Source organism: Pinus tabuliformis, chromosome 2_2, assembly GCF_031772625.1.
Source record: "Pinus tabuliformis cultivar Carrire ecotype Pingquan chromosome 2_2, CPIR1, whole genome shotgun sequence".
Lineage (NCBI taxonomy): Eukaryota > Viridiplantae > Streptophyta > Pinopsida > Pinales > Pinaceae > Pinus > Pinus tabuliformis.
The window spans coordinates 901,339,737-901,411,825 of record NC_142300.1 but is presented as its reverse complement, the minus strand read 5'-3'; the positions used below and the strand labels follow the sequence as shown (position 1 = coordinate 901,411,825).

Genomic DNA, 72,089 nt, shown 5'->3' with positions numbered 1-72,089 from the left:
TGAACAGTCCAGAAGCTTTGGATGCCCTACGGGGATGCGGTTTGCTTAAATTCTTCAAACTGCTGAATATGAAAGCAAACACACATCTGCTTGAGATGCTCATTGATTATTGGGACGTCGAGGAGGAAGCCTTTATGATTGACCAGATGCCACTCAGGGTAGAAGTGGAGGATATCTATTTTATCACGGGCCTTTCCCGAAGGGGAGAGGTAGTACATTCCCGGGGCAGGACACATAGTAGCCTCATGATAGAGGACTACGTACAGATATATTGCCCGAGACATCCCAAGAAGGTTGGGAGCCAGATTTCCATCACACATGTGGCGAGTTTATCACTGAGGATAATCCTGTTCACCATAGCTCGAGTGAACGGATCGTCCTCTCTGCATCAGGCATCACGGCTAACCATGAGCGTGGTAGTTGACTGTCTCACTACTGTGTTTGACTGGTGTACTCCTCTTCTGGCCAACATGAAGAGCCAGCTCACTTCTATCAAGAGGGGATAGACCAAAAACTTTGGATATGGGACTATCCTGTGTACTTTCTTTTTCGAGAAGGTTCCCGCACTCCGCCCCAGGGTAGCAGTTTCCATCAGCACCCCACGAGATCCACGCATGGGTCAGTGGGATGATCTGATGAAACATCTGGGGGGTCCCAAGGACTGCCTTTGACGATGACTTCTTCACCTGGTGGGATGAGCAGATCATCGCCGTAGATGACTACCCCTATGCTGGGCTGGATTTCTGAGGAGATCCTGGTATGAATCTTCTTTATGTTTATGATATTCATGTTAGAATACATATGTGAATGGTTTTTTATATTTCATAACTAACTACATTTCTTTATAACATGAATATGGTTTCTTTATAAGTTTTTGTCCATATACTACTGTGTTCTTTGGAATTGGTTGTTTTGCAGGATAAAGGAGCAAGAGGAACTTGAAGAAGGGTTTGGACCCTTGAGGACCTTCTCAAACGTAGGACCTAAGGTACATTCCCTTATCATAGAATTTGTTTATAATAGCATAGTGGCTATGTGAATGTGTGTTTCTCTGTATAGACAACTTTCAGTTTGCTAGGGTTTCAACCCAAAAGCCCTAGGGAAAAATTTCCCTCAAGACTCGGTAGTCCACAATGGTGTCCCTGTACTGTAAGGTGACATCTTTCTGGAACCTAACCCCTGCCTCCATAGCATCTGGGTACACTTCTCAGGCTTCTCTGTCCAACTTGTCTGATAGCATGTGCATCATTGTCTTGAGTGCAGCCAGGCCAACAACATACTTGTGCATGGTGTCTTCACTGATTGACAGGTCTGGGTTGGTGGCTATGCACATCAACTCGTCAAAGTATGAGTCAAGCTCTAGTCGGACCCGTGCCTTTGTATTCACCTGGGTGAGTGTCCCAATAGATGGGATCACATGTGTGTGCACAATAACATCCATACTCTTGAATACACGTGCATGGGAAGCCTGTAGACTAGTGATGAGCTGCGAGAGCTCTTCATAGTTCTAGATCTGACTCTGGATGCATGCCTTCAGCTCAACCGCTCTGTGCTTCATCATCTTAGGCAAGTGAAGCGGGGCTCTCTTGTATCTCATCATCCATGTTTGCATGTAATCAACAACAACATGCACGTTCGATAGGATACATGCTCTTTTACCACATTTTTGCTACCACCCATTGAGATGGACGACTGCCTTATGCACGTACCAAACTTGGAATACAACGTCCACATGACTGTGTCAAGAGACAATACTTCATCCAATATTGCCTTCTTCAATTCTGCTTGGGCAGATGCTGTAACCAATTCTCCTCCCTGTTGGGCCGTCTCTAGCTCCTTAGCCATTCACTCATTCTTAGCTATCAAGAAGTGAACACTTGAGCTAGTGGATTCGGCATATGCTCTGGTAGCATCGACCAATGTGGTTTGAATGGTCTCTCTAGACACTCTCGACTACTGACACTCCTCGGCCAATTCAGATCTAGCTTCAATACTTCATTTTTTTCTTGAAAGAAGGGACAACATGTTCCCATATTTTAAACATTTTATCTTAAAAGTATAATTTATTCAAAAAAAAAATATTGATAAAAAAATAAATTAATTTAAATTAATTTTATCAAATAATATGTTATATGAAAAATACAAAATAATAAATTATAAAGAGGTCATTTATACATATATGTTTCTTTTGTGGGCCCTGCTAGAAGAAAGTCGGTGGTCGGGATAACTATGAGATCAAAGGTTGGCATTGTCTTTTAGATGGTGCTATGACATTCCGCGACCAATTGGCCTTCTTCTAAACATGCCCAACTATATGTACATATTTCTTTTGTGGTCCCTACTGAAAGCAAGTTGAAAAATTGATCTAGCTATGAGGTCGAAAGTTAGACTTGAGGTTTGAATGGTCTCTCTAGACACTCCTGACTTTTGACTGTCCCTGACCAGATCAACTCCATCTATGATACTACATGGAAGCATCCTAAATCAATTTTGTTTTAAATTTGAAAATTATTTATTTAACTTACAATTTTAGACAGTTGATTCTAAAATATTAAGTTTATCTCTCTCTCTCTCTCTCTCTCTCTCTCTCTCTCTCTCTCTCTCTCTCTCTCTATATATATATATATATATATATATATATATATATATATAACATTAAGGTTTATAAATTTATATTTAAAATACATCTTTGCAGTGTATTTAACTTTTGGTTTATGGTACATTTTATATGATTATTTTTACTTTGTTTGTTGACCATGTTCTTCTTTTTTTTTTTTTGGTTTTTTGGGTCCTAATTATTTTAAATTGTGGCAAGTGACTAAATTGTTAAGTTTTATTGGTTTTACTTAAAATTGTGGATGATTGCAGAATGAATTAAAATTTTAGTGAATGTTTTGATTATTTTGACTAAATTTTATAAAAGTAAAAGGGATTTAGTTTAAAGTCATGTGAGTGTGAATTTAAATTGTATTTCAATTTCAATTTTATTTTATTCATATATTTTGTAAATTAAGTATTTGGAATATTAAATAATTAATTAAATTTAAAATTAATTATATTTATGATAATTTTCATTAATATATATATATATATATATATATATCTATATATACATATACATATACTTTGTAGAATATCCTCTAGATTCACAAGCTCATGCAATTTACTAAAGCACAGGACAAGAATCTACTTCTACTTTCAACCAACAGAAGCGAATAGATTGATGAAATCAATATGAACAAGAAGAAGATAAATCAATGGCACATAACACAAGATGTATATGGGGAAATCCACTGCTCAAAACCTTGCTATCTGTATTGCATATATCAGAAATATGAGTGAAGATACAAAGCGTGTTCTCACTAGAACAATTCCTCACAAGTATGCTCAACTCTCTCAGCTCACAAGCAAGCTTGAGCCAAATCGTTAGCCTATTCAGTAGTTCTCCAAGCCCCTAATCTCTTATGTAATTATTAGGATGAATAGTCTATATTTAAAGGGAATTCATGCTTCCAAAACTGTGCAATCCAAACATAGGTCCTTCTATGATTGCATGCATGATATTTACAACTCAATAAATCATACAACAGACAATACACTGTCCTTGAACTCTAGTCTCAACTGGGTCTTTCTCAAAATTGGCATGCATGAGTTTCTGATGAGGGAGTCTTCAATTAACTAGAGTGACACTTGTGGATGCACTAGTGCACCAACTGACTATTAACTCTCTATTAGTTCCACAAATAACTTGGAACTAATTTAACTGAATATAACTCAGTAAACTGAGTTATCTAATTTACAACTCAATCAAAACTCATACTGGACCCCTAAAATTTAGGGAGAACATATACATGACTTCATAAAGACTTCCAACTCAAAATTCCTAAGCTAATTAAGTTAATTAAGCTTAATTAACTATTTATAAGTTTCTATGAGAATATAATTCAATTTTAATTCACAGTTTAAATTCAAGGAAAAATTTAAACTGGAATTTCTTGTTGCCATTTCTCAACACTCCCTCTCAACAAGAAATGGATTATCAGCTACCCCGATCCCGTCTCTGTGAGACTTGAATTTACATCTTGACAATTCCTTTGTTAAAATGTCAGCATCTTTATCCTCTGTGGGAATGTACTCTAATAACATAATCCACCTGAATACACAGTCTCTGAGATGATGATATCGGATATCAATATGCTTGGACCGACCATGAAAAATGATATTTTTAGAGAGTTTGATACAACTCTGATTATTATAGTAAATAACAGTTGGATCCATCTGTTGACCAAACAAACCAACTAGGATCTTCCTCATCTAGATGGCCTAACATGTTGCCTGACTCACAACCATGTACTCTGCCTATGCCGAACTGAGTGCAACTGATCTCTGTTTCCTACTGTACCAAGAAACTGTTGCTGACCCAATACTGAAGATCCCTCCTAATGTGCTCTTTCGGTCAGATGGACTCCCTTCCTAATATGCATCAGTGAAGCCTTGAATATTTACTCCCTCTGTTAGTCTGTACCATAATCCATACTGAGAAGTGCGCCCAAGGTATCTCAACACATGCTTTTCTGCCTTCCAATACAACTTTGTAGGGCTAACCATCGCTTAACTAAGTTGGTTAAGTGCATAGCACATATATGGTCATGTGTTCACCAAGTGCATGAGTGAACCCACAAGGTTCTTGTAAACAGTAGCTTCCACTACTTCCCCTGAAATAGCATCTTCCTTCCTCCAATTATCCACTAGAGGAGTCTCCCTAAGTTTGCTTCTCTCAACATAAAGTACAATGATAAAAAATTTACCTTCCACCACTATGTGGTATAGGTTCGCATCCACTTCACTCTTCGCGAAGCCCAACCTAGTGTAGTAGCTATCTATCCTAGTTTACCAAGCACAGACTACTTGCTTCAACCCATACAACGCTCTCTTGAGCTGACACGTATGCGACTCATGGTTGAAGGTCTCAAAACCTTCAGGCTGCTCTATGTACACCTCTTCCTCAATCATGCCATTAAGGAAGGCTATCATCACATCCATATGATGTATCTTCCAACCCATCTGTGCTGATAGTGCTAATATAGATATGATCGACGAGTACCTTGCAACAGGAGCAAAGGTCTCATCATAGTCAATCTCCTCTACTTGTGAAAAGCCATGGGCCACAAATCCAGCGTTATGCTTCTCCACACTACCATCTGCAGCTTTATTTACCTTGCAAAGCCAACGGGATCTCACCACTGACTTGTCCTCTGGTCTCGGGACCACATCCCAAACATTGTTACGAACTATGGAGTCATACTCCTCCATCATGACATCAACCCAAACCAACTGTTGCACTTCTTCCTTAAAGGAAGATGGCTCTATCACAACACATTCACCCATAGGAGCCATGTATCTAGTGTACCTCTCAGGTGACCTCCTCTACCTATGTTGAGAAGTGGGTGCTCCCAAATTCTCCCATGCATCATCCAATAATCTGTCAGCCTCTCTGGTACAATTTCTTCCCTCTCTAGAAGACTTTGCCTGAGTGGATGTCTCCACTCCCAGATCCTCTACATGTGGCTTCTCCACATCAATATGAGGCTCCTCAACCTTATGAGCTAAAATATCCTCATCCACATGTAGCTCAAGCTCCCTCTCAAGGGAAACTTTCATGGCCTTCTCCTCATCAAATTTGACATCCCTGTGAACCACTGTCATCCTGTTGGTCGACAAATACACCTAATAGTTGTGAGGTGTATAAGTGTACCGCACAAATATCCCCAACTTTGATGTCAGCTCAAGCTTCTTTCGTGCATCTTTGGTCACATGGAAATATACCAATGAATAAAAATTCTTGAAGTGACCAACATATGGCCTCTTATCAAAATAAGTCTCCTATGGTGTCTTCAACCCAACCATTTGATTTGGGCTACAGTTTTGAATATAAATCATTATGTTGCGTGCGTGATTCCACAAGTGTAGTGGTAGACCCTAATCATGGAGCATTGCCCTCACTTCCCATAGTATGCTTCTGTTCTTCCTCTCAGCCACCCCATTCTGCTGAGGGATATGGGGTGTCATCAACTCCCATTTAATCCCTTCCGCTGCACAAAATTTCTTAAACTTGTTTCAGACATATTCACCACCATTATCACTCCATAGAACTTTAACCTTCTTGCCCGACTCTTTCTCTACCAATTCTTGTTACACTAAAAAATGTCACCATGGTTATATACAGTTAGTATGGCTCTATCAACAGTCATGCTATCCTCCTGGGAAAGTCTTGTGCCTCTGCTTGCGATGTCAAACTCCAAAAAGAGAGAAAGTCTTTGTAAATGTGTTTATCTCTGGGTACGCAGGTTCTCTCAACCTTGCCTGCGGGTACGCACCCAATGTTCACAAAAGTTGCGTACTTGTACGCTCTGTATGTAAAGGGGCAGGTGCGTACCCCTGTAAAGGTCAAAATGCGCAAGTTTCATCTTTAAAAAGTTACTTGTGGTCATTTCTAGAGCATTCTAGAAGGTTGTTCGACGTGTATTGAGCGCCTCCAGATGGTTCATGTATCCCTATGAAGGAGGAACTTATCCCATCAAGAGGGGAGCTATCCCATCCAAAGAGGGACTTATCCCATTGATGGTGGACCTGAATAACTTCCTCTTGAGCACTATAAATACAGGCATTGGGCCAGAAGGAGGAGAGGTTGAAAGCTATACATTTCTAAGGGTAAATGCTGCTGGAATTAGGACTCCCATTTAGAAGCTTGTGAGGAGAGATTACCATCTTTACTTGTTCTATTTGGAAGTGGGGTGAGCTTTGTCAAAGTAAAGGAGAACTCTTGAAGGACCCTGGGAGGAACCTGCACAACACCAAGGCTCAGGTTGTAATTGTTCCTTTTGTTACCTCTTAATGCAAATAAACTTATTTTTCTCAACAGATTGTTATTCATGGTTTGTTTCATATACTCCTTGGTCAATATGATGAATATGTATTGCTTTATAAGTTTATCAGGTGCTATTTAATATTTTGGCTTGTTAGTGAATGCAGGTTTCAAAGATAAGGAGGAGCTCATCCGGATCGGCGAGACTAGACTACTACGAAGCGTTGGACTAAAGGTATGTTAAAGATCCCCTGATTACTTGTATTTTGCAATGCATGTTTAGAGAAAAGTAGTGTTTATTTGTTTTGTTTGTCACTAGAGAGTCTTAGGCTCCCAGGGAGGTTGATTGTATCCGCACTATCAACTCTTTCCGCCTGACAAAATGGCGACTCCACTGGGGACTCCATGACTAAGAATGACTTTTCCTTTGAATGAACTTTGCTCTGAGAAAATTGGTTTATTTTTCTGGTTTTTGGCTGTGTGAATTTGTATTTGGGTGGATTAGCTTAGCATTAAATTAGATTTAGTTTTTCTTGAATTTTCCAGTAGGATGCACCCTCTGAGTATTGCACAGTGCGTACCTGTATGCACTGTCGCTGTGCGCACAGAGCGGGCCCGCACCTATTCTAACGGGTTGCCTGCGTCCCCTGCTAAAATTTAAGAAAATTCCATTTTTTACATTTTTTCCTCTTAGATTTTGCTTTTTCTTAGTTTTTACTGCCCAGATCCATTAGTATCCTGTCAAAGATCTTCACCTGAACTGATTTTGATAGCATTAAGTGTTTTAGTGGATTTCATTGAAATTTAAGCCCTAGGGTTTGATTTTTGAGTAGGTCCTGTAGTGACTTTAACGGTAGAAGTTGTCAAGCCTTAGATCTCTCTGGTTTTGTCAACCTTCTTAGGAGTCAGACCTGTCGTAAGTCTACCCGTGTGAGCAACCAACCTGTTGAGTTGTCTCTTTGGTCAAATTTCGAAGTGCTTGTTGATTGAGTGTTGATTTCCATTTTACAAAAAGAACAAAAAGATTTGAGTTTTGTTTTGACTAGTTCTTGATTCTGCATTAGCTGGTCCTTGGCTTGACTGTGGCCAAGTAAAACAACCTAGAATCATCCTTGTAGGCTTTTGCCTCGTTAGGTTTTCTTTAGAGTAAATTTCCTTTTTGGTTTGCTTGTGAGTAAATTTTCGTAGATTTTAATAGTTTTTAAGATTGATTTTTGTTAAAGTAGATTTATTTGCTTTGTTAAAGGAAAAAATACAAAAATATCTCCTTTGAAAAGTCTTGTTTCAAGTAGATTTTGGAATTTTTGAAAGAGAAAGGAATTTTTCGTGCATGTATTAAATGGTCATGTTTGTATGCTTGGAAAGATTAAGAGTTTTATTTCTTTGAGTTTCGTTGCAAAGAGAGTTGTTTTATATAAATTTGCATTCTCTAAACTTTCTTAGCTAAGAATTTCATTGAAAAAAGAGAAAGTAGAGTAGATCATCCTAAGTGCATCTTTGTAGTGGTTTGAGTCGAGTCTACACACCACTAGTTTCATCTCCGCCACCCTTTGAGTTAAAGAAAAACCATAAAATTAACGCTTAAAGTAAAATTTACATAGTAACTTTTCTTTTACTAGGGCTCTGAAGCACCAACATAGCTTAGGCTAGTGTCTTGGAGTAGGAGAGTAATTAACTCTCCAAGACAGTAAAACCAAACAAGTAGCTTATCTTGTGATAGAATAAATCCAATTGTTGCATTTACACTCTGGGAAAGCTCCTCTTAAAGGAGAAGCACGAGCTCGTGTCCGAACCAGTGAGGGGATCAATCCTCCCTCGTTGGGAACGACGCCAGACACGCACGTATTACAAACGGTAAACCTCGGATTAACCATTGTCGAGGAGCCAGGGGTCACTTATCGGTAAACCTTGGATTATTGTCAAGGAGTCGGTAAGGGGATTGAGCTTGATACTCTGCCCTTGCGTGCTGTCGGAGTTTAGACTGTTCCCCCAGGTGTACTTGTTGCCGTTGGTAACCTTAGTGACCATTATCTTTAGGATTCTACCCAAGGTGACAGTGGAGGGAAGATCCCAATGTACCTGGAGCAGACGTCGGTTATACTCACTTGGATTTTCCGAGGGGTTCACTTCACTCGAGACGGTTAAAGTGGAGGAACTTGTGCCGGTCTATTCATTAAGCAAGTTGCCGGGATAACTGTTCCACCCTCCACTTCTGTACTGAATTCGGCGATGTTGGATTTCATCACCAACTAGTGTTTTCGGTCCGGAAGGCTACTGTTTGTGTATGGTTTGATGCCCTAGATTCTTTAGGCGTGTGCTTCAAAATTTGATTGGTTCTTTAGCGACTTTAGGTGGTTTGATTTGAAATTTTTACTTTGTTTTCGTGTGTAGTAGTTAAAAGTTTTAACTGTGGCGGAATTACCGAGACAGTCCCGTAGACTTCGGGGCCAGTCACCTGAGATTGTTACCGTGGCAGATTTGTTGAGGAAATCCTGTAGATTGCGGGGTGAACCTCCTGAAGATGTCCCGGGTCATTACAAAGGTTTGAAAGTCCTTGTAACTCCTCCTAGTGGCAGTAGAGTAGGTTCACCTGAAGAAGGAGAATCTTCCTTGGTAGTCCATCCAGATTACCAAAGTCTAGAGACATGTTATAATCCTGAAGCTGTTACAGTTTCCGAGCTTGCTGGTAGTTTTTCATCTACTAGTGACTTAGGTGAGGAACCTGAAATATCCGAACCTGTTACTCCAACTTCTAGTGTTCCAGATTCACCAAGAGTAGAACGAATTATCACTGAAAATCTCCCTACTGGTTTGATTGCTATTGAAGAACTTGCTCCAGAGGAAGACATAGGTGTCTCTAATCTTGAAGGTCAACTTACTATTGATCTAAGAGAGCGTGAATCCATATTTTACAGTCCTCCTAGAAGTACTACTTGGTACCTTTCGTTAACTAATTATTTAGACAACTCAGGGTTAGGTTTTTCTCCACCTCGTACTCCTTTTCCACCCGGAGGTTTTACTACTCCTGTAAATATGTCTGGTCAGTCGTCAATGTTTACTCAATCGCCTGAATCATTCTTGCACGGCGGTCCTTCTGTTCCTACTGGGTATCAGTCTTTGTCTGGTACTTTTGCAGGGGCATCTCCTCAACCCATTGAACATGGGTTATTTGCTGGAAACAATGGTAATCAACCATTGGGTGTAGGAGACATTTATATGATGTCAGGTTCAAATCCCGGTTCTCAACCTCAAGGTGGTCAATTACCGCCTGGGGGGCAGCCTCAAGCAATGCCTGGGGGGCAACCTCAAGGTACTCCAGTTGTGGCTGGGGGGCAGCCTCAAGGACAGTATGTGCCTATGGTACAATACGTTCCTCAAGGTCAACCCCAACCTCAATATGTACCTCAAGGTCAACCTCAGTATCAATATGTACCTCAAGGCCAACCCCAGTATCAGTATTTACCTCAAGGCTATCTCCCTCAAGGTCAATACTCGAGTCAAGGTTATCAACCACCCCAAGGTCAATCTTACGTTCAAGGTACGGGAAATGTGCCTTTCAATTATCAATCCTATCCTCAATACGGTTATGGATCTCAATATCCTCAACCTGTAATGGGTCAAATGGGTCAATACCCTGGAATGCCTGTAGTGTGGGATCCTTCGCAAGGTCAACAAGTGTTGCAACCGAATGTACAGTTGTCACCTCAAGCTGGACAACCTTTAGTTTTTGGTTCACCCCAGCAACCAGTCCAGTCAAATGTTCAAACTTCTGTACCTCCGGTAGTTCCTCAGTCAGGGCCCATCGCGCCTAGTACTCCATCTCACATGACTGCTGCAACTACTGCAACATCTGTTTCATCTACCGCACTCACTTCTGGAGTATCGACAACTCCTGTTTCTACTGTCTCTACTACCACTCCTCAGACATCTTTACCTCCGTCTGGATCTACGATTCAAACTACGGTTCAAATGCCTGTAGGTCAGCCTGGTATAAGTACGGTTGTTACTACTCAACCTCAATTCGCTTATCAACCGTACCAGGGACAGTATCAATATGGGAAAGCTGTCCAGCAACCAGTTTATCAGTATCAACCATATCCTGGGTACACTTATCAACAACCTCAACAACCCCAGTACGGTCTGGTTAATCCTGGTTTTCCAGGAGGATATAATATCCCGAATGCAATGCCTATTCCAAGTTATCTTGGATATCCTCCTCCTGGGGCTGGTGTAATGACTTAGAGTTTTAGGGATCCAAACCGGCAATTGCCGTTTATTACAACTTTCGATTTACCAGACTTGTCGCGCCTAACGAACGATCCAATCAACTATCAACCGTTTTGGCCGACAATGCCGAATAAGTTGCCCAACGATATACCCAAGTTTGAAGGTAAGCCTGGAGAGGATCCGTCAAATCATGTGATGACTTACCACCTCTGGTGTGCTTCAAATTCTATCTGGGATGATTCGATCCACTTACGTCTTTTCCAGCGTACACTCATTGGTCTCGCGACCAAGTGGTACATTGAGTTGCCACGGGCCACTTTTTACAGTTTTAGCCAGTTAGCTACCTCGTTCTTAACTCACTTTCAGTTGCCGGTCAGATACGATAACGGCACGGAATTATTAACTTCACTAAAACAATCGACGTCCACCTATATTTCTGATCACATTCATGAGTGGAGACGTCGAAGAAGGTTAGTGAAAGTTTTTATTCCGGACCAAATCTTAGCTGAATGGTTTTTCAAATCATTATTACCGAAGATTACTGAAGATGTAGCTAAGGCCGGCATAGTTACTGAGGAGCAAGTCATTGCTCAAGCGCAGTACCTTGATTTAGTTTACACTCAGTCAGGTACGTTACACGAGAAGATCCCAGATCTTCCAAAATCAAATCAAATCGCTGCTGCTCCTTCAAGATCTCATGCCGCTGATGGTATGATTGGTATAGTGAATACCAAGAGCAAGAAGAAATCTTCCAAGAATTCTACTACTCCTATAATCACTTTACCTGATTCCCCGACAGGAGAGTCGTCTTCTCCTGAAATTTCTGCCGATATTCACGTTGTAGAGTCATCTACGGCCAAATCAAAAAACGGTGGAAAAAAGAAGGGTAAGAAGAAGGCTAAAGCAGACAAGGCTCCGAAGGAGAAAACAGAAAAGTCGGAAACCAATGACGAAAAGCGCAAACCTCGATATCCTTGTCTTATTTGTGAAGAAGATCATTTTACTAGAGATTGCCCTCATCGGGCCGCGGTTGTGAAAATAGTCAAAGGTTCTCCCACTCCTACTGTACTGCAAGATCCATTTCCAAAGCAGGAGAGTAAGATGATAGGTTCTTCCTCAAATGCCAGTGAAGAACCCATTTTGATGATGTCTCATGTGAGGATTGCGACTCGATCGCACGATTACGGTAGTAAGGCTCCTGTCGATGGTAAGGAAGCAGAATCTTCTCATTCTATTCCATCAACCTTAGCTCCCGGTTCCGATACACTACAGATCGAGAAACCTAACCCGGATCTAGTAATCAAAGCGCCCGCCAAGGGTGTACCTCGAAGGTCTGCTTTCAATCCACATGTGAGAGCGGCCCAGAATTACAACATTGTTGAGGACTTAGCTGTTTCACCCTCAGCAATGTCGGCTTTAGAAGTGCTGCAATCATGTCCAGCACAACGAAAATTACTTTTGTCGGCTATCGGAGCTGTTGATGTTCAGGACCTGAATCTGATAATCTTCGATCTAGAAAATAGTACACCGCGCTTACCCCATCAAATGGCTTTCCAGATCCCAGTGATAGTCAAAGGCAGGCCTATTCATCGGACTGTAATTGATGAGGGAGCTTCCACGTGTATTATGTCGATTCAGTGTTGGAGATCGCTTGGTTCTCCTTCGCTGAACCAATCCCCCACCATCCTTAAGGCCTTTGATGGCCGTGGGTTCCGTCCATTTGGTATTCTACAGGAATTGCCTATAGGGGTAGAAGGCAAAACCGTTAGTCTGGATGTGGAGGTGGTTGATGCCCCTCTAGACTACAACCTTCTTTTGGGTCGAAGTTGGTCATATGCTATGACAGCGGTTGTTTCATCGGTCTTCAGAGTAATCAAGTTTCCATATAATGGCAAGATCGTGACAATTGATCAGCTGACATACTTTTCATCCGACCCAACCTCTTCAGAGAGTATCCAGCATGTCGGTAAAACGACAATCCCTTATAGGGACGTTGGTGTAGGTTTAGTTAAAGATTCCGGTTTACTGGGAACTTTTCCTTTTCCTCCAGTCAACGCAGATCCTTCATTCGCATCCATTCATATGATTACATCAGACACCATTATTTATGACGATCCTTGGATTGTCCCATCTGAATCTGAGATAGACTCATTTGGTGACTCTATGCCTTTGAGTCCATATGAAATTGCTTACGAAGCCGTCGTGTCTTTTACCGACCCGTGTTCAACCCAAATCGACCAAATGAATTTGGTCAGTGAGGAATCACTTTTCACATCAACCTCAGAACGGATAGCGTTTCCTGAAGTCGTGTCATCTGACGAGCAACTTCGCGAAATCCTAAGTGTAGATGATCTACCATGGGAAGATCTTCATCATAGATCTTCGTTTTTACCTGAGGGCGATGCTTTTGAAAATGATTTTTCATCTATCTTTACCGCTGAATATGTCAAAGATGCTCAGAGTCCAACGAAACATCCTGACTCAGAGTTGAATTTAGGGAATATTTCTCGAACTGTTCCTATTGACATTTCAGTGAAGCCCGGAATTGTTGAGAACATTCATATAGGTGCCTCGTGTACAGAAGAAGAAATTCAAACTGACAAGGCCCTATTCCAAGAGTTCCGTGATGTGTTTGCCTGGTCTTATGAAGAAATGCCAGGAATCGATCCCGCCATTGTTGTTCATGAAATCAAGACCTACCCGGACGCTAAACCCATCCGGCAACGGTTGCGTTAGATTCACCCTAGAAAAGCGGCTGCGATTAAAGCAGAAGTTGAAAAGCTGTTGAAAGCAGGTTTCATTTATCCGATCCCCTTAACGGATTGGGTATCAAATATTGTTCCGGTTAACAAGAAACAAGGAACAATAAGAATCTGTATCGACTATAGGGACATAAATCGAGCTTGTCCAAAAGACAACTATCCTACGCCCTATATCGATCAAATAATTGATGATTGTGCCGGAAGTGAAATTTTTTCCTTTATGGATGGTTTTTCGGGCTATAATCAAATCAATATTCTACCTGCAGATCAACCAAAAACGGCCTTCATTTGTCCATGGGGGACATTTGCTTATTGCAAATTACCTTTTGGGCTTAAGAATGCCGGAGCCACTTTTCAACGGGCCATGTCTTATGCCTTTCATGACATCAAGCACATTGTGCAACCGTACCTCGATGATTTTCCTGCTCATTCTTTACGTCGAGCTGATCACCTTGTCCATTTACGAGCAATCTTTATGAGGTGTAGGCATTATCGTATTCGGTGTAATCCGCACAAGTGTGTATTCTGTATAGAAGCGAGTCGATTGCTGGGATTTGTTGTTTCAAAAGCCGGAATTCGTGTCGATCCCTCGAAGGTCGAAGCTATCATCAAATTGCCTCCTCCTTCGAGTTTGCGCCAACTCCAAAGTTTGCAAGGGAAAGCAAACTTTTTACGCCGATTCATTCCAAAGTATGCCGAGGTCACTAAGGGTTTTACCCGGTTGTTGAAACAGAACACTCAATTCCTTTGGGACGAGATTGCTCAACAATCTTTTGATGCGCTCAAGCACGCGTTGACCCATGCACCGTTGCTGCATCCTCCCAACTACAACAAGGACTACTTCTTATACCTCGCAGCTTCCCATTCCACTATTGGAATGGTGTTAGTTCAGGAAGATAAATTCGGAGCGGAAAATGTAATATATTATCTTAGTAGGACGTTAAATCCCACTGAGCTAAAATATTCGCATGTGGAGAAATTGGCCCTGGCAGCCGTTCAAGCTGTCCAGCGTTTTCGTCACTACATTCTTCTCCGTAAGACTACAGTTATTTCGGATTGCAACCCTATGATTTATCTTTTGACGAGACAACTGCTAGGGGGCAAGTACTCTAAATGGATCGTGATCCTGCAAGAGTTCGATTTGGAGTTCGAGAAGTCCAAATCTAAGAAATCCTTAGTTTTTGCGGAATTGATGTGTGATTTCCCGCGTGCTGACACAGAGACTGTGGTAGAGGAGTCCAATGCGGACGAATCTTTTTTTTCTTATCAGTACTGTAGATCCGTGGTATGGGGATATAATCATCTATCTCCAAACCCAAACCTTTCGGCCTGAAGCTTCAAAGTCAGAGCGTCGAAAAATTCGGTTTCAGTCCCAGCAATACAAAATTATTGGAGATACTCTTTATCGCCGGGGGGCAGACTTAGTTTTTCGACGTTGTTTAACTCACGAAGAGGCTGAGAGGGTTTTGAATGACTGTCACTCTGGAGCGTGTGGCGGTCATATGTCTGGGTATGCCACAGCTCAGAAGGTGTTGCGTGCTGGCTATTTCTGGCCGTCCATGTTTAAAGATTGTATCATTGCAGTCCGAAAATGCCACAACTGTCAAGTGTTTGATCGCAAGATGCGCGCACCGCCTGCTCCTCTCCACCCTATAATTGCCGTTGGTCCTTTTGCCAAATGGGGTATCGATTTTGTTACTTGTAACCCTCACTCGGCCGGGGGGCATGCGTATATCATCCTCGCGGTTGATTATTTTACTAAATGGGCCGAGGCGATGCCTACATTCGACGCAAGCGGCAAAACAGCTGCAGTTTTCATATTCAATCACATTATAACTAGGTTTGGTGTCCCGCAAGCGATCATCACAGACCATGGGAGCCATTTTCGAAACATCATGATGACTGAGCTTACAAGCCAGCTTGGTTTGCGCCACGATAGCTCTACTCCTTATTATCCGCAAGCCAACGATTTGGTTGAGTCTATCAACAAATTTCTTGTTATCATGATCCGACGAATCATCGGCATTCATTGGTCGAATTGGCACAACATGTTATTTTCAGCGCTATGGGCATATGAAACTTCAGTGAAAACTTCAATAGGGTTCACTCCTTTCCAGCTAGTTTATGGCTTGGAAGCTGTGCTGCCCATTGAATGCGAAATCCCATCACTTCAAATGGCTGTCGAATTCCTTCCAGCTACTTCCGAAGAGGAGAAGTGTTTATTATACTTAGCTAAATTAGATGAGACTCGACGTGACGCTGCATTGGCAATCGAGACTCACGCGAAGCGAATGAAAGCTCAGTATGATAGAAATGTGACCCCTCGAAGTTTTTCAGAAGGAGACCTAGTGCTATTATATGATCAAGCTAATGATAAGCTAGGCACTGGAAAATTCGTTCCCATGTGGCATGGGCCCTATATTGTCAAGCGAAAGCTAGCAAAAGGGGCCTATGAGCTCGTTGATTTTGACGGGGACTCTTTGGGTAAACCCAGAAATGGACTTTACCTAAAGAGGTATTACGCTTAAATGATGGGTATGGAGAATTTTTAGTTAGGTTAGGTTTTCTTTCTAGCTAGTGTGTTTGTTAGTTTAGACAGTGTGCTTAGCTTAGAAAGTGTGTTTCTCGTCGTTATTCTGGCTTATCTTGGTTTTACTCTTGATATTGCAGATGTCGACGCCTCTCCAAACATACATTGGATTCACTGATGGTGCTTGTCGTAGTACACGGAATATCTCTTCCGCAGCTTGGGTTATTTATTCGCCCTCTGACGAGTTAGTTTCTATGCATGGGGTGAGCCTCGGTCAAACAACGAACAACATTGCAGAATACAGTGCAGTGGTTGAATTATTATCTGAATCTATTTCATTTGGAATTCGACGTTTTATGGTGAGGTTAGATTCTGAACTCGTTGTATTACAGCTTAATAGAGTATATGCCATTAGAAATCCTGTGTTATTAAGATTGTTTTTGAGAGTGCGTCTCTTGGAACGTGAATTTGATTACATTGAATATCAGCATATTCAGAGGTCTCTAAATACATTAGCAGATGCAATTGCTTCTCGAATGTTGGATAGACATTTACGATAATCATACAAGTAAATTTAAAAACATTTCATCACATGTTTAACAAGATAAGCCGGTAATAATGATATATATATAGATAGAAGTGTGTCAAAAAATATACATTGTCTTCGATCATAGGTTGAAAAACACCTTATGATCGGCAAAAATGATAAGTACAAAAAGTCAAAAATGTCACATGTGTCTACAAAGTGACCATCCAATCACTGGTGGTGCTCCCTATACGACACCACTGCACGGGCTACCTTACACAAAAACCTCCTAAACGGTCCAGGGACTGCGACTACATAGCGCTGAAGTCTGATAGGAATATCATCTATGGTAGTCTCAAGTATATCCACCGCCAGATGCTCTAGATCCTGCTCCAACTCAGCTAGTGACTCTGTAGCCGCGTCCTGTGGAGCCGGTACCGGTGCAACTGGATGTCTCCTCTCAAAAGGCCGGAGGTTGGCTGGGCGCTGTGGACCAACATCTGCATTTTGAAAATTTTTACTGTCAGTTGTGAGACGATATATAAAAAACAAAAACAAAAAATATAGATAAAATAAAAACTTGTGAAAAATAAAGTACCTATGTCGTCCCATTGTTCTCCCTGTGGAAGAACCATGTCCGGATCACCTCGAAAATCTACTCCGGCATACGGAAAGTCCTGGATCAAAAAAACCTGGTCCTTTAACCAGTGAAAATAACCAGCGGGGAATCGAACGACTGTCGCGCCCTCGTCAGGATGCCGGGCCATCACCGTAACCCATCGTATCAGCTTTGGCTCCCGAGGACCCAAGATATCAACAGTGAGATGCTGAGGGATCAGCATCAGAACTCTCTCTAAGGAAAAACTCACAACTAGAGGCCCATATCCAAAGGTCTTCAGTTGTCCATTCTTTGCCCTAGTCAGTTGGCCCTTCATATTGGCCGACACAGCATCACACCAGTTGAAGATGGTGCCTCGGAAACAATCAATCGCCATCCACATTTGGGACCCGGTGGCGATATGTAAAGCGGCTGCGCCGCAAATTCTGGTAACAGTGAAAGCTATAACCATGAGTTCACACCGAGAGATGTATTTGATTTCTATGCCTTTCGCATGGTTCGATTGGGTATGCACCACTCTGCCCGGAGACTAGCAAGGGATTGGCCACCCGGCCTAGTCCCGGCTAGATTGAGTTGCTCGCCCCTATTTGGCAAGCCAGTGAGAAAGTATATGTCAGAGGGCTCTATCTCGAGCTGGTGCCCTCCGATGTAAAAGCATTGCTCATGAAAGTTCCATCTCTCAACCAGCCACTCCAAGAATCTCACCTGAGCCCTCATGCCAGGTATGGCCCAATATTTATATAGTCCGCATGCTTTTAGGGCATCAATCAAAGGTTGGTGACCAATTGCGGCTAAATCAACGTCCTCGTGCTCTCTTTCTCTCCAATCCAACATGGTGAGTGCCCTACACACCAAGAAATAATGATTAGAATTAATTTTGGAAAATTCAAATGGTTATTTTTGGGGTTTGGGGTTTCAAATTCCGCCCTTCGCGGGGTACGCACCCCGCGTTTAGTACACAAAGCGCCGGTACGTAGCTGGCCTGAAGGTGGGCTGCGTACCCCGACCTTTTTCCTGTGTAGGAAAAGGTCGGGGTACGCAGGTCACCCTTAGGGCACCTGCGTACCCCGCAGAGTGGTTTTTAAAACCTAAAACCCCCCAAAAACCAAAACTAAAACCTAAAACAAAATTTTAATCGGATGAAATTGAAGAGGAGGATGTCGTGAAATACCTGGAAGAGACGACGTTCGATTCTGACGGTCGGATTCTCCGCAATGACCAAGGGAAGTTTCTTTCCAAAAGCCCTTTTCTCAACCTCAACAGTAAAATGGTAAAAATGACATGGTAAAAAGTCTTTTTATAGGTTTTTTGGATGAATGAATGCTAGGTTTGTTTATTTTTCACCATGGAAGGATATTTTTCATTGCATATTTTCCTATCTTAAACAGGTATGAGTAATGTGTCGTTTTTGTGCAGGACAAAGGGATTTAGAGGGAAAAATGTCATTTTTCACAAACCAAAATATCAGAGTCATCTTTTAAGCCCTTTTCTGACTCCTAAAATATGAAAAGATTGCCGAGCGTTTCTTTTACACTCGTTAAAACGGAATTAAAAGACGGTCCCCTTATAGCCCTTTTTGACCGTAAAAACAGGAAAAGATTGCCGGGTTTTTGTCGTTTCAAACTCGATACTGGAAATAAAACGACGTGTCCTTGATCGCTTTTTACTTTTCAGGTCAGTGGCACTAATTATGAAAGTACTCCTTGGTCGCAAGATCAAGCGGTTCCCCCAGGTATTATTTTATACTTTTTCGGGCTTGAGGGACACAAATCTACGAAAAAGTTCAACTTGGAGTCTTCTTAAGTTTTTCAGACTCTCTAAAATTGAAAAACGCCGAGTTTCTCCTATACTGGACTCGTTAAAATTTCACAGTAAAGGACCTGTTCAATTACAAACGGGAACGAACCGCTCCTTCCTACGGTTCGAATCAAAACTAGGTTGGACTCATCCGAAGGATGAGCTTATAATCAAGCATATGTTATCCTCCTCAAGCTTGTTAAAAATAAAGAGGTACTTGCCAGAAATGGTGGGGGAAAAGAGAGAAAAATGAGCCTATTTGTTATCCTTTGTCACAAAAGAAACTTTATAACCACTCTTGAACACGACACTTTTCATTCACTTGGGTTGGGAAATCATTTGTCTCACAGTTGATCAAGCCACATTGAAAGTCTTTAACCGGGTTCTGGGGATTAACTTTGAGTGATTCATCACCAAACCATCTGTTGTGTCGTTATGTGTTCAAGAGGTCTGCAAACAAAACTTTCATCTGCAAAATACCTTGTCATCCATTTTGACCATCCCTGAGTCAGTCCTTACAGCAACATTTTCTCCAACTTGAACTATGATTTCGTGTTGTGGGCTTGCCCTGCAACGGGTCGCTTTCTATCGACATCAGCACATTATCTAGAAAGATGACTTAGAAATCGTCAGTACCTTGAAGTCTGCATGCATCAATGGCAGGTTTCTCGCCTTTGACGTCAGTTTACATCATTGACTTTCGATCGAAGGACTCTGTAAAATGTTCGACATCAACTCATTCATTCACATCTCATGGATTGTACTAGGTACTTTGAGAACCATTGACATTACTGGTGGTCTCTCTCACACTTGTTAACAGTTTACATCATCGACTGGTAATCAAGTGGTTTCTACCATGTTCGACATCAACTCATTTATTTGCATGGATAGAATCGTACCAATTCGAGAAGTAGAAATGAAGACCCTAGATCTAGTTTCCACCATCCAGGCTGCGAGGAGTTTTGTATTCATTATATAGTAGACCAATTATAAACAGATGGCTGCATCCATACTGTGTCTACGCAAGTCTATGATTATGATGTACTGCAAAATCATTCCTGTATCAGAGTAGTTAGTCTGTTAGTTAAAGTTTTTGATCTGAGTATGGGAATGCCTACCTCAGCGATGATATAATCTTATACATGTATTTTGTGTTGAAAATTGTAGGTTCTGACCAGGCTCTCCGTGAGATAATCCTTGAAATGATAAATCACTTCACCCTTCCTAGATAAAACAAAACCCTAATCTACTACAGGCTTCGCACTTTAGGGGGCAATCTCTTACACTAAAAAATGTCACCATGGTTATATACAGTTAGTATGGCTCTATCAACAGTCATGCTATCCTCCTGGGCAAGTCTTGTGCCTCTGCTTGCCATGTCAAACTCCAAAAAGTGAGAAAGTCTTTGTAAATGTGTTTATCTCTGGGTACGCAGGTTCTCTCAACCTTGCCTGCGGGTACGCACCCAATGTTCACAAAAGTTGCGTACTTGTACGCTCTGTATGTAAAGGGGCAGGTGCGTACCCCTGTAAAGGTCAAAATGCGCAAGTTTCATCTTTAAAAAGTTACTTGTGGTCATTTCTAGAGCATTATAGAAGGTTGTTCGACATGTATTGAGCGCCTCCAGATGGTTCATGTATCCCTATGAAGGAGGAACTTATCCCATCAAGAGGGGAGCTATCCCATCCAAAGAGGGACTTATCCCATTGATGGTGGACCTGAATAAATTCCTCTTGAGCACTATAAATACAGGCATTGGGCCAGAAGGAGGAGAGGTTGAAAGCTATACATTTCTAAGGGTAAATGCTGATGGAATTAGGACTCCCATTTAGAAGCTTGTGAGGAGAGATTACCATCTTTACTTGTTATATTTGGAAGTGGGGTGAGCTTTGTCAAAGTAAAGGAGAACTCTTGAAGGACCCTGGGAGGAACTTGCACAACACCAAGGCTTAGGTTGTAATTGTTCCTTTTGTTACCTCTTAATGCAAATAAACTTATTTTTCTCAACAGATTGTTATTCATGGTTTGTTTCATATACTCCTTGGTCAATATGATGAATATGTATTGCTTTATAAGTTTATCAGGTGCTATTTAATCTTTTGGCTTGTTAGTGAATGCAGGTTTCAAAGATAAGGAGGAGCTCATCCGGATCGGCGAGACTAGACTACTACGAAGCGTTGGAATAAAGGTATGTTAAAGATCCCCTGATTACTTGTATTTTGCAATGCATGTTTAGAGAAAAGTAGTGTTTATTTGTTTTGTTTGTCACTAGAGAGTCTTAGGCTCCTAGGGAGGTTGATTGTGTCCGCACTATCAACTCTTTCCGCCTGACAATTCTTTAAACTCAGAAAACTTTGAGAAGGTTTGATCCTTTTTCTGCATGAAAAATATGCAAGCTTTTTGAGAAAAGTCATCAACAAATATAACATAATACCTGTGTTTGGCCATGGATTCTATCGAGAATGGTCCACACAAATCTGAATGTACTAACTCTAGAATATTCTTTGCTCGAATGTCTCTATCGTGAGAGGAAGACTTGGTGTATTTTCCCAAAGTAAACCCCTTGGATGTATCAACTTGCTCAAGCCTACCTTTGGAAAGACTGGTAGAGATCTGCTGTAATATCTTCAAAGCCCCATGATGAAAGTGACCCAATCACTTGTGCCACAACTCACCAACATCTTGGCTCTTCACCCTTTCTATTTTTGTGCTCAAAGCAACACACTCCTCTACCTCAAACTTATAGAGATTCTTCACCTGAATCCATGTCTTCTTTACTTGACCCGTGGCTATGTGTCGAAGGAACACCTTTCCTTTCGAGAATATCACATCAGAGGCTCTATCCTAAAGCATGGAAACCACTAGTACAAAATGGCTAATTAATTACTAAAAAACGACTAAAATTTGCATATAAACAACCATTTTTCAGTCGGTGACCAATAGTAGCTAATTTACATTATCTTATAATGCAACCAATTTTTATTCATTTTTAGCTTAGTCATTAATTGGTTGTCTCAATTTTATCATCTAGTAGTATATTTAGTCATAAATTTGGTTATTAATTTAGTCATTGATTTAGTCATTAATTGCCACAATTAATGACCAAATATACAACAAAATATATTACTATATGATCATCCGAGAAAACCAATTAATGACCAAAGAAATATGACCAAAATGTTGGTTGCGTTATAAAATACTATAAATTAGCTACTAATAGTCATATATATGCAAAATTTAGTCATCGTTTGAAACCAATTAATGACCAAAGAAATTTGAATACATTTTGGTCATGTTATAAGATACTATAAATTAGCTACTAATAGTCAAATATATGCAAAATTTAGTCATCATTTGTAATCATAAATTTATCATTTGTAGTGGTAATTTTTTTTTTTGGCTAGTTTCATATTCATTATATAAATGACTAATTTAGTAGTTTATATTCATTTCATTTACTCTCATTAATAATCATTATAAATGACTAATTTAGTCGTATATTTATTTTATTTGTGTTCATCACTAATCAATATAAACTACTAATTTAGTAGTTTTAGATTGATTTTATGCATTCATTATTAATCAACGTAAATTAATTAGTATGATTTAAAAAATGTCATACAATATGCATATTCATCTAATATGAAAACAAAAAGTTGCATATGTTAATTACAATACTAAAGAATATCAAATGCAACTATAAATAATTTCAACCACATAAATTATATTATATGAAATGTTAAGTATTACAATATAAATTTCCAACTTAATATTGGTTGGACTACAATTTACACATGAAATGATGTTTCATCACTTCAAAACATTATCATTGTGTTGCCAAGGCATTGCAAGTGAATTCACTAACTCTGAAGACTTGACCATCAGTCTCTATGTGCGTTTATTATGCGGGATATTGGCTCTAAGGTGTTGAGCATTGGAAAAGGTATGTAATTACCACTTATTTCTCTATCTTTTCCTTTAAATCATAACTTCTTTACATTCTAAGATGGTCATATGATAAAGGATTATGATAGAATTAAGGGGATTTGTGATTGATGTAAAATGATTAATTATTGTCTTTTTCTATGTAGAAAGTGAAGAAAATGGAAAATCGCCATTCCGAAGGAAAAGACAAAGCAGAACCAATTGTTGTCCCTTTGACAGGAAACCGCATCTAGACAAGAAAATCAAGATCGGAGCGCATGGACCAGGAAAAGGAAGAAGGAATGTGGCATCAGCACAAGAGGGTGAAACGATAACCAAAGATGAAAGATATGGCGAATCCCTCAGGATCCTTTGATCCTAAGGGATCGCTACCTCAAGGCTATCTATATTTTTGGTATTTCCGCCTGGCCATTATAAAAAGGGACAGCGCTGCTAGCCCAAGGGGTGAATATTATTGTTGATTTGTAGAATTCACTGTTGTAATCTAAACTTTGATCATCGACTCTCTTTAAAGAGCGATAGCTGTAACTCTACTTTTATGATTAATACATAACTTCGTTGTTGTTCTGTCTTCTGATCTTGGAGTAACCGCAGCAGTGCATCCTTGGTGGCTAAGGGCCCGACCCTAGTGGATCACTTGCTTTCTGTATCATTATTTTCCGATTACAGTCGTGTGTGGTTTGATTTCCCTTACTTTCTTTATTCAGTAATTTTCTGTTCCTTAACATTTCATTGAATTGCTCTCTTATATTGAATTCATAATTGAATAGTAATATTATTATTTGCAACTGAAAATGTTATGTTGTTCATTCTGAAATAATATCGCATTATCTAATTCGGATATTGTTGTTCATTTACAGATTGACATTGCTATTCATTTACAGATTGATATTGCTGTTCATTTAGCTACGGTTTACTTGCAATTGTGATTGATGTTCATTCAATTACTGTTCCATTATCACTACAATTTCCGTTCCTTTATAACTGTGGTTAATACTCCTTATGTTAGAATAAGATTACTGATTCCATAGTCATTGTGTGTTTACAATTGATTAAGTTTGTTGTTCAATATTTCATAGACTTACTTAGGTTTGTTGTTCCTTCCTTAGATTGTTGTTTAATTCCTTTATTATTGCTGTTCAATTCCTTTCATTTAAGATTGATACTTAATTCATTCCTGTAGATTAAGCTTTGTTGTTCGATCTTTTCAATAGATTAGTTTTTGTTCCTTTTCTGTTAATTGAATTGTCATTTTCTTTTGTGTGAATAGAAAGATCTACAACTGTAGCGAACATTGACTACTGCTATCTAGTTCCCATATTGGAGATCTTGTCTTGGATTGATTTTCATTTACATCAGTTTACAGGGGGAAGAGTTATCATTACTACATCCTTTACTGATGATTGTTGTAGTTTCTTGATTTAGTTACAAAGCATTTAAGTTTCTTGACATTACATTTAGATTTTGTTTCCAGTATTTGTTTATTTTTGTAAAGCCCTATACTGCTAGCATTACTCTTGAACAAGTGACTGCCTCAGACTGAGTACACCCTTGAGATAGAAAATTGTACCTGGATTGATAATTAATGTAGGGTTAATAGAGGTTAAAAAGACCCTTTTTACTGCCCAACATAAGGTTATCACCAGACCAGATCTTGTCCCTCTCTCTCTTTGAATTTGTCGCTCTACTGTTATTACTCTCCTCTCTTCAATTCCTGCTTCTTACCATCAATACTGAGTTCATTTTCTGAAAAAAAAGAAGATACAATGCAGAGTGTAAGACATGAAAGACAATGAACATGAAAATATAAACTAAAGTAGAATATAAAGAGTTTATATGACATATTCCTCAACATCAGTAATGTCAAAGCCATTTCCCTCCCATACAAGTAAGAAACTCGAACAAGTTTTCTTCAGTTGGGCGATAGTGGTCACCATAATGTGGTCAGATGACTTGTATAAAAAAAGCTAATAAAATGTCACCATAAAAAATAACACCTTAGTAACTCAGTATTCAACTTTCAAGGAAAGCTTAAGCACAATCATGTCAACTAAGTTACATGCTAAAAATATCAAGTTGTAGATAACTTGTGAAAACAAATAATCTGAGGTGTGATGTTTAATCCTTATCATTTTATTCGTAACAACATTTGATTTTCTAATATATGAACTTGGTCAAGTATATAAACAACATGTGCTCAAATAACAATATGAAAGTAAACTTTTCTGATAGACATGAAAATCCTTTAACAAAAAATAACTACAAGGATTCCAATCAATATTGTGTAATACTAATTTCATCTTCAATCTTTGGTTGTTGTTTAAATAGACATGATACCAAGTATTTTCAATTTCATAGTTAAAAGACAAAACAAAATCAAAAGAAACGTCCAAAATACAATCAAACAATAAAGAGGGTATATCATGGAATGGACATTGCAATTATAAAAAGTATGTTTACTTGTCCACCGATGTCGTGTCTGGCATTCCTAAAACATTTGTTTGCCCAAAATAACCATGAGGTGAAAGAATCACAACATTAAAAACCATAGGAATCCCTACTAGAAACATTTCCAAAGTCGATGGCTCAGGTGCTTGAAGCATCTCTAAAAACAAATGAATCATATCCAAGACATGCTCTACATTGTCTCCCCATTCTTTTTCCAATCACATTTATTGTAACCTGCATACAATATAGTCAAGTAACAATCAAACGAAGGAATTGACATTTGTTTTTATCTTTTAATTTTATAAAATTTGAATCTGATTTGTTTTAGGAACATATTAATTCATATTTAAAGCCTTTTTGACATATGAGAAGGTATCAATCAAGTAGGACATTAGAAAAATTAACCTCAATGAGGTCCTCAAACAATTTCTACAATATCAATATTTTTCTTGTTGTGATATCTTGGGTAGAAAAAATTTAAAATGAAGGCCCTTCACCAATGCATGTGCAAAGGAAAGGTTTGAATTTTTGTCCATTCCAACCACTATCTCAAATAATTCATGAAAAAAAATTCATTGGATGCTTTTGACTCCTTATCATGTGTTAGAATATCAAGCTTCAATACAACACCTAATGAATAACCCAAAAGATTGCTAAGATACTCAATGTCTTGGCTTCCTGACTCCAGTATCTGGATGAACAAAGAAAATATGGAAGTCAATCAAAATCCACATCAATACAATGCCACATAAGCATTATCACTTCCAAAGAAATAGCAGACAAGAGCTCCACATCGATGCTTTCAAGGAGTTCTTGTTTCCAACTTTCAGGAATCAATGAAAGAAGCTCATCCCTGACTTCTTTCACAAGTCCAACAACCCAAGGGACTCTTCAACACCATTCCAAAAATCTTTCTCCATTGTTGATTTAACCTATGCCTACAAAACATATGTGAAGGAACTAAATTATCTACTTACTTCATCCAAAAGAGGACCAAGTCTTACCTTTCAACAGATTCTAATTATCCTCACATTAATTTGATCAGAACCTTTATTTATTCCATAGATAATATCAACCAATTATCTATCTCTATCATGAATAATATCATTAACCATAATTTCATTGTCATTTAACATTTTTTCCTCAAGTGCATCTCCCAATCTATTGTTGGAGTTAGACTTAGTGCTTGAGGAAGTTTCTGGTTCTGAAGTGCTTTTAAATAATGACTGAGCAACCTTCTTTGGTTTTCCATTATCACTATTTTGGACATCAGAGGGACTATGAGATGGCATTGGTAGAGCTCCATTCTCCTTTGATTCCATACATTTAGCTCATGCATTTGATAGTGTCATTTTCATCCTTATTTCTCCATCACTTCCACTCAAACGAAGAACCCTTTCTTGCAGAAGTTGTTGATCTTCTAGAACCTATAAAATGCATGTAATGATGAGACTTTAGACTCAAATTGGGTTTTGATAACAAAACAAAAAAAAAACTATTGATATTGAAGTAGGTATTCCATACTAAGCAAAGGTATCAACCTGTCTTAATAGGATTAATTGATGGTAGATAAAAGAAAAAAAGACCATCTGAAGAGGTGTGTTTCAGAAGTCCAATGTTTTATCAAAAGTTTAAACTTAGAATACCAAAAAAAAAATCCAAAACCAACTTCAATAGAAACCAAACCTTGAGTTACTAAGGTGTACTAATAGTAGATAGTGGCTTTTACAATCCCAACTCCATGGAAACCAGTTGATATATATAAATACACCCTGCAAATCCTTCTAGTAAACTTGTAGATATCTTCCTTATGTATCCACCAACAAGATCATCTCATTGGAGGTGACAAAAATCTTCATAAAAAATAGAGAACAACAATAAAAAAATTAGTATCGAAAATCTGTGCACAATTTAGTCACTCATGTGCATCCTCATAGATGAATAATCATAATTATACACTCAATTAATATGAACATCGGAATATCAAGTGCATACGAATATAAAGTAGTAATTCAGAACTTCTTGTGAATGGCCTTGAAGCCATGACTAGCATAATCCTCATCTCTTGATATTATCTTGCACTTCTGCAGCATTGAAACTTCAAGCTGGCAAGCCGCTCTAATTAGATACTCTTCAAGGGATTTTGCGTCCTTTACTTTCCACAACAAAAACGGATATAAGTAAGAGCAATAGGCAACATGAAATGCAGCCAGTTGAGCTGCAAATGGAACTTGTTGAATTAAAGTCTAAGGTTCTTCAGAACCCCAATCATTAGTTGTTGCATCTGGAGAAGAAAGTCTAGACAGAGAGTGATGAGCCCCAATTTTGGTACAATTTGGGCTCATTTTTGGCCTATTTTGCTTGCTCAACCCATTCATTTTTATTGTTTATGCATACACTTCTTAGTTTATTCATGTTGTTTGTAGGAGAAAGGATAGGCACTTTATCTACGTAGCTAATGCATTGTGATTCCAGGTTTTGGCATTAAAAGGGAGCAAAAGACAACGAAAAGGTGGCAAGGAGACAACGAGTTGGCATTGCTGACATAAGGAGAGGTTGTCCACGGTTTTGGGGGACATTCCTCGTGATCCTCACCAAGAACTCCGAGCCCCACTTCAGCCTCCCTCCGAGCTTAATACACGGCCAGCTGTTCTACAGGAACAGCAGTTCAAAACTGCTCTACAGGAAACAGCATTTATGACCATCCTACAGGATCAGCAGTTAAACTATAGATTGAACAGCCGAGCTCCTAGAATCATGGATACCTGTTGGAGCATCGTTTTGTATAAGTATAGAAGCCTTAGCCTTGGTTAGGTTGTTGAAACTCTTGTGTTATTGTTGTAATTTTGTAGCACAGCTCAAGTTTCATTCTCTTTTGTAAGCCAATTTGGCATGTTATCAGATTATGAATAAAGAAGGCCACTTTTGAGTTAGTTCTGAGTTTTCTCAAGGAGCTATAGCTCTCAGGTGAGGGCCCAACCTGAGAGCCATAGTCCTCCTCCGTGTTGTAATGCATTTACCATTAGTTCCAGCACTTGAGTTTGTTTAGTTTCCTATGCAATTCGGATTTCCAGCTTGTTAGTTTAATTGTTTTCATTAGCATAGATAGGACTGGTATGATGCTTTGCTTTCCGTATTCAAGTTTGATAGGTTGGTAGAATAAATCTCTTGGAGCTCCATCAAAAACAGGTTGCAAAAGGCTCACTGCCATCTCACTGTTTGGGATTGGGGTGTAGACCATGATCAGCCACCAAAAAGAACCGCAGTCGTTTCATCTCCACGCAAGTTGCCACATGAACGTTTTTATTGAAAATCCATTCATATATTCTCATCATTGATCCATACTGCACTCTCACGCATTAGTTTCATTTCTTGTTTTCCATTTCGGATTTGTAGGTTTCATGGCATAATAGGTTAATGAATCTCTTGTTTTGATGCACAGGTCATTTGTTTCATTTACGCTGCTCTTTCTCAAGCCACTTCCTTCATCGTTTTCTCCATCCACCTGCAAGTTCAGTTCATCCTCTACCTCACTCACTTTCCCTCCAACTCTCTCATTTCACGTACAGCTCCATCTCCTTCACTCTCGTTGATTCCACCCTTCCAAAACATCAACCCATTGCATGCACCCTTCCTTCGTCTGACTTGCCATTTCCTAAGACATCATTAGGTCCATCTCCATCTCCCTTAGCCTCCCACACCACTCCAACACTCCATCAACTCCTAAAACCTCCACGACCAACCATCCTGTAGACGTGCACAGCCATCCTGTAGAAAACAGAGTATCCTGTAGAATTCCCAGCAGCCTTCCTGTAGGAGGCCATTCACTTCGTTGCCGAGCTTCTGAACGTGAGGGACCTCTGTGGATGGGTGCTGAGGATCCTTAGGAACCTCTCCAAGCCTCCCCAACCTGTCCCACACTTTCCTTCCATCTCCATCCCACCTGCACAATCAAACCCTAATTAGGCCAAGGTCACACGCATTCCACACACCTAAAGGAAAAACACAAAAACACATTTCTCATGATGCCAGTAGCTTAGACCCATGCATTTATACTTGTTAGAGGCAATGACAACATTCATAAGAGTTGCACCCACATTCTTTGCATTATAGAGGATAGACTAGTTAAATTAGGGTTTCGTAGATTTACATGCTTTAAGTTGCTTTTGATTCAGTTTGTCAAGTAGAGTAGCCTTTCTTTGAGTTAACTTTCGTCCATCATTGATAAAGCCTCTTTTGTGAGCCTATAGAAGTTGGCTTAAGCCCTAGCGGACTTGTGCCAGCTGACCAAGTGACAGTTGTGACAAGGGCTAGTACTTGTGCATACAGCACCGTCGCTTCCAAGTTTGTACGAACTACCGGGTTGATAAAATTAAGAGACAGGAAGCCCCAGGAGTTGTAGCATTATTGCTACAATACTGGAGCTCACCATCTTTTTGGCGCCGTTGCCGGGGAAGCGTCAGAGTATTAGCACCTGTTGCTTTTCCTCTACTTTCCTACTCTTACCTTCTGCTAAGTAGTTTGCTTCATTTCCATTCTACAAAAGTAGCATAGACTTTCCTGCTTTCCTAGACTAATCTTTCCTGCTTTCTTAGATTAGTATTTCCTGCTTTCTTAGATTAGTATTTCCTGCTTTCCTAGATTAGTATTTCCTGCTTTCTTAGATTAGTATTTCCTGCTTTCCTAGATTAATATTTCCTGCTTTCCTAGATTAGTATTTCCTGCTTTCCTAGATTAATATTTCCTGCTTTCCTAGATTAATATTTCCTGCTTTCCTAGATTAATATTTCCGATTCCGCAAATTTCATTCGAGCAATCTAGTTAGTTGTAGATCACTTTGTTTCAGTTTTGCAGGTACAAGAGAAAAAAAACAAAAGCACTGAAAACAGAGAAGAGTCCTTTCCCTTTCATGCCTCGTAGGAACCGAGATAGATCAGGCAAATTCCTACCAAACACCCCCACCACATCACTAAGTCACCCTTCTCTCTTCTTTGGTGACAGTGACGCAGAGGAACCTATAGGTGAACATCCCGAGATATACCAAGACCCTATAGACGAAGAAGAGTTAGAAACCACTCCATGTGAAGCCATGGCTGATAATGGGAGAGAAGATGAGAGAATAGAAGGAGCTTTCCCCATCCGAGAGACCAATGGGGATATGAAAATGAAAAACATTAGCCCCTCTGCCTTGCCTCACTTCCATGGACTGACCACTGAGGATCCTGATACCTTCTTGTTTGAGTTTGCTGTCCTTTGTCGAACCTATGACTATACTGAGGATGAGCAAAAGTTGAAGCTTTTCCCTTCCACTCTCAAGGATGCAGCACTACGCTGGTTCATGGGATTACCTGGGAATAGCATCACCACTTGGGCTCAGATGCAGCAAGCCTTCAATACCAAGTATAGGGATTATTGTAGGTCCAAGGAAACCAAGGGAGAGATCTTTCGAATGACCATGGGGAATGATGAGTCTTTAGAGGACTATGAGGAGAGGTTCCAACTTAGCTATAAACGGGCCAGGTGCACACTTGACCCCGAATCCCTCAAGTTGGTTCTACTCCGAGGAGTCCCTGAAGATCTCCTAGACACTCTTCACATGTTAGCCGGGGGGGACATTTACCAACTGCCTTATGAGGACATCAGGACTGTGTTTCGAAATCATTCCAGGGCAGCTAGAAAACGAGGTAGAGGAAACCTCCTCTCCACCGGTGTCCCTTTCTCCAAACATGAGCTTACAAACCAATTAGAAGATCTTAAGAGTGAGGTGAGACATACCATTGCCATGCAGCTGGACACATTCAGGATCCAGCAAAAGAAAGAGGAAGCTGAGAGAGCCTTGGCTGTCTTCTGTCCTAGGTGCACCAGAAGACACCCTAAGAACGAATGTCCATTGCATTCGGTTGAAGTGTGTTTCGTTTGTGAGGAGGACCACCCAGCAAATCAGTGTCCAACCTTGCCTGGGTTTAAAGCCATGTACCAGGGAACTGAAGCCCCCACTGAACCTCTCTACTTCATCAACCAAAGGAGGCCTCAAGGATCTAGACCTTATCAGCAGGGGATGCAAGGGGCATCTCAAGCTTATTACAACCCCAACCACTTGACTCCCATGCCTTCCTGGGGTCCCCCTGCTCATCCTTCCTGGTCAATGCCTCCTCCATGGTCTTATCCACCTCAGTACCCTACTCAACCTACTTCTCATCCATATCACTCACATCCCCAGTCGCAACCTCAATGGAGTGCTCCTCAGTCGGGGTGGAGGCCCCAATACAACACTCCTCCTGCCATTTTGCCTCCACCACCAGTTCAACCTCAGCCTTTACCTCCTGCTCCTCCAAGGCAACCTCAGATGCCTGCTCAACCGAACCCGAACCCCAACAATAGACAGGCTCAGCAGGTATATACTGGAGAGACCTCGTGCCCTACCTATGCTGTGGAGATCCAGGAGATCAATCTTAGATCTGGAAAGATTCTTCCAGATCGCCAACCTCCTTCCCCAGAGGATGAGGAAAACCATCAGGAGAGTGAACCAAAGTCTACTCCACCCTTTCCTGAGAGATTAACCACCACCACACAACCAAACCGAGAAGAAGATGAGCTTTTGGGTGAGCTCAAACAGTTGTGTGTAAAAATCCCACTTCTCCAAGCCATCAAGGATGTGCCAATATATAACAAGCTGATTAAGGAGAAGTGTTTCAAACACCCAGGCAGACGGAAGAAAGATGCCTCAACTATCAATGTCATAGGACAACTGTCTGACCTTATGCTAGGACAAGTCATCTGCCCAAAATACCTAGATCCTAGAAGTCCTGTAGTAGATGTACACATCAATGGCACCATTATCCCCCACACCTTGATTGATCTGGGGGCAGCCATCAATGTGATGACCAGGGATACCATGCTTAAACTCAATCTTCAGGGTTCCTTGAGAAAGACCTCGACAGTACTGCAGTTAGCAGATCGCTCCACCGTGACTCCCGAAGGGATTGTGGAGGATGTCTTGGTCTCAATTGATTCTTGGGAATACCCTGCAGATTTCCTGGTCCTGCAACCAAAGGCCAAGCTTACTGGATATCCTCTCATCTTGGGAAGGCCTTGGTTAGCTACTGCAGATGCTTACATAAGTTGTCAGACAGGGAACATGACCATCAAAAATGGTCCCATGTCCAAGCAGCTAGTCCTATACCCTCCTGCCCAACCTTCTTTAGAGCATGATTTACCACTCTGGTTGGAGGACGGAGAGGAAGACGAGGTGTACTCTGCACCTCTGTGCACCCTAGATACCGCTAGAAGAAATTCTCCTACCGAGGATGATTTAATTGAGACCTTGATCCAGAATCCACCTTCCAGTGCACTATATTTAGAGAAGTTGGTGGAGGATGCCCAAGCTAGCACCTTAGTGGACCTTTGTACAACCAGCCCTGTAACTCCCAGAGTCAAAAGTGTGGAGTTCGGCCCTGAGAGAGCGTTAAAGATCAGCTCCTCTCTATCTCCTTCCCAGGAGAAGGAGTTGTGTAGCCTATTGGCCAGCCACTTAGATGCTTTTGCTTGGAGCTATAAGGAGATGAAAGGAGTCCACCCCTCGGTCTGTACCCATCATATATACATCAAAGAGGATTGTAAACCAGTTAGGCAACCCCAGAGGAGAATGAATCCAGCCCTTAAGGACATTTTCAAGGAAGAATTGCAAAAACTGTTGGACGCCGGATTCATTTACCCCATCTCAGATAGTGAATGGGTGTCCCCTCTGGTGTTGGTTCCCAAGAAGAATGGGAAGTGGAGGATCTGTGTAGATTACCGGGAGCTGAACAAAGCTACCAAGAAGGACCATTTCCCTCTACCCTTCATAGATCAAGTGTTGGATGGACTGGCAGGAAAGAAGTTCTTCTCTTTCCTAGATCGGTTCAGCGGGTACAATCAAATCCAAATCAGCCCGGAAGACCAAGATAAGACCACCTTCACTTGTCCTTGGGGTACCTTTGCCTACCGAGTCCTTCCCTTTGGGCTATGCAATGCTCCTGCTACTTTCCAGAGAGCTGTCTTGAGCATCTTCTCGGAGTTGGTCCATGATGCAGTGGAAATCTACATGGATGACTTTACCCCTTATGGGGCCAACTTCCAGGAAGCATTGTCCAACTTGGGAAAGGTCCTAACCAAGTGCATCGAGATGAACTTGTCCCTTAGCCCCGAGAAATGTGAATTCCTAATGACTGAAGGGACAGTGCTAGGCCATACCATTTCTTCTCAAGAATTGCAGGTGGATCCTAACAAAATTGCTCTCATCAAGAGGGTTCCACCTCAAAAAGTAAGGGATGTCCGGAGTTTCTTGGGATTAGCAGGATACTACCAGAGGTTCATTAAAGACTTCAGCAAGTTAGCCTCACCGTTGTTTGGTTTGTTGGCAAAAGATGTGGAGTTTAATTGATTTGACGATTGTCAGAAGAGTTTGAATGAATTAAAAGACAAGTTAGTGTCAGCTCCAATCCTAAGAGGTCCAAACTGGGCCCTACCTTTCCACATCCACACTGATGCCTCGAACAAAGCCATAGGTGCAGCCTTAGGACAAGTTGAGCAAAAACTTCCATATGCCATTTACTTCGTTAGCAAAAACTTGTCCAAAGCAGAGCTGAATTACACTGTAACCGAGAAGGAATTCTTAGTTGTGGTTCATGCACTGAACAAGTTCCGACATTACATTACTGGTTACCAGACTTTTGTACATACTGACCATGCTGCTATTAGATACTTGATGAATAAACCAGATGTGAATGCTCGTATTATTAGATGGTTACTTTTATTGCAGCAGTTTGATCTAACCATTGTTGATAAACCAGGAAAAGAAAATGTTGTTGCTGACTTCTTGTCTAGATTGGATTTGTCTGCAGATGAAGATGGGACGGTGGATGACCAGATGCCTAATGAGCATCTGTTTGCTATCTCAGTACTCTCTCCATGGTTTGCTGACATAGCAAACTACCTTGTTTCAGCTCAGTTTCCTCCGCACTTCTCTTCAAAAGAGAAGAACAAAATCATCAGAAAGAGTGCCTCATTTACATGGATTGGGGGCAACCTGTTCAAGCTTGGCCCCGATCAGATCTTAAGGCGTTGTGTAAGGGAGGAGGAAGTCTTTGACATTCTCCTCACCTGTCATGATGGGCCTTGTGGAGGACATTTTGCAGCAAAGAGAACTGCCTTCAAGATCCTGCAGGCAGGCTACTATTGGCCCACACTTCATCAAGATGTCAGAAGATATGTTAGCCAGTGTGACCAATGCCAAAGAATGGGGAAACCGACCCAAAGGGATGAGATGCCTCTCCAACCTCAAGTGACTCTCGAGCCATTTGAGAAGTGGGGCATGGAATTTGTGGGCCCAATCAATCCCTCTTCGAGGCAGAGATCCTACATCATAGTGTGTACTGACTACTTGACAAAGTGGGCAGAGACTAAAGCAATCAAAGCAGCAATTGAAGAAAAGGTGGTCGAGTTCTTAAGAGAGAACATCTTCTACAAGTTTGGCTACCCAAGAGAGCTGGTGACCGATCAAGGGAGCCAGTTCACCTCTAACTTGGTTGAAGATCTATTGTCTCATCACAAGATCAAGCATAGGACTTCCACCCCTTATCATCCTCAAGCCAATGGGCAGGTGGAAGTCACCAATAGAGCTCTAGAAGGGATCTTGACCAAAGTGGTAAACAGCAGCAGAAAAGACTGGGCAGATCGCCTAGTTGAAGCCACATGGGCTTACAACACCACTTGGAAGACCACCACCGGTTTCACACCTTATGAGCTGGTCTATGGGAAGAAAGCTTTGCTGTCCATTGAATTTGAGTATAACACTTTGAGGTTGGTAGCTCAGCTGGACCTAGATCTCAGCCATGCACAGCAAGAAAGGCTATTGCAGCTGAATGGACTGGATGAACACCGCATGCAGGCCCTCCTTCACTCAGAAGTGGTTCAACTTCAGAGGAAAGTGTGGCATGACCAACATCTCCATGACAAGCAATTTCAGCCGGGAGATTGGGCTTTGTTGTATGATTCCAGATTCAAAGATTTCAAGGGGAAGTTGAGAACCAGATGGCTAGGACCATATGTGGTGGAACAGTGCCATGACAATGGATCTGTCCTCATTCGAACCATTGATGAGGAATCCATTCCCATGCTTGTCAATGGGCACCGATTGAAGATCTATAGAAGACCTCTCTCAAGACAAGAGTTTATCAGCACTATGGAGAAATCTGTTTTGGTCATAGAGAAGGGTTCTGCCTCCACTTTGGGCATACCCTGAAGGATCAAAAACACACAAAATAAAAAATAAAAAAAATAAAAAAATAAATAAAGATCCTTGGGTGAAAACCTCTCTGAGGCGCCCAAGGCAGGCAGTAGGGGTGAAAACTTCATTGAGGCGCTCCTACTGTCTTTCAAGAAAAAAAAAGAGGAAAATAAAGATCCTTGGGTGAAAACCTCTCTGAGGCACCCAAGGCAGGCAGTGGGGGTGAAAACCTCTCTGAGGCGCTCCTATTGTCTTTCTACAAAAAAAAAAAAAAAAGAGAAAAAAAAAAAAAAGAAAAAAACAATCAGCACAATAAAAGGTTTGCATGCAGATGTTCTATGGAGGAGAAGAAGCCTCTCCACTCCAAGCCAGGGGCCTTCATCATGCTAGCAAAGGATGTCATCAGCACCTCCTCCAAGAACAGCAATGTTTTTAAGGTATGTGCAGTTATTATCATGCTTTGGATCTTCTACAGGAGGATACAGTTTTTCTACAGGAACAGACAGTCTTCCTACAGGAAGACGCGGATCTTCTACAGGAAAGTGCCAAATTTCTACAGGAAGCTCTGTGTCCTACAGAAAACTTCCTGTAGAAGGTTACGATGGCCGAATGTGTTTCGAATGAAGATCTAGCGACTGAGGAGTGGATTGAATGCATGCATGTCAATGATGGCACCCCTGAACATTGCCATTATCGTCCTCCACCACCCTCGTCGCCATGCAACCAAGATCCCTGCAGCAGCACACCAAAGTAATCAGTTCTCGTGAGAAAGCACCTGTCAAAGAGAAACTAAGCACCGAGAACCATACCACATCCACGTTGATACATCAGAAGCGCTGGGATCATGATCGAGAAGCCAGAACCGCCAGCATGCAGCAGCATACACCCGAGGAGAAAGAACGGTGACAAGACCCCTCGCGGGGATCCTGTAACAGTTCGACCTGCTCAAGTGAAGACCGTTCACAGCACCACCATCTGAGATCAAACACGGGCGCATGAACGCAGAACCATCCACTCCATCGCCAGCATCCTGTAGCCACGAGCCTACAGGAATGTGCAGCCACATGCGGCAGGTAGATCCATCGCTCAAAAAACTGGAAATCATGTGCAGCCGCGCGCAGGTAAGTGTTCTAATCCTTCTCTCCATCAAACTGCATGATTATTACTTCGATTTGTTTTTCATGGCATAAAGGTGAATGGTTGAGCGGCCTAAAGGCTAGTAATTGGCCACGTCGATTAGTAAAGGGATAGTCAGAGGACGAGGTGGCAGCCACGACGAAAGACACACGCAGCAAGCACGTGAAGATCAGTCCCGTCAACCGAGAAGTGAAGTTTAACCGAAAAGGGCGGCGGCAGATCTGTGGGAATGAAGGCGGAAACAAACGAATGTGCAGGCGGATGAGGGGTGACGTCACCCAACGGTCCGGCGGGGACAGCTCACCCCCGCGCCACGAGCTGCGCCGATTCAAAATCTAATCGGCTCGATTAAGCGTGTATCTCCATCAACCTCACTTCAAAACTCGAGTAGATCCTCTGCTTACCTCTGCATGTTGACACGCCGAGCTCTCGGCTACCTGAACGCTGGTAAAGCACCTGTCAACTGCCAGCCAACTAAAAGCTCTTCCCGAAGCCTGCACACTGCTCTTACAGGAACAGTTTCTACAGGAACGCCGTCCTACAGGAAGCAGTTTCTACAGGAACACGGCTCTACAGGAAGGTGAAGTCTTCACGTAAAAAAAGGTGGCAGAAAAGAGGTAACCCTGCAACTCCTTCCGCAATTGGTTTTTTAAAAGGTGGCAAGGCCATTAGTCACAGTGTGGTCATAAAAAAATTGGTTTTCCGTGCCTATACTATCGCTCCTACAGGATAGCTGTATAATCACACTGTGGTCTGAAAATTCATTGCATGTTCTGTCTTTAAGACCGAATTTCCTGTGTATCCACCACCTCTGGTATAAACCACTGTGTTCATCATGCCTGGCGGGTTTATCAGGCGAGAGCCCACTAATTCCAATGCATTAAGGAGAAACCCGGCAGTGGTTGAGCTCTTCACTAGAGCACAATGGATGCCTTTCTGTGATAAACTACAGGGCTACGATGATGAAGTAGCCGAGGAATTTTTGCAGGCCCTGCAGCCTAAATCACAGACGTTGGCCACGGTAACCTTCAGAGGTCTCAGCCTCAAACTCACCCCAGAGCATATCAGTCGGATTACAGAGTTGCCCATGGGTCTGCCGTGGGACAAAGAAGAGCGGAAGCAGAGCCAGCAAGCAAAGAAGGAGTTCTTCCTACCGGAAGAGTCATTCACCGAAGACAAAAATGGAGTCAAAAGGGCAATCCTGTTGCCGCCATGGAACAAATTCAGTCTACAAATTATGAAATATATCACCTGTGAGGGTCGATATAGCATTGTATATGCGTATCACTTCAGGCTGCTTAACAAACTAAGACACCAGATTGACCTCCCTGCAGCACAGAGGTTGAGCATTCCTTACTTTCTACTACAATCCTTAATGGAGTGTTCCACCAAGCTCAAGGACGGAATTCTGGACCAGATAGCCCACCATGGGCTAGTCAAGCTCCTTGTGGAGGATGCTCTCCGCTCATATAAAGTCCCCCTCGCTTGGGAATCATTTAGGAACTTATCAAGAACGGGGAACATAAAAATGTTGCTTGAAGAAGCGGAATCCTCTAACGGAGAAGAAGAAGAGCCGGTAGCCGGGAGAAAGAAAGGAAAAAGCCAAAAAGTTCCGGCTCCAGCACAGGAAAAGGAATGAAAGAAGAAGGAGGAGGGAGAAGATGACAAAGTCAAAGAGGACACCCGCATCCTATCAGCAAGGGAACAGAGGTTGAAGAGCAGGGAAGTCAAAGCTGAGGTGGCCCCTGCCAGCCCCAACACCTCGTCAGCTTCTGCAGTCAAAGCCAAACGCAAAAGCCACGCAACAAGGCAAGAGAAGGTGGTGAGAATTGCATCTGCAGGAACGCAATCACAGGCTTCTACAGGAAGCCCGAAAACGCAAACTCAGGCTTCTACAGGAAACCCGAAAACAAAGGCAAAGGTTTCTACAGGAAGCCCGAAGATCAGTAAGGAGCAGGCTTCTACAGGAAGCCCAAGAGCAACGACCAAGGCTTCTACAGGAAGCCCGACAGTACAACCAAAGGCTTCTACAGGAAGCCCGAAGACAGAGATAGGGGCTCCTACAAGAATCACAAGGCTAGAAAGAGGGGTTCCTACAAGAGGCCCGAAGGTCATTGAGAAACAGCCTCCTGTAGAGAGCCCGAAGACAAAGAAAGAATCTTCTACAGGAGGCCCGAAAGCGGGCAAAGCAGGGTCTTCCATGGGAAGCCTAAAATTTAAAAAGGAGGGACCCTCTACAAGGAGCTACGAGAGAGCAAAACACAAGAAAGAGAAGGCTGACATCCTCGATAAGGAGGCAGCAGCGGCACTGGCTGCCCTCAGCACTCCTCCAAAACCGAAAGAGAAAAGGGAGAGGGAGACCCCTCTGCCACCTGAAGCCAGGAGAAGCAAGAGGATGTCCCCGAGCAAGCCACAGCCTTCACCCAGCGGCCATACCACTTCAGGGGATGTACCTACTTCACCCACTGCAAGAACCCCCTCTAAACCATCAGCTACCCTCGAAAAGGGGAGCCCAAAAATAACTTCCTGGACACGAAAGATAGGCCAGTCGCCTTCTGAAGCCCAACTCAAGGAAATAGAAAAAGGGAAGGAAGCATCACCCTCATCACCATCAGGGGCAGAAAAGGCAGGGCCATCAAAAGCAGAAAAGAAACAGCCTGTTCCGGTCCCGAGTCCTCAGCCAAGGACAAGGAGCAGGGGCAAGGTTGCTCAAGGATGAGCAAATGGTTCAGCGGGGGGGTGATGATGAGCCCCAATTTTGGTACAATTTGGGCTCATTTTTGGCCTATTTTGCTTGCTCAACCCATTCATTTTTATTGTTTATGCATACACTTCTTAGTTTATTCATGTTGCTTGTAGCAGAAAGGATAGGCACTTTATCTACGTAGATAATGCATTGTGATTCCAGGTTTTGGCATTAAAAGGGAGCAAAAGACAACGAAAAGGTGGCAAGGAGACAACGAGTTGGCTTTGCTGACATAAGGAGAGGTTGTCCACGGTTTTGGGGGACATTCCTCATGATCCTCACCAAGAACTCTGAGCCCCACTTCAGCCTCCCTCCGAGCTTAATACACGGCCAGCTGTTCTACAGGAACAGCAATTCAAAACTGCTCTACAGGAAACATCATTTATGACCATCCTACAGGATCAGCAGTTAAACTATAGATTGAACAGCCGAGCTCCTAGAATCATGGATACCTGTTGGAGCATCGTTTTGTATAAGTATAGAAGCCTTAGCCTTGGTTAGGTTGTTGAAACTCTTGTGTTATTGTTGTAATTTTGGAGCACAGCTCAAGTTTCGTTCTCTTTTGTAAGCCAATTTGGCATGTTATCAGATTATGAATAAAGAAGGCCACTTTTGAGTTAGTTCTGAGTTTTCTCAAGGAGCTATAGCTCTCAGGTGAGGGCCCAACCTGAGAGCCATAGTCCTCCTCCGTGTTGTAATGCATTTACCATTAGTTCCAGCACTTGAGTTTGTTTAGTTTCCTACGCAATTCGGATTTCCAGCTTGTTAGTTTAATTGTTTTCATTAGCATAGATAGGACTGGTATGATGCTTTGCTTTCCGTATTCAAGTTTGATAGGTTGGTAGAATAAATCTCTTGGAGCTCCATCAAAAACAGGTTGCAAAAGGCTCACTGCCATCTCACTGTTTGGGATTGGGGTGTAGACCATGATCAGCCACCAAAAAGAACCGCAGTCATTTCATCTCCACGCAAGTTGCCACATGAACGTTTTTATTGAAAATCCATTCATATATTCTCATCATTGATCCATACTGCACTCTCACGCATTAGTTTCATTTCTTGTTTTCCATTTCGGATTTGTAGGTTTCATGGCATAATAGGTTAATGAATCTCTTGTTTTGATGCACAGGTCATTTGTTTCATTTACGCTGCTCTTTCTCAAGCCACTTCCTTCATCGTTTTCTCCATCCACCTGCAAGTTCAGTTCATCCTCTACCTCACTCACTTGCCCTCCAACTCTCTCATTTCACGTACAGCTCCATCTCCTTCACTCTCGTTGATTCCACCCTTCCAAAACATCAACCCATTGCATGCACCCTTCCTTCGTCTGACTTGCCATTTCCTAAGAGATCATTAGGTCCATCTCCATCTCCCTTAGCCTCGCACACCACTCCAACACTCCATCAACTCCTAAAACCTCCACGACCAACCATCCTGTAGACGTGCACAGCCATCCTGTAGAAAACAGAGTATCCTGTAGAATTCCCAGCAGCCTTCCTGTAGGAGGCCATTCACTTCGTTTCCAAGCTTCTGAACGTGAGGGACCTCTGTGGATGGGTGCTGAGGATCCTTAGGAACCTCTCCAAGCCTCCCCAACCTGTCCCACACTTTCCTTCCATTTCCATCCCACCTGCACAATCAAACCCTAATTAGGCCAAGGTCACACTCATTCCACACACCTAAAGGAAAAACACAAAAACACATTTCTCATGATGCCAGTAGCTTAGACCCATGCATTTATACTTGTTAGAGGCAATGACAGCATTCATAAGAGTTGCACCCACATTCTTTGCATTATAGAGGATAGACTAGTTAAATTAGGGTTTCATAGATTTACATGCTTTAAGTTGCTTTTGATTCAGTTTGTCAAGTAGAGTAGCCTTTCTTTGAGTTAACTTTCATCCATCATTGATAAAGCCTCTTCTGTGAGCCTATAGAAGTTGGCTTAAGCCCTAGCGGACTTGTGCCAGCTGACCAAGTGACAGCTGCGACAAGGGCTAGTACTTGTGCATACAGCACCGTCGCTTCCAAGTTTGTACGAACTACCGGGTTGATAAAATTAAGAGACAGGAAGCCCCAGGAGTTGTAGCATTATTTCTACAATACTGGAGCTCACCAGAGAGCTAGAAGAAAGCCCATCTAATATAATAGTGATTAAGGATTCAAACTCTAGAATAAGCCTAGTTGTTTCTTTCGCACGTGCAATTTTGTGGACTCCTCTACCATTGAAGACAACCTCAAGATGACCCCAAATCATATAGGCACACGAAAAGACATGTACTTGATACCTTAAAGATTCCTTTCCTTCGACATTTTGACCTCTAGTTGTCCCTTTAACTGACACTTGAGAAACAACCATCTTTGTAGCTCTATTTTTAGTTGACAACATTTTTTCATGTCTTGGAGATAACTGTTTAAGCAAATGATCTATCTACACAACATTAGATTGACTTGCTTGTGACACCAAAAACTGACTCAATGTGAACTAGAAGTGCTTTCACAACTTGTAATGTGGAAGTTGACTATATGTGAGCTGCAAGTTTCTCAAATGGAACTGAATTAACACAATAATGATTGATTTCACATGCAACAAACTCCCATGCTAAAGCATATGTTGTACGTCTTGAATTTTGGAACTGCCTCCAAACCCTATAAAACAAGAAGTCAATAAGGTTCATAAAACAACAAATAGTGTTGCATCAGTCTATCAGCATTTCTAAAATCAAAATTTGAATTCCCTTATAAGTTAGACTATGAACTGGTCAACTTTCTTGAGAGACAGTCCCCACACTTGTACATTTTGTGGCGATTAATATGACTGATGCCTCCACATCTTCCTATTTGCCTTAGAAGTTCTACTCTTTTGTGTTTTGCCTGTGTAAGTGTTAAATTGGGACAAATGATCTGCAAGCAACTAAAAAGAAAAAAATTGTTGAAATCAACTACACCATGCACATACCCTTTGCAATCGATTTTCCAACTTCTCCTTCAAAATTTTAATCACCATTTCCCTCTGAATACAGAAAAAATTGGTAACCTTTCTTGCTTGCATAACTATTGCATGTGCACGATTTTTTTCAACCTCTAAAAGACCCAAACTCTTCTCCTGTTCAGTTGCAAATCTTTGACATATTGTTGCATAAAGTGTTTCCATGTGCTTTTTATCTTTATCTTCTTGCAACATCCATTATAGAAGGGAATGTGCCATCCTCCCCTTGGCAACAACCCTCTATTGTTTCTCTGACTCTAGAAGAGCCATCTTGTTTATCTCTGCCTGTTGCACATGGGATTCAACTTTTGAATCCATCTCCTCACGCTCCCTTTCAGCATGCAGTTGCACTTTTGTTTTAGTAGCTTTTCGTAGCTCATCTGACTTGGCTAAGCGCATTTGTGCCTGTGCCAAGAGCTCCAATCTGCCAAAATAAAAAATTATGATGGTTAATGTCAATGGCATTTTTGCATATAAATGGCTTCAGGGAATGCATGAAAAGTTCTTTTGTTACAAGTTCTAAAGGTTTTATAAACCATTCAAGCTAAATATCAAGAAGTAGTAAAATTTCGGTATGATAGTAAATGTCAATGGAATTTATGCATATAAATGGCTTTAGGGAATGTCAAGCTCCCACGGATGAACTCTTTCAACCAGAGGAATAATGAGGATTTCATTCATTATTTCGAATAGGTGAAGTTGTAGATGTCATAGGAGAACTAGGAAGCACAAGACTTCCAATTGGGTAGCTGGATATAGCATGGCAAAGCCAAAGGAAGGACTGGCATAACATCTTGGACAACCTTTTCCAAAATATGGCACACCATATTGCAATTGCTGTTGAGCAAGCAAATAAGTCAAGCAGGATTTCTATAACTCAAGAAAGTCAAGATAAGAGTCATCCATGTAATTCCTTGATATAGAATGATCATTCAATCATGTGGACATTCATGCGGCATATTCTACAGTTCTCTGCAAATTGTTGCATGCTTATTGGATCCATGATTGGCCTCTGAATTCCAACTCCCATTGTCTCACTTAATCTATATAAGTTTTGTAGATCTATGTTGACTCTTGATGTTCCTCTAGGTAGGCTACCAAGAGAAAATCTTGAATCCATGCTAGCAGCTGCAACAATATTGTCAAATGTGGGAGCCAAAGTACTAGGTGCAGCAAAGTTGGCCATCATGGGTTGCAAAATAATTAGATTAATTGGATATCCACTCAAACCAAAATTAGGAGTACATACATTTGAAATATGTGGACTCTGATATTTCCCGTTTGAGCAATTCCCATTGGGAATCCCAACAACTAATATGATAGCATACAACTTAGGTGTAATAGATGCATACTGTTGATGTAAGTGGGTACCTGTAACTTGATCTTTGGAAGTCATTGAGGTCATGCTCATGTTTGCCAGTACTCTACTGTTTTAATTGAAGCCAGAGAAGGATTGTCATTGTGCCTTTGTCAAAATACATGACTTGCCTAATTCAACTTGTGATTTTGTGGGATGTGAAAGTTGTGGATTTTGGTTTAAAGAAACTTAGCTATGAAAATGGTTTTTTTAATTTTTTGTAATTTCCTGTGGTATTTGTGAATTAGCATGGTTTTTCTCCTTAATGGAAGTTGTTTCATTAGAGGATAAAGTAATGCCTGACAAAGTAGTAGCGAACTTTGTGGAATAAGAATAAAATGCATTAAATGAGTCATGGTTAACAATTATTTCATTGTCAGATAACCCAAACTTTCCCACCTTTTTAGTTGAGCAAGGACTAGCTAACCCTGTGTTGACTAGTTGAGGATATGGTGTTGGATTTCTTGAAAGAGATGCACCTACTGTTGATGCAAATGTTTGTGAAGATTATATGCCAAGGCCCTGGACTCTCGTAAGACCTAGAGTTGAAGAACAAGAGTACATGCCTTCAAATATTGCTACTTCAAATGCAAAGAAAGGAGATAGAAAAGCATCTTGCAAATGTCCAAAACATGTCTTAGCATAAGGAGCTATTTGATCAATTTCACTATCATGAGCAGCTCTATTTGGTGGTGTGGAAAAATGTCTAGAATTTGTTGTAGACCTTCCCAGGTCTTCCTACAAGGAGATACAATGTTTCCAAATGAGTTTACGTTAGCTAAGTCACAAAAATGAAGTGAGACTTGTGAAACTTCCATATTTCTTAAATAACCAAAACCACTTTATTGTTATGAATTTCAAACTTCAACTATTGCTTGGACATTTCAAGTGTCTAGCAATAATGAAACAAACAATGGAAAAAATGATCTCCAAGAGATATATTATCCCAAATGATATTCAAGACCAATTTTCCTTTCAACTTGTAGAAACAGAAGTTTGATACCAAAATTTTACCTGTCAATTACTAAATGTAGACTAATATCAATGACACTAGATTCTAAACCAACATTTAAAAAGATGAAAGTACTTTTGGATTGAAGAAAAAGTGTTATTTCTTATATCTGCATGTCTACAACACACACACGCAATGGAAATAAAACTGAGAAAAATGTAAGAAGCAAAAATTATCACAACCAAGATTTGTAGAGAATATGTAGTCCCATGGTTTAATTTAGTTTAGGGTTAATCCCACAAATGCTTAATGCAAGAGTTAAGAATAAATTGCAGATAAGATTAAAAAAAACCATCTACCACCAATTCCATGAACAAAATTGAGGAGATTGATTCAAATGTGAAGTTCCAAAAGTGACAGAGCTTGTGCTCTCTCTATGGAAAAATAAGTAAAATCATTATTTACGATGAAGACTAGAGGATTGGTGTTGGCTGCAAAGTAGAGAGTTAGAGCAATTAGTGGGAATGTGTTGTGGAAAATTGTGATTAGACATTGGATTCTCTTTGCTGAGAATATCTTTGGTATCAATGGCCTCTTTTCCCTGAAGGATATAATTTGCAAAGCATTTGATTTCACTCTTCAAGGTTTCTTTGTCCTCAAGAGAATTTAGAAAGGATGGAAAAATGTTTATCTTCTTATAATATGGAATGATGGAATCTAATGTGATCCAGACATTAGTTGAGATCTTGGCATCAGTAGTAATTAATATTTTGGTGTCTTTGAATTGTGTTTCTCGTCTCAGTTCCAAGGTTAGGTGTCAAAAATGATCTTAGTACAAATGTATATGCATGTCTTCCTTGAAATAATAAACATAATAGACACTTAAGAAAACCCTTGCAATAGTTGAGCCTCAAGAGTGGTACCACTGAGAAGAAGATTTCCAGATGGTTATGGACATTGAGAATAAAATTGTCAAGGAAAAATAATGCTATCACCTTGAGCATCCATGCTTTAGAGGATTTGAATGCTATCACCTTGAGCATCCATGCTTTAGAGAATTTGAATGGCATTTCCTAGTTCAAGGAGTAGCCAGCAAGCATAGACTTGCTACAACCAGACCCATTAATGCTTCATGTATGGTATGATGAGAAAGAGGACTTAACCACACATTCTAGAACTGTAAGTTTCGTAGAAGCTTACAATCTTCACTAATGCCCAACAATTTGGCAATATCTTCTCTAGACCTTTCCATTGGAGGGAAGCTATTTTATGGGATATTGGGTTGTATTAAAAGTCAGCTTAGCTATGCTATATATTCTTCAGTGTAATTCTCTCTTCTAAATTATATCTATGGAACTAAGATTTAATGAGACTTTTATGGGTTAAAATGGAGTTTTGTAAGTGAAATTTCTTCAATTTTTGGATTAATTAGCAAATTAGGTTTATGCTAAGCACCTACTACTTGTTCACATTAAAATGATTTTATATTGTCAGTTTATGAAAAAAAAATTAGAGTTGATCTTGACCTAAATAAATTGTTGATGGGAAGAACGGGCCTTGCCAGTCCAATATCTATGAGATGTATGTAGTGAGTAACCATTATGGAAGTATAGTAGGTGACCATTACATAGCATACGTAAATTTAATAGAGGAGAACTAGTGGTATAACTCTGATGACAACCACATTTCTCCTGTTAGTGAAGATAGGATAAAAACATTTAATGCTTATGTTATTTTCTATAGAATAGTCAAACCTGAAGATCACTTAGAAAAAAATTGACTATTCACTTCATAGATATTCTTGGACTTAAAGAAAAATTTGACAAACACAATTATTAGTATGGGGACGTTGGAACTATACCATCTGTGGTTTTTTGAAGCCTTTATGGTCAAGCAAGGAGAAGCTTATTGATAGCTAACATGATTACATACATTTCCATGGTTTGACATCAAGCATTTTAATGCATTGTAAAAGTTTTGGAAGAATTTGATCAATGTTATTTCAACATTTATTCTCAGTTTATAGAAGAGTCACATTGGTTGAAGCATACAAGTGACAATTCTCTTCTAGATTGAAGCATAAAAAACCTTATTATGCATAAAAACATTCAAGGGAAAGGAAATCAATCTTGTCTTCTACCAAGGTGACATATTTGATGGACCATTTCTTTTTTCACTTGCTAACACTTGTGGTCAGCTGATACCCCTTTGGTAATTTTCCTTTGAGAGTTTCAGAGCATAATCAAAGAACTCACACAATGTTCAATTTGATCCTCTGGTGAGGGAAATGTTATAGGTCCATGTAGAGACATAAAGGAGAACCCCAACAAGTCTCCTTGCTAATCTGGATCATAACAATACAGAGCAAAACAATTTCAGACAATAAGGCATTGGCATCCATGCTTTTTCCCTAGAAGCCCATGAAGAGACCTTACAAATGAAGCTAGCCTTATATCACATTTTTGGAATGAATGATAGAACATGAGAATAAAAGAAATAGGGAGAATCGAATTGACAATGTTGTAGCATTCCAGAATCAGTGCACAACATTGAAGCCACTTTCCCCATCGAGAGAAGGAACTCAACCTTCTAATTGGACAAAAAAACTATTCCTTTCCTTTGTTACTAGATTTATGCGAAGCATTTTCTGATGCCCCATGAAGGGGAGGAAAGGCAGATTCTTGAAGAGGGGAGTTAAGTGCTCTCCTACTCACTGCAGTGAGATACCTGGGAGGATTAGTTGATATATTACTTGTGGAAGAACTTGCTACCATGTCAGATCTCTGTCCAGAATTAAAATTCTCAGTAGTTGCAGTCAGCATGGATTCGTGAATGGCCTTCTGTATATCAAGCATCTCACTGCTGGCTGGATTAGCTGAAGAAAGCCGACTATTCATGTTCCACCCTTATCCTCTAGCAACTCATTGAGACACATGCTCACTCCTTGGACTCCTATATTGAAAACTAATAGGAATCTGCATGGCATTGGAATCACAATATTTAGCAAATATGATCCATAGCTGAGCAAGAAAGTTGAAAAGTCTGAAATAGGAAATCAATGCACACATCCACATATATCAGTACGAGGGGAATTGGTGCCTTCCATGTATAAGGTTTTACAATAGAAATAGGGATAAAAATATACAAACAAAGGGCACTCCATTATGTTCTTGTAAATAGAATATATCAAATCCATGTCACATGACAATTTTCAAAGCAGCAACAAATGACAAGAAACAATAAAAGACACCCTGAAATAGCTAGAAAACAATAAAATAATTAAGCCACAAGCATTACCTCAAAGCAGAGTGGAAAGGCCAAATTATAAGGATAACAAGCAATTTCATTTGAGAGGTTAAGTTCAATGTTGCACAGGGACACATCCCTCAGGGTGGATGCCCCCACGTTTCCTAGAATCCAGAGGTGCATTGCACCTTGGGAAACATTGCACTTTAAAAAATGTTTCCCTAGTGTCAAGACACATTTCCCCAAAGGAGTGTATGGGAAACCCCCTCAAAAAGGGGGCCATATGAATAAAAAGTACACATAGATCTGAACACTCAATATTGCATTTGCATTCAATAGCCGAAGAAAAATAATACACAGCGATGGCACAAATCCTAGCAGACTGTCAACAAATTAGCAATAATCCATCCAGATGATCTTCTTTATAGATGAGATGTTATGGTTGAAATCTGTCCTAGAGGAGTACACCCTAATCTGCATTAGAGAACCATTCTTAGGAAGGTGTGCCCATTAGAAGGGAGTGCAAGTATGCATGCATATCTCTCTTCCAAGGATCTACGCCCCATCTATTCTTGGAATCTTTCACATGCAAAGCACTGTAAATAAAACAGAACAACAATATACTTAACGATAAAAATAGAAGCTATTATAAAGAAAGAAAAGCATGTATTGTTCTAAATTTATGACAACAGTTAAAATTGGAATAAACCTAAGTCTATTGCAAATACACACCCTCTAATACTGCATACATATCCACTGCTGATGTACCTCCCACACTATGATGCCTCAACATCCCAAGAATGTGCATAGAATACTAGGTGAACTTATCATCAATGTTGCACCATGATGAAGAAGCTCATCTCTTTGATTCATATATATAATAAGGAGTTGTTATTTCAATGTTTATTCTTAGTTTATAGAAGTCACATTGTCTGAAGCATACAAGTGACAATTCTCTTCTGGATTGAAGCATAAAAAACCTTATTATGCATAAAAACACTCAAGGGAAAGGAAATAAATCAATCTTTTCTTCAACCAAGGTGACATATTTGATGGACCATTTTTTCTCACTTGCTAACACTTGTGGTCAGCTGATACCCTTTGGTATTTTTACTTTGAGAGTTTCAGAGCATAATCAAAGAACTCAGACAATGTTCAATTTGATCCTCTGGTGAGGGAAATGTTATAGTTCCATGTAGAGACATAAAGGAGAACCCCAACAAGTTTCCTTGCTAATATGGATCAAAACAATAGAGAGCAAAGAAATTCTCAGACAAGTAGGCATTGACATCCATGCTTTTGCCCTAGAAGCCCATGAAGAGCCCTTAAAAATGAAGCTAGCCTTATATCACATTTTTGGAATGAAGGACAGAACCTGAGAATAAAATAAATAGGGAGAATCAAATTGACAATGTTGTAGCATTCCAGAATCAGTGCACAACATTGAATCCACCTTCCTCATTGAGAGAAGGAACTCAACCTTCTAATTAGACAGAAAAACTATTCCTTAACACTGTTACTGTACAACATTCAAAAAAGAAACTCATAATTAAATTTTTCCTCTAGACCCTTGAATGTAGAATTTGATTCATAATTTCAAGAAAAACATAACAATATAAAAGGGAAAAATACCTTGCATCTTAGAAGCTTAGACCATATAACTATAGATGAGGAGAAAACCATAACAATATAATTTACATGCTGATTTGTCCTTTTACTCTCCATTCACTTGTCATTTTCCTTTCCGTTAAATAAACCTTGATCCATTGCAAAATTCTTCATTCATATTCCTTCAAAATCATTGTTTCATGCTCGAGTAAGTTGATGGAGGATTCCTTAAGACCTTCCTTCTAACAAACCTTGGCCTATCGACATCGACACATTATCTAGGTCCAAGGCTAGATTCCTCATTAGTACCTTGAGGCTTGTGTGCCTTAATGGCAGGTTCTCTCGCCAACAATCATGGGAATACATCAATGATCCTTGATTGTTGGATCTTGCAAGTGGCTTGACATTGGCTCATTTATTCGCCCTTCGCAAGATGTACTTAGGTACCTTGGCACTCGTTGACATTAATGGTGAGTTTGCCTCACATTGGTTAACAACATTCATCAATGGTCGATAATCCAATGACCTCTCTTCATGCTCGACACCGACACATTTATTCGCATGACTAGAGTTGTACCATCGGTTTTATAGCAATTGAAGACTATATCATTTCAGCATTTTGCAGCAGATACAATAGATTTAGTACCAGAAATAAAGAATCCACTTCACAACCTCATCCACCATTTGTGCAACCAAGAAGCAGAGGAATTCTACATTTCATTCCATGATCCAAAAGCAGCCACACTCTTCAATTTCCATAACTCATGCACATTGAAGGTAAGTGAAGGTATGCAGTTTTCTAATTTTAAGTCATGCAATTCCTTAAAATACTAAAATTGTAACTTTGGGAAATTCCTCACTTCCTCTTTCACATTGTCATATCTTTAGTTGGGGGGAAGGGACATCATTTCATATTCATATATCATACACCATCACACATTTTCATTTCATCCTAACATACGTGTCCTAATCAATTATGATTGCATTATGGTTGAAAAAGTTATATGATTTGCAAATAATGCCTAAATTATGAGCATACTATATGGCTGATTTTAAAGATGCATTCTTAAATATGTTAAATGAATCTTGTTGCAACAAAAAAGAAACAAGGTATTGAAACACAGGAACCAATACCAATTAGAATTTGGTTGAAACACAAGAACCAACCAAACATGTTGCAATTCAATGTATGACAAGGAATACTTTGCAAAAAATAAATAAAATTGTCAAATGCAAAGTTTAAGGACATATGACATGAGCCAAGCTCATTCAAAAGCAAAGATGTTGTGAGAAAATCGAAGGAATTAATGCAATATTTGCATGAGGACATGTAATTACTCTAGTTGGGGGGTATGTTGGGCCTCCAAAATGTCTTCAAAATGACATCCACTTTCACCTTTATCGCCACCATTTCACTCACATGTCGCAACTCCATAACCATATAACCTTTCTATAGCCACCATTTTCATAAATATATGGGTTACAATCCTTATTTACCAAAGTTGTTTATTTTATGTGTTTAAAGTGAATTTATGATTAAAAACTAGGAAATTAACATGGTTTCATATATCTATATATGTGGCTTGAGTTTCATGACATGTGTAGGTCATTTGGAAGCTTCCAAGGCACCCTTATGTGGCCTCCAATGCTCAAATTCGAATTCTCTTCAAAGGAGATCTGGATAAAGGTCAAAGAAGGATATGTGTCCTATTTGGATTGTAACTCTATGAGGTGTTTCATCATTTCTTATTTGGATTAGAACTCTATGAGACACATGGGGGGTATGTGTCTCATTATGAACTATTTGGTTGTAACTATATGATATTTTAGTGGATCTTCATTAAATAGGGTAGCTTCTTATGTTTTTGTATAAACAGGAGAGTCTTCTCCTTCGAAAGTCATGTGTAAAGTTGGGGAAATGCTCATGTTTTTAATAGAGAATTTGGAGCTTCTTCTTGGAGATTTGAATATTTAGTTTTGCTTGCATATGGAGCTTCTTCACTTGCCATCCTCATACACCATTGGAATGGCCATCTAATGATTGTGAGATTTAATTGCTTTTATAGATTAAAGTTCATTTGCTTTCTTATTATTAGTTTTAGAATGAATGTGTAATCTTTGCTTTTCTAAAAACATTTCAATAGGGAAAATTTATGTATTTTTCTAATTGAAATAAGTTTGAGGCAAGGGCTCATAGTTATTTAGTTTCCTTTGATGTTTCTTTATTTACTTCCTTAGATCAAACCATCAATTCATTGTATAATTGAATCAACGATCAACCCAAGAAGGTGACTTCAAATTGGGTGATTGAATGTTCAACCTATGCAATCATTGAGCTTTACTTTTTCATGCTTTTACATTTTCTTTTAAGATCCTCATTTAATTGGATTAACTGATATTCCTAAAGATCATTCTAACAAATTGATTTAATCATATTTCATGATTGGATGGTTGAATATTTAATACATGCAATTACTGAGTTATTTTCTGCACACTTTACTTTCTTTTCTAGGACATTAGAATTTAGAGTATAAATAGTTTCTTACACATCATCTCAAGAAGGTAACACCTCATAATTAGATGCTGGAGTAACTAAGTATACATTAGTTGTTTTTTATTTCACAGGTTAGTTGAATTTCATTTTCATTATTTGATTTTATAGATTAGATGAATTGGTTTTCGTTATTTTGTAGTTAAATTGATCTAAACTGAAAGACAATTTCTAACACATATAGTGCACACACGCTTCACAAGTTTACGAAACCCACGGGTTGACAAATTAAATGACAACCAATATCTTTGCCCCAACATTTTGGCATTGTTGCGGGGGAAGTGTGCATAGGAACTTACTTTCAGTTCAGAGTGTATTTTATTTGTTTTTGTTTTTACTAACCATTTATGGACAAAGGATCTAGAATGCAGCCCAAAGACTACATTGAGGAATGGTATCAAGAAGCAGTTACGCCACAATATTATCAATTCCTCAAGAGATCCTTGCGGAAAATCTAAAGATTAAAACGATTTCTCATGTCCTGATGCACAATCAGGTACATTTCACAAATTTGGATATGAGCATTTTAGAAAGTTTAATCCGTAATTGACTCCATTGGAAACATTCATATACTTATAAAAAAAAAAAAATCAAGTAGGATAAAATAGGGAAATAAAATCAAGCTTGATTGCATTTCTATTTAGAATTTTAAATTTTTAGATTGTATTTATTTTCTTGCATTTTAATAATTTGAAACACACATTAACCAAAAAAAAATGAAAAATTAAATAAACCAAAACGCAACAAAACCCAAAACATAAAAAAATAAAAAATAAAACAAAATTAATAAAGCACATATGATAAAACCAACTGTCAGGACAACAAATTGATGCAAACATTATGTGTGGCTTTGAAAAAACGGAGGTTGAGAAACGGAACCGAAGCATTTGGTCGAAGCTTCCATAGTTGGGCTTCGACATTTAACCTGCGAATAAAACATATATCGTCGAGATCTCAGGCTTGGCTGACTGATATACTCTGCATGTCAGTGTAATCATCTGGATTTATGTAGTTCAACTTCTGCTTGCAATTCAATATTTATTTGCACCAAATATTTGTTTTCAAATCTGATCCCGATCTTTGCATAAAACAATAACGATGCTCTTGTTATAATTTTTTGGATTGTGGTTCAACTAATGGATCATGTGAGGTGAATTCAATGAACCATTGTTGTTTCTTGAAAGGAGTCAAATCATTGAAAATATAACAATTATGTATATGGAGCTATGACTCTCGTTTACTGAATCTGGCAATCAACTGAGGATCTGCAAGATCTTCACCTCCCAACATCGAATGCCACCGCTGCAACCAAGGAGAAAGTGGACAAAGCCAGGGCATCTGCTGAGGAGAAGGTCCATAAAAGCATTGCCCACATGAAGGGAGAAAAATAAATATTACACCAGGGAGGTGAGGACAGGTCCTGGATGAAACTAACAACAAACCTACAAATAAAAAAAATTCAACCACAGCAGTTATCTAAGCATTTGCCAGAAATGCGTAACAACTGAAAAAAAGTCAATTTTTAAACGCAATTTCCAGCCAAATGAAAATGAATTTAGGAAAATCGACACATGGGGTTTTTCTGGAACACGGTGAGTTAGATAACCCAGAATAGTTTCCTCAATTTCGCAACCGTTTGAGAGAAATCAGAGATTCTTTGGGACACTGTTTCATTGACTACATGAGGAAAAACGGTTTCTAATTAATCCACAGTGAACTATTTGAACACGGAAAGGGTGTTCAAAATTTGCACACATTTCCTCCTCTCTCTTGAGCTTTAGAAAACATTTTTCGTTGGATTTACATTCACTCTTGCTTGCTTGTCCCAAGGAGGACTTCCTAAGGATTTTCTCTTCATTCAAACATGCTGATCAAGAAACTGATAATTAAATGTCAATCACTGATCCTCCACCGGTTCTTTCTCGGTACTAAAACACTTGTTCAACATTTGCACTATATATATATTTACTAAAGTTATGCCTTCCAAAGATGCACTGCTTGGAATCTTGAACAAGTAAAGAAATTTATCCAGTTTGTTGAAAGAGGACTGAGTTGGAATATGGAATCTGGGTTTGAAGTTACATGAAAGTGTTGACAAAGATGAATGTTTAAATTGAGTGAATTGTAGTCAGTTTTAATGATCAAAACTTCCTCAAACTAAAGGTCTGTTTCATACTTATTTTTCTCTTTGATACCATAAAAGAAAAAATTTGCGATTTTTTCTGACAAGAGGCATTGCAATTATCACTGGATTTTGGCTCCAATAAACCACAACATTGTTTCTTGCTCTTTAAATTCATTTTTGTTATTTACTGAATTGGGTTGTTTGTTTAGGATTTTAGCTACATAAACTGTGCACATTCTGCAGCTAAACAACAATTCTGCAGCTAATCAACTTTCTGCAGCTGAACAACGATTCTGCAGCTAATTGATAATTCTGCAGCCGAAAAACAATTCTACAACTATGCATTTAACTCAATGATTTATTTGTAAAACAATGTATTCTAACCAGAAATTCATGATCAACATGCCATTTCATATGCTTACATCATCTTTCACTGAAGCATCATGTTCCCATGCCACATTTTACATGACAATTTTCATTGTTTCATAAAATTTCAAAACAGTCTAACTTTCTCATACAACATCAAAATTCAATGATTCAAGCGTCGTTGGAAAGATCTCGATGATATCTAAAAAATGAGGAAGCTATTATCAGATTTTGAAATAGTAAAGAATGAAGAAATTGCTGAAAAGAAACAACAGGTAACTTGAGGCACTACTTTCGACACAGATATACATTCTTTTGGTTTTCTTTCATCAACTTGTTTTATAGTATTGATTCTTATTTTTTTTTATATAAATTTCATTAACAAAGATATTGATCACCTCTCTATTTTGATAACCTTACAATCCATTGGAGAAGAAGTACTAGTTTTTGCAGGTTCCAGGAGGAAGAACAGATGACCATAAGCAAATAGTGTCTCTCAAAGACCACATTTATTTCACAAGAAAATGATCAGAGCAACAATAGAGATGAAACATCAATGCATGAGCACATGCTAATGCATATCAGATCCAACAGTTGCAAGCCTTTCAAATGCCAATGTTTCCATTGCATCCATACTCCTTTAGTCAATAAAACCTTCATCTCATTTCCTTTGCAGTTGCATTGCATTTCACTTAGTTAGTCAATAAAATTCTCATCTCATATTTTCTTGCCTTGCTTTCACTAACTCATAACCCATTTTCATAAAGACATTCAGCTCGCTTACATGTTAATTTGTCCTTTTACTTTCCATTCACTTGTCATTTTCCTTTCCGTTAAATAAACCTTGATCCTCTGCAAAATTTTTCATTCATAGTCCTTCAAAATCATTATTTCATGCTCACGTTAGATGATGGAGGATTCCTTAAGGCCTTCCTTCTAACAAGCCTTGGCCTATCGACATCGACACATTATCTAGGTCCAAGGCTAGATTCCTCATTAGTACCTTGAGGCTTGTATGCCTTAATGACAGGCTCTCTCGCCAACAATCATGGGAATACATCAATGTCCCTTGATCGTTGGATCTTGCAAGTGGCTCGACATCGGCTCATTTATTTGCCCTTTGCAAGATGTACTTAGGTACCTTGGCACTCGTTGACATTAATGGTGAGTTTGCCTCGCATTGGTTAACGACATTCATCAATGGTTAGTAATCCAATGACCTCTCTTCATGCTCGACACCAACACATTTATTCGCATGACTAGAGTTGTACCATCGGTTTTATAGCAATTGAAGACTATATCATTTCAGCATTTTGCAGCAGATACAACATATTTAGTAGCATAAATAAAGAATCCACTTCACAACCTCATCCACCATTTATGAAACGAAGAAGCAGATGAATTCTACATTTCATTCCATCCAAAAGCAGCCACACTCTTCAATTTCCATAACTCATGCACTGTGAAGGGAAGTGAAGGTATGTGGTTTTCTAATTTTTAGTCATGTAATTCCTTAAAATACTAAAATTGTATAACTTTGGGAAATTCCTCACTTCCTCTTTCACATTGTCATATCTTTAGTTGGGGGGAAGGGACATCATTTCATATTCATATATCATACACCATCACACATTTTCATTTCATCCTAACATACTTGTCCTAGTCAATTATGATTGCATTATGGTTCAAAAAGTTATATGATTTGCAAATAATACCTAAATTATGAGCAGACTATATGGCTAATTTTAAAGATGCATTCTTAAATATGTTAAATGAATCTTGCTACAACAAAAAAGAAACAGGGTATTAAAACACAAGAACCAATACCAATTAGAATTTGGTTGAAACACAAGAACCAACCAAACATGTTGCAATTCAATGTATGACAAGGAATACTTTACAAAAATAAATAAATTTGTCAAATGCAAGGTTTAAGGACATATGATATGAGCAAAGCTCATTCAAAAGCAAGGACATTGTGAGCAAATCAAAGGAATTAATGAAATATTTGCATGAAGACATGCAATTACTCTAGTTGGGGGGTATGTTGGGCCTCCAAAATGTCTTCAAAATGACATCCACTTTCACCTTTATCGCCACCATTTCACTCACATGTCGCAACTCCATAACCATATAATCTTTCATTAGCCACCATTTTCATAAATATATGGGTTAGGATCCTTATTTACCAAAGTTATTTATTTTATGTGTTTAAAGTGAATTTATGATTAAAAACTAGGAAATTAACATGGTTTCATGTATCTATATATGTGGCTTGAGTTTCATGATATGTGTAGGTCATTTGGAAGCTTCCAAGGCACCCTTATGTGGCCTCCAATGCTCAAATTCGAATTATCTTCAAAGGAGATTTGGATAAAAGTCAAAGAAGGATATGTGTCCTATTTGGATTGTAACTCTATGAGGTGTCTCATCATTTCTTATTTGGATTAGAACTCTATGAGACACTTGGGGGATATGTTTCTCGTTATGAGCTATTTGGTTGTAACTATATGAGATTTTAGTGGATCTTCATTAAATAGGGTAGTTTCTTATGTTTTTGTATAAATAGGAGAGCCTTCTCCTTTGAAAGGCATGTGTAAAGTTGGGGAAATGCTCATGTTTTTAATAGAGAATTTGGAGCTTCTTCTTCGAGATTTGAAAATTTAGTTTTGATTGCATATGGAGCTTCTTCACTTGCTATCCTCATACACCATTGGAATGGCCATCTAATGATTGTGAGATTTAATTGCTTTTATATATTAAAGTTCATTTGCTTTCTTAGTATTAGTTTTAGAATGTTTGTGCAATCTTTGCTTTTCTAAAAACATTTCAATAGGGAAGATTTATGTATTTTCTAATTGGATTAAGTTTGAGGTAAGGGATCATAGTTATTTAGTTTCTTTTCATGTTCTATTATTTACTTTCTTAGATCAAACCATCAATTCATTGTATAATTGAATCAAGGATCAGGCCAAGAAGGTGACTTCAAATTGGGTGATTGAATGTTCAACCTATGGAATCATTGAGCTTTAATTTTTCGTGCTCTTACATTTGATTTTAAGATCCTCATTTAATTGCATTAACTGATATTCCTAAAGATCATTCTAAGAAATTTATTTAATCATATTTCAATATTGGATTGTTGAATATTTAATACATGCAATTATTGAGTTATTTTCTGCACACTTTACTTGCTTTTCTAGGACATTAGAAGTTAGAGTATAAATAGTTGCTTACACATCATCTCAAGAAGGTAACACTTCATAATTGGATACTGGAGTAACTAAGTATACATTAGTTGTTTTTGATTTCACAGGTTAGTTGAATTTCATTTTCATTATTTTATTTTATAGATTATATGAATTGGTTTTTGTTATTTTTTAGTTAGATTGATCTAAACTAAAAGACAATTTCTAGCACATATAGTGCATGCATGCTTCACAAGTTTACGAAACCTGCGGGTTGACAAATTAAATGACAGGCAATCACTTTGCCCCAACAGTAATAACAGAATAAACCATCACACGTAAGCAACACACATGAACACCAAGATTTAAGGTGGAAACACAATGCGGGAGAAAAACCACCTGTTGTTGTTGTCTTTGTCTTCTTTTAATATAAAGAATAATCTGTTTACAATCTTGTATTGGTGTAGACTCATACCAGTACATAGGCACCCACCTGTAGAAGGCTACAACCTTCTCTCATTCTCCAGCTTCTACTAGAAGGGAGCTACAACCCCCTAGCTCTTATACTAGCTAATATGTTTACTAGTACATAGGCGCCGACCTACAGAAGGCTACAACCTTCACTCATACTCTAGCTACTACTGGAAGGGAGCTCCAACCCCCTTTGGATTAATCACCAGCCACTACAGGCAGGAAGCTTCGACTTCCTCACTGAAGACTCCAACCCTCAACATCCTCCAGGGACCACGTTTCATGAATTTTCAGATTGCATACTCCTGGTACACAACACTACAATATGAAGGCCACATTTTATTAAATTTTCACACTGGACCCATTAGTAACATTGAAGCTCAAAATAAATCACCACTGCAATTCAACCATCAAATACATATGCATCAACCAATCAATGAAACCCAATCATCAATCTTTGATATAATTGAATCACTCAATCACTGAAATCTTTGAACCTTTGACACCTCTAAATCAAACAATCACTGAACCTCTGACACAACTGGATCAACCATTCATTCAAACTTAATCAAATTCAACCAATCAACTGGAACAGAGATATCACTGTAACCAGTACACAGATCTGAACCCAGAACAATGCATCAACAACCAGAACTAACTGTAACCTCAAAAGGCAAGTGTCAGAATGTATACGCTTCTTCAATGAAGCAAACCTGCGTGTATATGCTACTTCTTTTTGCCGAACCTACGTATACCTCTAAATATACTGAATCATAAAACCTTTGAACCACAAACTATACCAATCAGTGACATTCTAAAGATCTACTATCATATTACAGAGTTCTAAACAGATAGCAACAAGGATCACCCTTCTTTCTCAATCAATCAATCAACCAGACTCAATCTCCTTATACAATCAATTTTATTTTCAGATCTAATGAAGACATCATTGAAAAACAACAGTAAAACAACAACATTGATCTGATAGATCAATCATCCCTGAACATCAAGCTTTTCTTTTTCATACGCTACTTGGAAGACCCGAACTAGCGTGTATACGCACATTCACCAAAGCAAACCAGCGTATAGATCTACAAATACTTACTTATAACTTCGCTGCAATTCCAGACTTCAAACATACCCATATCATCACATATAAAGGATAAAACGTGTGTTAGCCATCAGATCTAGCCTATCCATTATCAGATCACATAATGATAAGTCATTATGATCCTAATCCATCATTAGATCTCATCCATCATCAAACACTCAGGTGCATACTTAGTCTAGATCAATCAAAGCATTAAAAGCTCATAACATGCATATTTGCTTTTGATCTAACACTTCATAAGATATTCATTACTTGTGCATTTAGCCCTTTGATCTTCTCCTCCTTATATACTTAGATCCTTTGTCAATACCTCAGACCAATAGCTCGAACTAAAAACCTCGGACCAAAACCACAATTAGGATTTGTGGTATTCTTGGATGGGATCAAATAGTTGTTACTCCACTCAATATTGTGGGCTAATACCATGGTATTGACCCCTAGTATTCTCTACTCTTGAAATTCCTTGATTTTCCAACCTATACGTGCTTTTCCTCTTGTAAAAGTGTGTGCATATGTATATGCTTTTTTTGTTCTGTGAACCTGCGTGTATACATTACTTGGACAAGGTGAACTAGCGTATAGTTCTTAAACCATTCTCTTTCTTCAATTTCTTGATTATCATCTATAGTCCTTTATTCCTTCATCCTATTTTTTTGTACCATTACTTCGTTCCCTCTGAATAGACCTGTTATAATGTGATTTGCCATATTACTTCTAAAATGATTCCTTTGAACTGCCCTACATTTTGTCACATCTATAAACACAACTGCCATGCATTCTGTCACATCTGATATCTCTCATGTAGATTCACCTAGTTACGTAGATTCATTTAGTTACCATATACAAATTAGTTGTTATGCTACAAGTGGGTTGCCATTAAGTACAACACATGCATCATAATGCCAACACCATTTTCGTAGCCGGTGAATGGGATGGATGTACCATTCTACAATCCCAACAGGAGTACGAACCCAATAGACATCTTGAAGCGTTGGGTAAGGGAGCCATAAAAGTTTAGGATGACACCCAACTAGTGATACAAGATGAAGACATTGAAGAAGGCATACCAATTCTTTGTCATCTTGGCATCCCACGTGTATGGCCAAGGGAGTATAAAGACCTTCCTGCAGAGTTGGCTTGCTATGTTGGATCAGCTGGCAAACGAAGGAAAACCTTTCAATTGGTCTGACATGTTGGCTCTCCAGTTGAAAGAGCATGTATCCAATGCCAGAAGTCTGCCCAAGGATTAGCAAGCAATATTCTTCATGTCTTTCTACCTGCTTGATGTGATTTGTGCCCGTCAATAATTTCCTAGAATGGGTTGGGCATAGACACCTTTAGAGAATGTTGTGAACATATATTTCAAGTTTCTCTCAGACTGTAGCTACCAAGGAGTCATGACTAGACTATCTGAATAAGTCCACCTTGCATGTCCCAGGTAGCGATGGGGGCATTGATAAGCATTGCAGATTGGTACACCTCACCTGATGGCACCTTCATCAGGATGTACAACATAGAGAAGGCTTTGCATGTGTTACCAAGGTTTGCCACATAGAAGCTGGTCATGCAGAATGTTGCATACCACATCTCGATAAGGTTATCAGCTGGATTTCACAGGAAGAAGAAGGCACCATGGCCTATGCTTCCTTCGCGAATTGGGTTGTACGCAATCCAGAGTTTGAAAGAAGCGGATGTTGAGGTTGAGGACTTCAAGAAGTTTAATTTCAGCACCAAGAGTTTCAATCTGTACAATCCACATGGCTTATGCAGGAACCACTGTGCGAGAGTGTACTATTCTTGGATCCACAGGGCATGTCATTGGCCAGAGGAAGACCCATCATTAGGGGAGTTTTGAGGTCTAAATTGGGCCACCTAAGGAAACTATAAAGTAATAGTGGAAATAATAAAACAAGATTTGATTACATCATCAAATTTTAGAGGGAAAAAAGAAAAAAATATTTTTTCAACTCGTATTTTCAACTTATCTCCCTATTGGTTTACTAAGATTTCAAGCAGAAACACTCGTTGGATGCATAATTTGATTCCTCATCCACAAAGTACCCATGTTTCATACTTTTGATGGACCTGACTACATGAAAAATGAGAAATACATGAAAAACATGATTGCAATCACGTTTTTTCATGTATTTCTCATTTTTCTTGTAGTAGGGTCCATCAAAAGTATGCAACATGAGCACTCCTTGTATGATGAATTAAATTTTGCATCCAACGAGTACTCCCACTCGAAATTTGAGTAAAATCTTAGGGAGATAAGTTTAAAATACGAGTTGAAAAAGTAGTTTTATTATTTTATTATTTTTTATTATTTTTACTTTTTTACTCCCAAAATGGTGAATCATCCCCCATGGTTGACATCATCATCTTGAATCCTACTGGTTCTAATAAAGTTTATTTTGGTTGTACATTTTTCTTAGGAGGCCCATTTTAGACCTCAAAATCCCCTAATGGGAGATATTGTTATAACTCCTCTTGGCTCAATGAACCGGTTAGCATGGCAGTAGAGTGGCTAGCAGCACTCAAGGCAGCAGCACCACAGGGAGCAGGAATAACAAAAGTAGCAAGAAGCAAACCTGTGCAATACAAAGGCAAGAGGAAGATTGTCAAAATCACAGAGACGGAGAAAAGCTACCAGTTTAAGGAAGACCCACTTGTGGAAAGAGTAGCTTTGGAGATATATGCAAATAGGCTACAGCGCGACAAGAGAGTAGCGCAAAGAAAGTGGGAGAAGGAAAGACTAGAAGAAGCAGAGAGGAAGTTGCAGGAAGTAGAGAAGAAGCTCAAAGAAGAATAAGAGATGTGAAAAAGAGAGAAGGAAGCGCAACATGAACAGGAACGGGAACAGGAATTGGAACAAGAGGAAATGCAAGGCGCACAAACAACACAAAATGCGTCAATACAGGTTGAAGACTCTAAACCAGTAGCAGATGAGGAGTAGGGTGAGCAGCCGCAGGAACAGGAACTTGCTCCGCAGGATGAACCGATAGTAGAACATATGGACATGGAGATGGAGCAGCCAGAATAGGATCAGGACACTGACCTCATGCCAAAACCAATCGAGGTCACTCCACGGGCTTCAACAGCTCCAGCAACAGAGAAAGTCCCAAGTGAACAAGGGGATACCATTATCCTTGAGGATAATTTGGGAATAGATGTGTACAACATAGCCTTTGATGAGTCATATCAAAGAGTTGTACAAGCACGTAGAATGCACACCCCAGATGAGCATACATCACATGCGAACTTTGAAGAATGGGTGATTGTGTTAGATGTATGAAGACATCTAGCTGCCTTGGTCGATGCTACAAAGGCTTATGCCGAAGCCCTGAGCTTGAGTGTGAACTTCCTGATAGTATAAAATGATCGCATGGCTAAGGAGTTGCAAGAAGCCAGGAAGAGAGAGGAACAATCAACAGGATCCACCATAGTAGAGTTAAAGAAAGTGATACCTGCTGAAGTATCTGCTATTGAGATAGTCACACAGAGACTGTATGACAAGATCATCATCGTGCACAAGGTTGTTGTCCATATACATGGTCATCATTAGTGTTGCACCAAGATAGCACGAACACTCATAGATATACATGTCATTGTTGATCATGTACAGACATGGACAATGAGGTATAAGGGAGCCCCGCTTCACTTGCACAAGATGATGAAGCCACGAGTAGAGTTGGAAAAAGCACATATCTGGAGTCTGATCTGGAACTATGAATAACTTTCACCACTCATCACTAGTGTTGAGACTTCGTATGCATGATTGTTCAAGACTTTTGATGTTATGGTGAGAAATTATGGCACCCCATCGATTGCTATGCTAACTGAGGCCAAAGAGAAGAACCAAGTCAGATTGGAGCTCGACATGTATTTGATTAGTTGATGCTCATGACCATGAGCACATATTTCCAAGTCAGTGCAGAAAATAAGCATATGTACATCGTCGGTCCATCCTTGCTTAGCACTAAGCTGCACATGTTACAGGATAATTTGGATAGAGATTCCAAATTAGTATAACCGGAAGTAATGGAGGCAAGAGTTCATTTCCAAGAAGACATCATCAAAGAGTATGTGGACACCATTGCGCACTATCAAGCATGGCATCAGTTCGTCACTGAGGATCATAGAGAGGATGTTGATGAGCTGGTATTTCTACAACCATTCGAGTCTTAGTGTTGTCTTGTCTGGCTGACTCAAGCCTATTTTTGTCCCACATGGGTATATGTGGAAAATGTATTATTATTGTAAACATGATGTAAAGTGAAGTTCCAAGTGTCATTAGTGGAATGCAAACAGTCATATGTAATGTAAAGAGTTATGTAATGAAGTTGAAGAGTCATGAGGGTAGTCCAAGATTCACAAAGGGGAATGTCAAGGGTCACCCCACCCTTTGTTATAAACAGAACCTCATAACTCATAGAAGGGGCTTTTGGGAGCCAATATTTTGCTAGGCATTTCTTAGAGAGGGCTTGGAGAGTATTGTGATGAGCCTTGGCTTCTCCACAGTGCAGAGCGAGTACATCTCTTTGGAGGAGCAGGTGGTGTTAACTGTAATGTTCCACTATTCGGGCTAGTGGTTTTCATAGTTGTATGTATGGATGGAACTTTCCCTTTATATAATATAACAGAGCCATCATGTCTTCATGCATATGTTGTTATTGTAGTTCGACTATTTTGGTTACTTTAGCAATGTATGTTGTTTAACTTACGCATTTGTGTATGAACTATTTTGTATACAATTGTATGAATCTTGTTAAAGTCGTGTTGTTGGTTTAACCCATCAATTTGGATTGTCGACTATTCTGCTTTCCAGCTTGTGATGTCATTCAACTCGTGTGTTCCTTTCAGGTTGCATACTATTAATGGCTTCTAAGGGATACACTTATTTTCCCCCTTCGTGTGTTAGAACCTCCCCATTCATCTCTCTTGACTCGTTGCAAGTTCACACACTTGCATCTAACAAAGATAACATGCTTACCATTGTCTGTTATCTCATTCAAGGCATAACTTTACTACCCATTACTCGGACTCCTACTCCAAAGAGGACTTGTAAAACTACCAACACTTGTACAACTACCCACACTTGGTTATCTCTTGGCCTCTCTCTTTATGAAGAGTTTGTTTTCTTTATTCGATGATACACTGATGGAAAATACGTTTTGTTCAGAGTGAATCTTGGTGAAAACACAACGCTTACAATTTTAACTAGTACCGCCTACTCTAATCAGTTCCTTTGGGTTAACCATTGTTAGCTCAGTCAAGTAGAGTAAGGTGAGGGGTATATATAAAATACTTCTCTAAAGGGACAACCTCTTATGCTCTCAATAATTTGGGATCCCTCTTTCGCCTCTGAAATAAATAAGTGCCTATGCACAGTTTTTTGAAAAATGAAAAAATAAATAAGGCAAAAGAAGAGAAAGGCTTCCTTCTATTAGTGTTAGTCTTTCCAGCCTTCCTCCAGTGATCAAATATGCTCTTACAAATTGATTTTGAAGTGTCAAGGTCAAATTTTGTCATTTCAGTGAGTCTTCAAGCAAAATTTGGTCACTAGGCATTAGGTCTAGGGTTTGCTCTCACTATTTTCAAAGTTGCCCAAATGCCAATCTATGTCAGTATTCAGCTGAGTCTATCATCATTCATAGGGTTTTCATTATCATCTCAGTGTCTAATGAGTCATTTTACACCTTGTTCATGCTTCAGTTGCGCCTAGGTAAGGTCATTTCCCTCTCCTAGGGTTTTGAAGGCAATTTCTCTTGGACGGTCAAATCATCGGCAAAACTTGTTTCCTGATGTTCATACACCTTCCCCTATCCTTAAAGTACCTTACCAAATGCTTGCCATCACTGAGATTCCCCAAATTCCTCATTTTCGCACAAACCCTAGTTTCTAGCTACAACCTGGCAATTTTCTAGGTTGGGCCTGTGTTTTGCCCTTTTGGACCCCTTCCCCTCACTCAATCTCTAAGATTCCACTTTCCCCAGCTTCCTAACATCCCTCCCTACTTCCAAAAATTTCCCCAAGAATTTATAAGCCCCTTATCCCCTTCATTTCACTTCATTTCGACAAAATTCCTTGTTTCACACATCGGGATAAGTTTCAATAAAATGGTGCTTTAGAGTAATAAAAGATTAATTTGGGAAAACTGAGAGACGTTTTTGTCCACAACATGCCAAAGAAGCAAAACCTCCTTCACTTTTTGCACAGGTGTCATGGTTTTAGAGAAATGTCAAAATTACAATCGCCAGATCTAAGGAGGTTGGCCAAGGCACTAAAACGACGGAAAAGGCCCGATCCACTCCAAATTTTGGCCAAAGCCTCTTTTACTGAGCATGGTACTTGATTGGGGACTCCCAGCCCAAATTTCAAGAAATTTGGAGAAAATTTTGTCAATTGTGAATTTTTTGTGCCAAACACAGGTTTTTGCTCTGAACGCGTAGCGCGCCGCACGCTACCCTGAATATGGGCAACTCCTTTTCATGAAAACTCAGCATTTTTGGATTTTTCATGCAAAAATACACTTTCTCAGCAATTTCCAAGATATTTCATTAAGTTTTGAGCCTCCAGAAGGTAAAAAAACATGAAAAAAATGACTTTCTGCCACTTTTTTGACACACAGGAAGAAGTCTTGGGAGATTGCAATTTTGGAGAGGCAAATGGTCACCAAATTCAGAAATTCTACATGGGTTGGAAAGTAGATATCCGGACCTTTCCAACAAGTCCACTTTTGCCTCATTTGGACTTCCGGAAGTGCCTCAAAAGCAGGCCCAAAGGTGCGCTATGCGTTGAGATTCAGGGCGCTACGCATCAGGCTATTTTCACAGAAATGCACCTACAGCTCAGCAAAACGCAGTTTTGACTAGGTTTGACTTTTTGGAGTGGATTTTGATCCTCCTTGATGTAAATGATGTAATTTTATGATACTTTGACACTTATTTATCTCTTCTAGAAGATTCATTCATGAAATAGGCAAAAATTTAATGAATGAATTGGTTTCCTAGCTTATAGAGGCAAGTTGTTTTGACTGCCTAGATTTTAGTGCTCAGTTTGGAATTGGTTGAAACAGCTCCTAGGATAGTGAGCTCGACCCCTAGAGGCAAGGAAATATGTTAGATTGCCTATATTATGTACTTTCTGGGTCATTTTCATGGTGGGACTCTGGAGGGAGAAAGCTTCTATTATATTACTCATTATATCTCTGCAATTTTTGGCAAAGGAAGACCAGGGTTTTGCAGTCCTTTTTGGGATTCCTGTGGTTACATGTATTGATGGTGTGTTTCTCTTTGTACTTGTAAGTTTGTTATGTGAATCATCTTCTTACTTTTCTTTCTGCAAATTAGGCAAATGAAGTGTTGAGGTAGAATTCATGGTTGCTATGCTCTGCCTTTAAGTTTGCTTAATATCAATGTTTTCATCTGTTTAAGGAGAAATCAAGGTGTTTACTTGCTCTCCTTAGCTCCTCACCAGTCATTCTTGCCCATCTGACTCTTTCAAAGACATCAATACAGTCTCCTACCTTTCCCCAAAGAAACCCCTGCAAAAACTGTGTCCAATCCCCGCACCTAAAATTGCCTTTCCCCAACTTTCCACCGAAACCCTAAAAATCGCAAATCAAACCTTTTTATCAGTTTACTAGCCTAAAATCAGTGTTCTTTATTGGTTATCTCTGCCCGTTGAAGATCTTTGCCGAGATAGACCGGAGAGAGCCCTCTCTTGCCCCGTAGGGCTAGCTACGAGGCTAAGTGGTTTGATGTTGCCTTGGAGTTTGCCTTTCTCAGCCTGAGGTGAAATTTCAAGCGCTAACATATTGGCGACCATACTGGGGAGAACAAATTATTTGCTGATTGATGTGTTTGTTTCAGAAGGCTTAGACAGAGTCTGAAGTTATGCCAGGTAGCCTTCGAAACGCTTTTGCTTTGCATTAGTGGAAGTAGATAAATGCTGCTTCAGTCAATCTCCGTGAGCTTGTGAATACAGCACTTCGATTGCATTTTACCCCAGTACATTTGTAAACTCTGAACTTTTGATGATAAGTTGAGAGTTTTCACAGGCTGAAATCATTCACCTGGCGACTCCTTTCATGAAGAATCCAGCGACCTATGCTTCATGGTGACTCCACTGCAGAGAGATCAGTAGCTTTAAGCTTTTCAAGATGGAGCAAATCACAAGAAGATATGCTCCCTTGAGCAGAGATCACATCCCTGGTTTTCCAAATAAAATTCCAAAGGTAGATTGGTCAAGGAATTTGCCTACATTTAAAGATGATGGTAGGAAGGACGTTGCTCTACATATGGTTAGATTTCACATGCATATTCGCAAGTTGAAGGTTGATTTTCCTAAAGATTACTTGATGAAGATATTCTTGGCCACTCTGGAAGGTACAGCCCAATCATGGTATAAAAGTTTGCTGCCTGCTTGTATTTACTGTTTAAAGGATTTTCATGCCTTGTTTATTGAAAGATATCAAGCATCTTATCCATCATTAAATTTAGTTCATGACTGTTGCAAACATGCTTCAACTTTCATTGAAAGCCTTGAGAAATATTATGAAGATGATAATTTTATGGACGTTGAGATTATGGAGGCTCTGTATGAGAATCCATTTCAGCAGCATAAAGAAAACTTAGAGAATTCCCATCAAGATGATCAGGACATTTTGCAGCAGAATCAAGATCAGCAGGTTGAAGATAATATGGCTGAAAATGATGAAAGGGAGAATGACATTTCAGATCTGCCCACAGAAGACAGCAACATGCAAGTAAGTCCAATGCTGATTGTAGATTGTGATAATGTCCAGTAGGCTACTCCAAGTTCTGTTGAAATCATTTGGAATGTAGAAGACACAGTAATTCATACTGTTAGTCCATCATTAGAACACAGCCTTCATGAAGAAGCAATCCAGTCAGTTCATGAACAACAAGGTGAGATCTTTGCTCAAGCAAGTGAAACAGTTTCTCTGAATGACTTTGTCGTAGACAACATACATGATAATATTGTGCTTGATAATATTGAAGAATGTAATAAGGAACTTGATAATTTGGTTGTGATATCATGTGAAGATGACCTACCATATTGTCAAACTACAGAAGATCATAGCATACAGGATTACCTTTCAGATTCTTCATATGTTTCATGTGTTGAAATGTTTTTACAAGAGGAGATCTGCTCATCTACTTGTTCAGAGTTTTTTGAAGCCCATGAGCATACTTTTACCGAAGCACATGATGAAGGCAGATCAGAATTTGAAACAAAGGACACCTTGATCTTTCAGCAGGAGGTGGCAGTGGAAAATCTTCATGTTTTTCACGATCCTCTAGCAAGTTTGTTGCAGCTAGCAGTGAAAATGTTTATTACAGTGTTTTGTTGTAGCCATGGTCAACTATGGTTTTGGAGCCTAGTGATAGGTTTGTATTGTTGACCAGAAGACCTAATCAGGAGAATTAATCAAGAAGGCATCTGCTTGATTGGTTGCATTTGCATTTTGATATAGTTTAATGTATATTGTCTTGTAAGAAACACAGGTGGTTGTCATCATGATTTCAAATCTTGATGGACTGCTGCCCTTCAATAAGCTTTGTAAGTTCTTGTTTTCGTTAAGTCAATCATGAGTCATTTGTGAGTCAGTTTTCAGTCATGTTGGTTTCATAATTGTGTCGGCTTGAGTCAGTTTTCAGTCAATAAATGAGTCAGAGTCTTGTGTCGTTTGCCGAAATAATGACTCCATCGCCCATGGTTGCAAGCACTGGTCTGCTCTCCCAGAGGTCTGAGGTTCTTGGCACCTCCAAAGAGCTACCATCCCCATTGGAGCCAATGTTAGTGTCAGTCTTTCCAGCCTTCCTCCAGTGATCAAATATGCTCTTACAAAGTGATTTTGAAGTGTCAAGGTCAAATTTTGTCATTTCAGTGAGCCTTCAAGCAAACTTTGGTCACTAGGCATTAGGTCTAGGGTTTGCTCTCACTCTTTTCAAAGTTGCCCAAATGCCAATCTATGTCAGTATTCAGCTGATTCTATCATCATTCATAGGGTTTTCATTATCATCTCAGTGTCTAATGAGTCATTTTACACCTTGTTCATGCTTCAGTTGCGCCTAGGTAAGGTCATTTCCCTCTCCTAGGGTTTTGAAGGCAATTTCTCTTGGACGGTCAAATCATCGGCAAAACTTGTTTTCTGATGTTCATACACCTTCCCCTACCCTTAAATTACCTTACCAAATGCTTGCCATCACTGAGATTCCCCTAATTCCTCATTTTCGCACAAACCCTAGTTTCTAGCTACAACCTGGCAATTTTCTAGGTTGGGCCTATGTTTTTCCCTTTTGGACCCCTTCCCCTCACTCAATCTCTAAGATTCCACTTTCCCCAGCTTCCTAACATCCCTCCCTACTTCCAAAAATTTCCCCAAGAATTTAGAAGCCCCTTATCCCCTTCATTTCACTTCATTTCGACAAAATTCCTTGTTTCACACATCGGGATAAGTTTCACTCAAATGGTGTTTCAGAGAAATACAAGATGAATTTGGGAAAACTGAGAGAGGTTTTTGTCAACAACATGCCAAAGAAGAAAAACCTCCTTCACGTTTTGCACAGGTGTCATGGTTTTAGAGAAATGTCAAAATTACAATCGCTAGATCCAAGGAGGTTGGCCAAGGCACTAAAACGACGGAAAAGGCCCGATCTACTCCAAATTTTGGCCAAAGCCTCTTTGACTAGGCATGGTACTTGATTGGGGACTCCCAGCCCAAATTTCAAGAAATTTGGAGAAAATTTTGTCAATTGTGAATTTTTTGTGCCAAACACAGGTTTTTGCTCTGAACGCGTAGCGCGCCGCGCGCTACCCTGAAGATGGGCAACTCCTTTTCATGAAAACTCATAATTTTTGGATTTTTCATGCAAAAATACACTTTCTCAGCAATTGCCAAGAGATTTCATTAAGTTTTGAGCCTCCAGAAGGTCAAAAAACATGCAAAAAATGACTTTCTGCCACTTTTTTGACACACAGGAAGCAGTCTTGGGAGATTGCAATTTTGGAGGGGCAAATGGTCACCAAATTCAGAAATTCCACTTGGGTTGGAAAGTATACAGTCAAAAATTTCCAACAAGCCCACTTTTGCCTCATTTGGACTCCGGGAAGTGCCTCCAAAGAAGGCCCAAAGGCGCGCTACGCGTTGAGATTCAGGGTGCTACGCATCAGGATATTTTCACAGAAATGCACCTACAGCTCAGCAAAACGCAGTTTTGACTAGGTTTGACTTTTTGGAGTGGATTTTGATCCTCCTTGATGTAAATGATGTAATTTTATGATACTTTGACACTTATTTATCTCTTCTAGAAGATTCATTCATGAAATAGGCAAAAATTTAATGAATGAATTGGTTTCCTAGCTTATAGAGGCAAGTTGTTTTCACTGCCTAGATTTTAGTGCTCAGTTTGGAATTGGTTGAAACAGCTCCTAGGATAGTGAGCTCAACCCGTAGAGGCAAGGAAAGATGTTAGATTGCCTATATTATGTACTTTCTGGGTCATTTTCATGGTGGGACTTTGGAGGGAAAAATCTTCTAATATATTACTCATTGTATCTCTGCAATTTTTGGCAAAGGAAGACCAGGGTTTTGCAGTCCTTTTTGGGATTCCTATGGTTACATGTATTGATGGTGTGTTTCTCTTTGTACTTGTAAGTTTGTTATGTGAATAATCTTCTTACTTTTCTTTCTGCAAATTAGGCAAATGAAGTGTTAAGGTAGAATTCATGGTTGCTATGCTCTGCCTTTAAGTTTGCTTAATATCAATGTTTTCATCTGTTTAAGGAGAAATCAAGGTGTTTACTTGCTCTCCTTAGCTCCTCACCAGTCATTCTTTCCCATCTGACTCTTTCAAAGGCATCAATACAGTCTCCTACCTTGCCCCAAAGAAACCCCTGCAAAAACTGTGTCCAATCCCCGCACCTAAAATTGCCTTTCCCCAACTTTCCACCGAAACCCTAAAAATCGCAAATCAAACTTTTTTATCAGTTTACTAGCCTAAAATCAGTGTTCTTTATTGGTTATCTCTTCCCGTTGAAGATCTTTGCCGAGATAGACCGGCGAGAGCCCTCTCCTACCCCGTAGGGCTAGCTACGAGGCTAAGTGGTTTGATGTTGCCTTGGAGTTTGCCTTTCTCAGCCTGAGGTGAAATTTCAAGCGCTAACACCTTCAAAGAGAGGTGATGAAAGTAACTTCGCCGGGGTACTGACCAGGCTAATTGGCAAC

The 72,089-nt window shown here is 39.7% G+C and overlaps 1 pseudogene; it reads right to left on the bottom strand.

Annotated features, from left to right (window-relative positions):
* Positions 1 to 26,263: 26,263 nt before the first annotated feature.
* LOC149195920 (uncharacterized) lies at positions 26,264 to 48,064 on the bottom strand (annotated as a pseudogene).
* Positions 48,065 to 72,089: the final 24,025 nt, after the last annotated feature.